This window comes from Pelophylax lessonae (assembly GCF_965119305.1).
Source record: "Pelophylax lessonae genome assembly, chromosome: 4".
Taxonomy (NCBI): domain Eukaryota; kingdom Metazoa; phylum Chordata; class Amphibia; order Anura; family Ranidae; genus Pelophylax; species Pelophylax lessonae.
In genome coordinates this window covers 669951421-670023509 of record NC_138771.1, presented here as the reverse complement: position 1 = coordinate 670023509, position 72089 = coordinate 669951421, and the positions used below count along the sequence as shown (strand labels likewise).

The 72089-nt window shown below is 46.7% G+C and overlaps 1 protein-coding gene across 1 annotated transcript; it reads right to left on the bottom strand.

Moving 5' to 3' along the window:
* Positions 1-27903: 27903 nt before the first annotated feature.
* On the bottom strand, positions 27904-66324 carry LOC309553099 (uncharacterized protein; the record flags this gene model as incomplete). Its single annotated transcript, XM_082253996.1, has 2 exons — positions 27904-29534; positions 64757-66324. The coding sequence occupies 2 exons, from the start codon at positions 66322-66324 to the stop codon at positions 27932-27934; spliced, it is 3171 nt and encodes a 1056-aa protein (XP_082110122.1). The 3' UTR covers positions 27904-27931.
* Positions 66325-72089: the final 5765 nt, after the last annotated feature.

Here is a 72089-nt window from a genome sequence, read left to right as displayed (position 1 = left end):
CAGCCTGTCACCGTGGGCAACCGGACTGTAACTGGTTCCCGGGACACAGGAGCTGAAGTCACCATGGTCAGACCAGAAGTGATCAGAAGAAGGGACATCATCCCTGGAAAGTTTTTTACCTTCACTGGAGTTGGGGGGACCCGCTCACAAGTACCCCGTGCCCGTGTTTTTATTGATTGGGGTGCTGGGAGTGGGATGAGGGAGGTGGGAGTTTCTGAGGAAATCCCCACAGCTGTTTTGTTGGGTGCCGACTTAGGTACCCTTGTTTCTTACTACACCCCTGCTAAGTGCACCCTGGATGCCTCCACGGAACTCTCTGGACTTGACAAGGTACTGTGTGCAGATATTGGGTTAATGTCTGGGCAACCTATGGATGGACAGAGGGAGGGGGAGGGGAAGGGTAGCGTTGAAGTACAAGGTCCTCCATCTTCTGAAGGAGAAGAGGCCCCCTTGCCTGTGAAGTTACCAGGGGTATGCTTTAATAATGTTTTTTTTTTCAAAAACATTTTATTAAGGAATAAAGCATACATAGCACAAAAGAACAAAGCAGTAACGGGCAGGTTACAAAGCCCACAAAAAGTGATCAAATACAAAAGTGATACACATATAAACAGTACAATGCATGCATGGAGCAACAAAAGAGCACAGACAATCCCACAAGGTGTCATGTGATAACTCGGTGTAAAAGCAGAGGGCCAGTGGGAGCACCAAGTGGACATAGGGCTATTGGAAGGGTTCGCTGGGTAGAGCGCCCATCCACCTGATGAGAACCGAAACAAGGGAGCTTCCTATGATAAAGCATAGTGGCGCCCCCATACCCGACACCCCGTAAAGGGAACTAACTGTGTCAAGGAGTGGGGGGTCCACCGCATACAGGTGGCGATCCGGTAAACACATCTCTGAACGTGGGCGCCATAGCTGTTGTCGGTGGAGGCCGAGCCACCACCGAGTGCGAAATAAAGAACCCTGAGTAATTTGTTGAAAGGCATAAAAGGGAGGGAATGAGGAAGGGGGGGGATGAAAGGGAGGAGGATGAGGGAGGAGACAGGTAGGGTAAATAGGGGATACACGAAAGGAGGAAGGGAAGGACAACGTGTGGGAAGGGGCAATACACTCTGGCATAATACAAGCGTCAGAAAAGGCAGAGCGAACTGAACATCCAGGAAAGCACCCCAGGATAAGGGGTTAACCCCTAGTACAGGATTCAAAGAGCCACAAGGTGGACTATAAGTCTCAGATGCTCAATCGTTGGAAATCTGGCAAGGATTGAAAGTGAGTCCAGGGCGCCCAAGTTGTACGATACTGGTGGTGAGTATCCTTGGCCTGGGCCACGATGTCCTCCATCTCTGCCACCCGCTGAACCCTGCGAAGCCAGTCAGCAACCGACGGGGGTGTGGTGGACAGCCAATGGCACGGTATGCACATCCGGGCTGCATTGATCAGATGCAAGGTCAGGGACTTTTTGTAGCTGGCATAGGAGAGGGAGGTGTGGTGCAAAAGGAATTGCGCCGGTGAATAGTCAGGTGTGTACGTGGTAATACGACAGATTAAGGCGTGAACCTCCTTCCAGAATGGTTGCAGAACTGGGCAATCCCACCATATGTGCAGCAGAGTCCCCTTATGTTGCAGACACCTCCAACACTGTGGGGAATTCGAGGCGGAGAACTTGTGCAAAAGGTCTGGGGTCCTATACCACCTAGAGTAAAGTTTATAGCCGGTTTCTTGGGTCAACACGTTTAAGGAACCCTTGTGCATGTGAAAAAGCACCCGAGACCAGTCCTCCTCCGTGAGGTCCACACCCAACTCACGCGCCCACCGTGCTCGAAGAGCTTCCGTGGGGGCGTGTGAGGGGGGGAACAGCATGGAATACAAAATCGAAACCATGTGCCGGTGCGGACCAGGGGCGTCACAAATACGTTCCAGAGAGGTCAGGGGGCGGCCCCATTCTGGCAGTGGCTGCGTGTGAGTCAGGAAATGGCGAATTTGGAGATAGCAATAGAAGGGAATAGAAACCTTCGGAAAACGCTGACAGAGATCCTGGTAGGAGAGTAGTCCAGAGCTATCAAGAAAGTGACGAGCCTGAAAGGGTATATCCGAGGAAGGGCCCTCGGTAGGCACAAATGGAAGGCCAGGGGGGAAATCAGGGGAGGAGTGTAAGGGAGTCAAAGGGCTGCGCTTCGGCGAGAGATCCAACTGCTCACGGAGGGCATGAAATACCCTTACAGTAGCTCCAGTAAGGGGATTAGCTAACGTGGGGCGTGGAATCTTGGAAAGAGTCGACCAAGGCAAGTGGTGTGCTGGGAACGAAGCCAAGGCCCCCTCAAGAGACACCCAATCCTTAGACAATGAGTGGGCATGCCAATCCACCACTCTGGATAGATGGCATGCCTGGTAGTACTTGAGTAAATGCGGGAATCCTAAACCGCCCTCCTGTTTAGGACGTGTAAGCAGATCCCAGCTAAGCCTGGGTTTCTTAGAGGACCACAGAAATCTAGAGCACATAAGCCGGAAAGACTTAAAAAAGGCGGGCGGTATACGTATGGGTAGAGCTTGAAGGATATAGAGCAGGCGAGGTAGGACATTCATTTTGACAATGGCGACCCTGCCAAACCAAGAAAAATGACCCTGCAGCCAGGAGTGCAAGTCTCTTTCCACCGTGTTCAAGATCGCCAAGTGATTTTTGAAATAAAGGTCGGAAAGAGAACTAGGTAATTGGACACCCAGATACGTGATAGAGTGGGGGTCCCATTCAAATGGAAAATTGGATTGGCAGAGTTGTAAGAGAGAGGGAGGGAGGGAAATGTTGAGGGCCCGGGATTTAGAGTAATTGATTTTCAAATTGGAGAGATCTTGGAAACGTGCAAGAACGGATAAGAGATTTGGAACTGAGAGCAGAGGATCGGTGAGGAAGAGTAGGATATCGTCAGCGTATGCCGCCAGTTTGTATGTTTTGCCTTTCAAAGTCACCCCCTTGATATCTGGACTAGCTTGGATCTGGCGCAGGAGGGGTTCTAAAGTGAGGATATAAATCAAGGGGGACAGCGGGCAACCCTGCCTGGTACCGTTCGATACGGAGAAGGCGTCCGACAGGGACCCATTCACCTTGACCCTGGCAGAGGGGTTGGAGTAAAGGATAGAGACAAATCGCAAGAACCGGTCCTTTAGTCCAAGGGCTTCAAGTGTGGCAGACATGTAGTCCCAAGCCACCCTATCGAACGCCTTCTCCGCATCGAGGGATAAAAAGAAGCCAGGCGTACGCGATGTGGACAACCAATGGTGCAAGTGGATTGCCTTCGTGGTGTTGTCCCGGGCCTCTCGACCGGGGACAAAACCAACCTGATCAAGGGACACCACCTCGGGGATGGAGGGAAGAAGGCGGGTAGCCAACACTTTCGCAAACAATTTGATGTCCACATTAAGTAAAGATATGGGGCGGTAATTCGGTACCAACGTCGCATCCTTCCCAGGTTTGGGGAGGACAGCGACATGTGCCTCCAAAAAGTCCGGCCCCAAGGCAGGTATATCAGAGAAAGCGTTAAAAGCCCTCACCATGTGCGGAATCAGTTGATCTGCGAAAGACTTATAGTAACCAACCGTCAGTCCGTCCGGGCCGGGGGATTTCCCAGGTTTGGACTGCTTAAGGGCCGCCAAGACTTCCGTAGCAGATATAGGGGCGTTGAGAGGAGCTAATACTTCCTCCGAAAGTGGTGGGGGAGAGTGTTGGGATAAGAACTGGCGAATCTCACACGCCCTAGATTGTACAAGTTCAGGCGTGTTTGCCCGTGGCAGATTGTACAAGTCCGAGTAATATCGGACAAATTGTGCCGCTATGTCGGGGGTAGAGGCGTGCGCCTTGCCCGAGGAATCGGAAATGGAATGGATGGTGTTGGCCGCTCTTTTCTTTTTGAGAGCTCTGGCAAGGAGCTTACCCGATTTGTTGGAGTGCTCGTAGAAGAAGCCTTGAGAGAGAGCAAAGTTCCTGCGAACCGATCTACCAAGGTCCTCCAGCAACTCCTGACGGGTCTTAGTGAGTTCCTCCAGGGTATCAGACGCTAAAGACAGCTTGTGAGAACGTTCCAGCGAAGCTATCTTGGACAAGAGCGTCTCCGTGTGAGCCACACGCTCCTTTTTCCGTTTAGAGGCTAGGGCAATTAGTTCACCACGGATCACACACTTGTGTGCTGCCCACACATTGACAGGACTGACCTCTGGGGCCGCATTCTCCAAAAAGTACAGCTTTAGTCGGTCAGAGAGGGCCTTAACAAAAGTAGGGTCATTTAGGAGGGAGCCGTCCAGGCGCCACGCTCCATAGCGACGTGGTGGAGCCATGAAAGAGAGGGTAGCACTGATGGGGTGGTGATCCGACAGGAGCATAGGTTCAATAGTCGCTGAAGAAAGAGCCGGCAACAAAGCCTGGGAGATGAAAATACAGTCGATACGCGAATATCGGTTGTGCGGCGAGGAAAAAAAGGTGAAATCCTTGACGCCCGGGTGGAGGGTACGCCACGAATCGTGGAGGAGCAGAGTAGTGAGCAACGTCTTAATAGACCGCAAGGCCGCATAGGGAATGGACGAGGACCCCAGAGAAGTGTCCAAGAGAGGCGACAAGGCAACGTTGAAGTCCCCGCCCAGAATAATCTGGCCAGAGTAAAAATCTGTCAACCGTTGAAGGGTAGAGCGGAAAAATGGGACTATGTGTTTGTTAGGCGCATAGATATTGGCCAGCGTCAGGGCCCTGCCATGGACGGAGCCGGTAAGAAAAAGGAAGCGTCCGTTCTCATCCGCCAAGGACTCAGACACCGCGAAGGGGCAGGTCCTGGACATGAGTATGGAGACCCCCTTAGACTTAGAATCCTTAGAAGTTGCATGATAAACTGTAGGATACTGTTTAGTGAAAAGTTTCTGTATATTATTCGAGCGAAAATGAGTCTCTTGTAGAAGAATCACATCAGCCTTCGTCCGACGAAGGGCAAGGAGAAGCTTTGAACGCTTTTCAGGGATGTTCAGTCCCCTCACGTTAAGGGAGTAAACCTTCAGGGAAGTATCCATGGCAGAGATGTATAAAATGAGGAAAAAAAAAAAAAAAAAAAAAAAAAAAAAAAAGGGAAGGGTGGGGAGTATCACAGTGGAAGACGTATGGGGTGGACAGACAGACACGACTGGGAGGGAAAGGGGGGAGGCAAGTATACACTGGGGAAAAGAGGGGGGTGGGATGAGACGGTGTAGGTTCGGGAGGGGACCACCACCAGACTCAACTAACCGAGACCGGGGGAGGTGGTCAAGTGGGAGATCAGAAACAAAGAAATTCAGCGGTAGGGGAAAGTAGCACTACTGTTAAACAAATTGATATATAGCAACAACCGCTGAGCGGGGTTGGAGTAGGACAAACCGGAAGACGGAGTGAAAACCAAGTACTCACCGAAAAGAGCCCGTCCTCGAGTCCAAAATAACAGGAGCCCATGTTCAGAGAGTGTTATAACATGCGGAGACCAGTAAGGGAAAGAGAAAAAAAAAAAAAAAAAAAAAAAAAGAAAACACAGAGGTCATGGCAACCATAAAAACAGCAAGTGCAACAATAACAACAGTAAAAATAGTGTCGACAACCTTGCGGCCAAGGCCGTCTCCCCAGGGGGTTCCCAGCCTAGTATGTCGAGAAAGGGACAGGGAGAGGCATCCCGCCCGAGGGAAGTGGTAACCTTATGGGCCACCGCCAACTAAGGTAAGGGAAGTGGGCTCGAGCAGGTGAACAGTGAGGATGAATGAGGAATGAGTGGTTATCGGCCCTCCAGAGGTCCCCCCTCCCGATTCCCAACCCCTGTTAAACCAGCTACTGCAATCTACCAACTGAAGGAGGAAGGGGCGGGTAGGAAGAGGTCTAGAGCGGAGCGCCTTTCAAGGGATCCTAAAGGGGGCTATAATATGGGGGAGACTAGGAGGGGAACCCGATGGAAACCTTAAAAAAAAAAAAAAAAAAAAAAAAAAAAAAAAAATTTATAAACACAGTAAGGACCGTAAATATGGACCACATAGCAGATAAACAATCAAACGATCAGATAACAATAACCTAAGCTGAGCTAAGTGCCCAGAACTGGCTCAGATGAATCAAGAGGTAGAACTCATACCGAGCAGGTGTTGAAAGCAACTGTAGCCCCCGGAGCAACCACCCGTGCACCGCGCCCCATCTCACAGAATCAGGCGGAGGCAAACAGAGGCTGCTGGATGTACTGCCCGGGGCACGGGCACGGGGCAATAACAAGTGTCAACGGAGGGTGCAGAGACACAAGGTCTATTCAGAGTGTGACCCCCCGGGAGGCACATGTGAATACCACATCCCGGTGAATCAGTCCATGTGTAGGACACGAACATCTGACCCGCACGCCACCGCGGCCACACCAGTAGGCACCGTGGGCAGCAGCGCGCAGTCCAGACAAACGTGTGGTATCGTATAGTTCACCAGCACAAACTAACGTAATGATATCCGGGAAACAAAAACTGTTAAATAGGTAGATAAAGATATAACCACAATGAATACGGCAGTGCATCCCTGTACAACCAACCCACCCCATGAAGGACCCATCGTGATCTTCCGCTCGTTCCAAAGTACCTAAACTGAATCACTGCATGCTGGTGAAGGCCCGGGACGACCCGAGGGTAGCAAAGACTCCTATGCTCCGTGTCTGCACCTCAGGCCCGGTGCAAGAGTCCCGGAGCAACAGTTGCAGGCCCAGGGTAACGACAAGGGAGAGGGCGGGAGGCTACAACTACAAAGTCCGCAAAGAGCCACAGGGGGGTGTAAAGTACTGCAAACATTGCAAAAAGAGGTAGAAGGGAAACAATACCAGTTCCAGCAGCAATCTAGGTGGATAACGGTAGATCAGGTCCAGTCACGTTGTCAGTTGCGGAGACGGTATGGTGTCGTCCCAAGGCTCCGTTAGGCTTAGCCAACAGTCCTGAGCGATATGGGAGAGGTACCGGCACAAGGTATAGCCAATCCAGCGCTCGACAAGGAAGAGGACGGCAGAGAAGGGGCAGTGTAGCAAGGAGCAGTGTTGAACTAAGTGCTGCGCCCGAGGGTGTCAACCCACAGTCGTTGCGGCAAGTCAGTTATTTCTCCGAGCCCTGCTCCGTTGGGGAGGTTTGGTAGGGCTGAGGGCGTTAGCGGGACCAGCTCCACCATTCGCCGGTCTGTTCCAGGAGGGTGAGCGGGGTCTGCGAAAGCGCACTTCCTGGGCATCCATCGGTTCGCCCTCCTGAGGCGGTTCAAGGTCCGCTGCATTCCTGAATTCCGCGTACCAATTTGGAAGCGCCATGAAAGGAATCCCCAGAGTGGAGCAAAAATGAGGTAAGTCTTCGGGCACCCTAAGGAGAGCCGTACGGCCCTGTAAGGACGCAGCCAGGCAGAAAGGGAACTTCCACTTATATGTAATGTTTCGCGCTCTCAGGACATCCAGTAGGGGCGGGAGTTCACGCCTGCGTTGCAAGGTTATTCCAGATAAGTCTTGATAAAGTTGCACGGGTGCTCCCTCACATTCCAATTGTGGCCTGCTTCTGGCCTTCCGCAGAATGTCCTCCTTGAGGCGATAATCCACTAAGCAGCACACCACATCACGTGGCGGGTCACCCTCCCGACCCCGGGGCCGCAGGGCCCTATGAATGCGCTCCATATCGATGGGGGATAGTGGGGGTCTGTCCAGCAGGGAGTTGAACAGCGCAGTCACAGTGGGGGTGATGTGTTCCCCCTCTACCGACTCCGGCAGGCCCCGGATCCGCAGATTATGGCGCCTACCCCGATTGTCCAAGTCCTCCATGTGGCGCTGCATGTCCCTCATCTGCATGAGGTGGGAGTCAGATTTGAGGTACAAGTCCCTTATGGCCACATCCTGCTGAGCAGTGGCGTGTTCAACCTCCTGCACCCGGCCTGTCAGGGAGCGGATGTCACCCCTCAGCTCCAATATGGCTGCCCCCAACGTATTTTTAATGTCCGCTGCGATGAGGTGAAGATCCTCCATGCAGAGCTGCCTCGGGGCGGGTGGAGGAGGGGAAGCCGACTCCGTTCCCCCTATCGTGGCCGCCGCATCGGATCGGGCGGGGGATGAGGGGAGCGAGGGGGATGTGGAGGAGAGCCCGGGCTGGGACATGGTTGCGGCCTGGGTGCGGAAGAGCTCCGGGATGCTGGGGCTCAACTTGCTCGCCGGATCCCGCGGGGATCGGGAACGGGTGGCCGAGGAGGATCGGGCATTCGTTGCCATCCTTACCGGCTTTCTAGCGGCAGTGTAGACTCTGAGCTAGGCTGATGAGGACTCGAGGCGGCGGGAGCTCCGTTCTCAGGCTGCCATCTTTCAGCGCGTCCAGACCACGCCCCCCATGCTTTAATAATGTTGATGATGATACTGATGATACTAATGATGATGGAAATGATGATGCTAATGATGATAATGCTGATGATGTTTTTCCAAAGTTGGTGGTCACTCACAGTGCTGCGAAGGCAGCGGAGATGCAGGACCTGGTCGCAGAGCAGCAGGAGGAGGTTTCTGTGCCCCCTCCCTGTTCTGACCCAGTGGACTCCACCTCTGTTAAGCCTCAGCATCTGTCTTTGTTTGCCACAGGACGGCTGGCTGGGACTTGTAATTCTGCCTGTCAGCCAGCACTGCAGATCGACCAGGCTCTCAAACCACTCAGGAGTGGAGCTGATTGGCCCCCTGCTGAGAAGAGTACACAACAGCTTGACTGGGACAATGAGCAGATAGGGGTGACAGGCCAACAGGCAGGAGGCCTGGAGACTGAAGGGGTTAAACCGCTGTTCATTGTGTCTAGTCAACCTCAAAGGCATGTATTGAAGGTGTCACTTGATCTGTTTTGTAAGGATCTCTGTGAGATCAGGAGGACCAGGCCTGGAGTGAAGCACAAGGGTTTGTGGCTTAACCTGATTCTCACACAGCATCCTATCACAGCACATGGCAGGGGCAAAGGTAGTACCTCTGAACTGGGAAAGACAGGTGTCCTGTTAGCGGGAGCTGACACTCAGGGAGTGGGTTTGGGCCTTCAGCTGAAACCACTCTTCTCCCTCCAGGTATCTATGCTGCTGGCAGTGCATACAGCATCAGAGATATTGGGGAGACTGGGAGGGCACACCCTGACGTCCACGAGGTGGGCGCCTGGGTGTCTGCTTCCCCCATACCTGCGACCTCCCCTGTCCCACAGGAGGCGCAGGCCGATGGGGAACAGGAGACCGAGAGAAGGCTGTGTGGAGCCTTTAGCAGGCTGAATGCCAGCCCCGCGATTGTGGCCTACCCCGTGCCCAGGAACCATGAGGTGTCAAAGCAGCTGGCTGGTGCCCGCTGTCCAACCACCTTGAACCTGAGCAGGAGGCGTGGACCAAACCCTCTAACCTGGAAGGCTCAGGACAAGCCAGCCTTCCCCACCCCATGTGGCTTAACTGCATCTACGGCAATGCTAAATGGGGTTAAGAACGCATCAGACACCTCCCTAAGGGTCATGTGTGATCTATGGGGAGAGGTCGAACCTTGTGCAGTGGCCTGCTTTAGGGGCCTGGTAGTGTTTGGCCCTGTCTGGGTGGAACACTCAGGGCTCCTGTCTGCAGTCCCAAACAATCTGGCACGGCCTAGTTTGATAGTTCTGCCCAGTAACTGTCAGATGGACCTGTCAGCAGTTTTGTACTTGGAACAGCAGGGAGGAGTAGGCACCTAAAGATCAGGAAATGAGGCTACCAGGACCTGGCCTACTCCTGAAACCACAACCTTGGTTACGTCATTCCTGGGTACAGCTGGCCACAGGAGGATGCTGGGGTGTGACTCTAGTGGCTCAGCTGAACCTGTGAATGACCAACTCAATGGTACCCTGGTTAAACTGGCATCCTTGACGCCAGTGTGTCCGAAGGACCGTCCGGCCCTGACGGAGGTACTGGCCCGTGCACCTGGGACATGGGTCCTGGAATTTAAACGCCCAGTCCCGGCACAACTCTATGCCATTACCTTTGGGCCAGATGCAGCCCTAGGCCAGAGGGATACGAAAGGAGAGGAAAAGCTCATCCTCCATCTGAGCCAGAAGCTGCTCCCCAGGGAAGTAGCATATGCCATCCTTGAGCAGAAGGAAGGCAGCACCCATGACCAGCCGAGCCGCAGGAGACAGTTGCATCAGGAGGGAAATTGCAGTCCCCTCCTATGCACCCACAAAAGGGGGAGGTGTGATGGTATCCTGCGCTGGGACACCATTTTGTCTTACACATCTGCAATTTTAGTTTCCGAGCTCTGCAGTTTGAAAAAACACTCCTTCACCAGCCCCCAACTCCCCAGCCCCCTTTTTCAGTGTTAATTACCTCCTGGAATGCAGGAAGTTTGGGCTCAGAGCTTCAAAGAGAACCTTATCAGCACGCCTGGCAGATGGCAGGCTAGGTTGTAAAGCATAAACGAGCAAGCATTAAGACTGACCAGGCTGGGTCGTAAATAACACACCACCCAGATGGTCATTAGAACTGTAATACATTCACACACAAATTCATAACTTTTTACCCATACAAGATATGTCTCTAGAAAGTATATATTTGAATGTCAAATAAAATACAGATCGAATTAGGGTCAAACATGATCACGTTCGCTCAAGGGAAGACAAGCTAGCGGTCAGATGTCTTACGGGTCAGAGGTTATTACGAGATAACCTGTGTTTGGTGTCCATGGATGTGAAATTCAATTTTGTAAAATAAAATATCAGTTTCAAGAATGTAACCATTATATATTTCAAGATATGAATTCTGTTATAAAATCTGTCTAAACGGGAGGTCCCTTAGCAGTTTATGAGCCACCCATGGCCCCTGTGTTTATTGGTCAAGGACCTCTGGTGACACCCCCTGCGGGTCAGAGAAAAAGAGAGAGACTGATGGAGCTCTCAGTTCTCATTTTTAACATCGAGCCATAAAATCGCTCAAGGGAAGAACCGATCACAAGGCTCAGCTCTGAACCTCTGATAATACAAGGGCTTTTGAATGCAAGTATTTCCATTTCTAATTCTTTATCTATTCTTCTAAATTGCTGAATTGTGTCTCTATTTCTTTGTAACCCATTTTTCTGTAAATATTTCTATTTCCACCAATTTTAACCTTTTTTATAATTAAACCTTATTTTGAAAAGTGTTAATTTTTTCTCTAAGCTCTTAACGCAAGCTAACCAAAGAACCTGCCTCTTGAAAGAGCGCAACTGTATAGAATAACCCTCTGAACATTCCTGTCTGAGGTGACAGTGTGTGTTACAGATGATTATTCTAAAGTCATAATTGGTATTTCTAAAATTACGAGCGTCCGCTGGGCTCATCCTAACGTAGCGGTGGTGGCAGAGAAAGGGTTAATTGCTTAATTAGCCTGGTGACAATCGCTCTCAGCCTGCTGGCATCTAGATTGTGGTCCCGCAAGCTGGACAATCTGTGTGTCGGGTGCAGCTGAGAGTGGCATTGTTACACAAGTGACGGCAGGGTGTGAGATTGCCTGGTCTTTGGTCACAAGTTGGATGAGAAGGCCAGGGGTCTGATACCCGCCACCATCACATATTGGCTGGCAGCGTACATGGGATAGTCTTGCATTTAAGGACATTCAGTGCACTGTTAGGAATTAGCTCTGCACTGAAGGATTGTAATGGTTGTGGAAAGCAGTCCTCAAGAGACAAACTGGTGCATATTTTTTGTCTTTTAAAAAGAGACATACAGCAATCTCTACTTTCTACAGCTCTTTCCTATCTCTGCTTTCTGTTCTATCTTTTCTGCTTGCAAACATGCCTGGTTTATCGGAATATAAGAAACTGAGCAAAAATGATCTGATTATGGAGTGCACATCAAGAGGACTTGACGTCAGTGGCAAAACTCGTGAAGGAATGATTCATGCCCTACAGGAGCATGATATCCAGGCAAGCCAAAATCTGGTGGAACCAGAGGAAGAGGCTTCCGTTTCTTCAGAGCCCAGTGATTCAGGAAAGGCCGCGCAGGATGGGCCAGCAGAGACTGACAGTGGAGTACCACTGGATGTCACCTCCATGCCACAGCATGAGCAGACCAGCCCCAGCTTGCTTGCAACCAGCATAGACTCTCCTCAAATGCAGGAAACACTACAACATATCAAGACGGTGGATCCTATGGCATACCTGCAGTTTCTGAAACGCCAGGCTGAGAGAGAGGCTAGGGAACGCCAGGCTGAGAGAGAGGCTAGGGAAAGCCAGGCTGAGAGAGAGGATGCACAGAGGGAGACTAATCATCGGCACGAACGGGAGATGGCTAAGCTCCAGCCACAGCGACAGAATCAGAGCCTCGCATCCCTAGAGCACAGGGACACCTCTCTGCTTGTGAGCCAGGCAGCCAAATTTCCAAGTATGGAAAAGGACAGTGACATTGATGTGTACCTCCTGTCGTTTGAAAAGACTTGCCGTCAGTACCAGCTGCCCCAAGCACAGTGGGCCCGGTACCTGATGCCAGGGCTGCGAGGCAAGGCCCTGGACGCTTACGTTGAATTGCCAACAGCACAGGATGGTGATTATGAGGCCATAAAGGCTGCAATCATCCAAAAGTACCAGCTGACCCCGGAAGTGTACCGGAAGCAATTAAGGTCCCTGCAAAAGGGACCTGGGGACTCATATGGATGTGGTAAGTCACTTAAGCACCACATTCTGGCAGTGGACTAAAGGCTTGAACGCCATTTCTTTTGAGTCCCTGGAAGATCTCATGATTGGGGATCAACTCTTGCACATCTGTCCTACAGACGTCAGACAGTTTGTGTTGGAACGGAAGCAAGCCTCTGCCCAAGCAGCAGCAGAACTAGCAGATACCTACATCCACACTCGGGTATCTGACCATCGCAAGGCTCCTCTGTATGGCGCGAAAGGAGGGAAAATCGCACATGGAAACACCTCCTGCACCTATGAGTCAAGTTCCCCAGCGGCCAGCACCTGCAGTCTCTGGTGTCACCTCCACTATAACTGACACCCGCAGATGCTACACCTGTGGGAAAGCTGGACATCTCAGGACACAGTGCCCGGAGCAGAAGCAGATGGCATCACCTGGTCAGCCGGCCAGCAACTCTTCCTCCGTGCTGTTTGTCCGCAGGAGATCCTGGGTGACCGCCGCCAACTTGCAGCCTGTCACTGTGGGCAACTGGACTGTAACTGGTTTCCGGGACACAGGAGCTGAAGTCACCATGGTCAGACCAGAAGTGATAAGAAGAAGGGACATCATCCCTGAAAAGTTTTTTACCTTCACTGGAGTTGGGGGGACCCGCTCACAAGTACCCCGTGCCCGTGTTTTCATTGATTGGGGTGCTGGGAGTGGGATGAGGGAGGTGGGAGTCTATGAGGAAATCCCCACAGCTGTTTTGTTGGGTGCCGACTTAGGTACCCTTGTTTCTTACTACACCCCTGCTAAGTGCACCCTGGATGCCTCAACGGAACTCTCTGGACTTGACAAGGTACTGTGTGCAGATATTGGGTTAATGTCTGGGCAACCTATGGATGGACAGAGGGAGGGGGAGGGGAAGGGTAGCGTTGAAGTACAAGGTCCTCCATGTTCTGAAGGAGAAGAGGCCCCCTTGCCTGTGAAGTTACCAGGGGTATGCTTTAATAATGTTGATGACGATACTGATGATACTAATGATGATGGAAATGATGATGGAAATGATGATGGAAATGATGATGCTAATGATGATAATGCTGATGATGTTTTGCCAATGTTGGTGGTCACTCACAGTGCTGCGAAGGCAGCGGAGATGCAGGCCCTGGTCGCAGAGCAGCAGGAGGAGGTTTCTGTGCCCCCTCCCTGTTCTGACCCAGTGGATTCCACCTCTGTTAAGCCTCAGCAGCTGTCTTTGTTTGCCACAGGACGGCTGGCTGGGACTTGTAATTCTGCCTGTCAGTCAGCACTGCAGATCGACCAGGCTCTCAATCCACTCAGGAGTGGAGCTGATTGGCCCCCTGCTGAGAAGAGTACACAACAGCTTGACTGGGACAATGAGCAGATAGGGGTGACAGGCCAACAGGCAGGAGGCCTGGAGACTGAAGGGGTTAAACCGCTGTTCATTGTGTCCAGTCAACCTCAAAGGCATGTATTGAAGGTGTCACTTGATCTGTTTTGTAAGGATCTCTGTGAGATCAGGAGGACCAGGCCTGGAGTGAAGCACAAGGGTTTGTGGCTTAACCTGATTCTCACACAGCATCCTATCACAGCACATGGCAGGGGCAAAGGTAGTACCCCTGAACTGGGAAAGACAGGTGTCCTATTAGCGGTAGCTGACACTCAGCGAGTGGGTTTGGGCCTTCAGCTGAAACCACCCTTCTCCCTCCAGGTATCTATGCTGCTGGCAGTGCATACAGCATGCAGTGTCAGAGATATTGGAGACTCTGGGAGGGCACACCCTGATGTCCACGAGGTGGGTGCCTGGGTGTCTGCTTCCCCCATACCTGCAACCTCCCCTGTCCCACAGGAGGCGCAGGCCGATGGGGAACAGGAGACCGAGAGAAGGCTTTGTGGAGCCTCTAGCAGGCTGAATGCCAGCCCCGCGATTGTGGCCTACCCCGTGCCCAGGAACCATGAGGTGTCAAAGCAGCTGGCTGGTGCCCGCTGTCCAACCACCTTGAACCTGAGCAGGAGGCATGGACCAAACCCTCTAACCTGGAAGGCTCAGGACAAGCCAGCCTTCCCCACCCCATGTGGCTTAACTGCATCTACGGCAATGCTAAATGGGGTTAAGAACGCATCAGACACCTCCCTAAGGGTCATGTGTGATCTACGGGGAGAGGTCGAACCTTGTGCAGTGGCCTGCTTTAGGGGCCTGGTAGTGTTTGGCCCTGTCTGGGTGGAACACTCAGGGCTCCTGTCCGCAGTCCCAAACAATCTGGCATGGCCTAGTTTGACAGTTCTGCCCAGTAACTGTCAGACGGACCTGTCAGCGGTTTTGTACTTGGAACAGCAGGAAGGAGTAGGCACCTAAAGATCTGGAACTGAGGCTACCAGGACCTGGCCTACTCCTCAAACCACAACTTTGGTTACGTCATTCCGGGGTACAGCTGGCCACAGGAGGATGCTGGGGTGCGACTATAGTGGCTCAGCTGAACCTGTGACTGACCAACTCAATAGTACCCTGGTTAAACTGGCATCCTTGACGCCAGTGTGTCCGAAGGACCGTCCGGCCCTGACTGAGGTACTGGCCCATGCACCTGGGACATGGGGCCTGGAATTTAAACGCCCAGTCCCGGCACAACCCTATGCTATTACCTTTGGGCCAGATGCAGCCCTAGGCCAGAGGGATGCGAAAGGAGAGGAAAAGCTCATCCTCTATCTGAGCCAGAAGCTGCTCCCCAGGGAAGTAGCATATGCCATCTTTGAGCAGAAGGAAGGCAGCACCCATGACCAGCCGAGCCGCAGGAGACAGTTGCATCAGGAGGGAAATTGCAGTCCCCTCCTATGCACCCACAAAAGGGGGGAGGTGTGATGGTATCCTGCGCTGGGACACCATTTTGTCTTACACATCTGCAATTTTAGTTTCCGAGCTCTGCAGTTTGAAAAAAACACTCCTTCACCAGCCCCCAACTCCCCAGCCCCCTTTTTCAGTGTTAATTACCTCCTGGAATGCAGGAAGTTTGGGCTCAGAGCTTCAAAGAGAACCTTATCAGCATGCCTGGCAGATGGCAGGCTAGGTTGTAAAGCATAAACGAGCAAGCATTAAGACTGACCAGGCTGGGTCGTAAATAACACACCGCCCAGATGGTCATTAGAACTGTAATACATTCACACACAAATTCATAACTTTTTACCCATACAAGATATGCCTCTAGAAAGTATATATTTGAATCTCAAATAAAATACCGATCAAATTAGGGTCAAACATGATCACGTTCGCTCAAGGGAAGACCAGCTAGTGGTCAGATGCCTTACGGGTCAGAGGTTATTACGAGATAACCTGTGTTTGGTGTCCATGGATGTGAAATTCAATGCCGTACAATAAAATATCAGTTTCAAGAATGTAACCATTATATATTTCAAGATATGAATTCTGTTATAAAATCTGTCTAAACGGGAGGTCCCTTAGCAGTTTATGAGCCACCCATGGCCCCTGTGTTTATTGGTCAAGGACCTCTGGTGACACCCCCTGCGGGTCAGAGAAAAAGAGAGAGACTGATGGAGCTCTCAGTTCTCATTTTTAACATCGAGCCGTAAAATCGCTCAAGGGAAGAACCGATCACAAGGCTCAGCTCTGAACCTCTGATAATACAAGGACTTTTGAATGCAAGTATTTCCATTTCTAATTCTTTATCTATTCTTCTAAATTGCTGAATTGTGTCTCTATTTCTTTGTAACCCATTTTTCTGTAAATATTTTTATTTGCACCAATTTGAACCTTTTTTTATAATTAAACCTTATTTTGAAAAGTGTTAATTTTTTCTCTAAGCTCTTAACGCAAGCTAACCAAAGAACCTGCCTCTTGGAAGAGCACTACTGTATAGAATAACCCTCTGAACATTCTTGTCTGAGGTGACAGTGTGTGTTACAGATGATTATTCTAAAGTCATAATTGGTATTTCTAAAATTACAAGCGTCCGCTGGGCTCATCCTAACGTAGCGGTGGTGGCAGAGAAAGGGTTAATTGCTTAATTAGCCCGTAACAATCGCTCTCAGCCTGCTGGCATCTAGATTGTGGTCCTGCAAGCTGGACAATCTGTGTGCAGCTGAGAGTGGCATTATTACGCAAGTGACGGCAGGGTGTGAGATTGCCTGGTCTTTGGTCACGAGTTGGATGAGAAGGCCAGGGGTCTGATACCCGCCACCGTCACAATGGGCAATAATGAGGCAGCACTGATGGACACCGATGAGGCAGCACTGATGGGAATTAATGGACACTGATGGGCATTTATGCGCACTGATGAGGCAGCACTGATGGGCATTGATTGGCACTAATGGGAATTGATAGGTACTGACGAGGCAGCACTGGTGGGCATTGATGGGCACTGATGAGGCGACACTGCTGGGCATTGATGCACACTGATGAGATGGCACTGCTGGGAAGTGATGAAGAAGCACTGTTGAGGCTGCACTGATGGGCACTGATGAGGTGGCACTGATGGGAATTGATAGCCACTCATGGGCACTGATGAGGCAGCACTGATGGGCATTGATGAGATGCATTGGTGGGCATTGATGGGCACTGATAGGATGGCACCAATGAGGAAGCACTTTTGGGTACTAATAGGCGGCACTGATAGACAGCACAGATAGGCAGTACTGGTGGCCACTTATTGGTAGCACTGGTGGCCACTGTTTGGACTGCACTGATAATCAGTGTAGATGTTCCTTTTACAAAAGCCAGTATTGGCTCTCTTCTCCTCTCCTCTCCTCATACTGTCAGCTTGAGGAAAGCAATGCTGATAACCGGCTTCTATTTATATCCATGATCAGCTGTGATTGGACACTGTTGATCACATGGTAATGAGCCACTGATTGGCTCTTTACCTCAATCTGTGATCAGCAATGTCCCCTGGACACTGCAATCACAGAGCACCCGCCAGCGCCCAGCTGTGGATGTGCGGCAGGCGCATTTACATTTACCATATGATGGCATCCCAGAACTAGCCAGCCACTGGTGATTAGCCGAACACCCCCCTGTTCGGTTTGCACCAGAACATCTCAAACAGGGGAAATGGTCTAGCAAACATACGAACATGAACAATCACAAGTCCTCATTTTAAAGGCTTAAATGTAAGTGACTATTAATCACCGGCTGGCCAGGAGAGATTCAAATCCATAGCCTCTAACTTGTAAGCCCGTTATTATACCAGCTACACCACTGAGCCAGCTGATTAACCTAAGACTCTCTCTGCTTAACTAACTTCTATCTGAGTTTGACAGCTCTTTTATAGGGCTCCGACGTCACCAGCGCCCCATAATCCACTGCTCAGGTGCAGTGAATAAATAACTGATGTCATGTCAGAAGGGGCGGGGAAAATTAATAGGTTTTAATTAAAATCCATAATTAGTAATCATACGCTGGCCAGATTCAAACCCGCAGCCTCTCACTTACAAGCCCTTTATTCAACCAGCTACGCCATCGAACCAGCTGATTAACCCAAGACTCTCTCTGCCTAACTCTGAGTTTGACAGCTCTTTTATAGGGCTCTGACATCGCAAGTGCCCCATAATCCACTGCTCAGGTACAGTGAATAAATTACTGACATCAGTAATTTATGCACTGCACCTAAGCAATGGATTATGGGGTGCTGGTGATGTCAGAGCCCTATAAAAGAGCTGTCAAACTCAGAGAGAAGTTAGTTAGGCAGAGAGGGTCTAAAAGCCCGTACACACGTACCGATTGTCGGCCGAAAATGTTCGGCCGCCGAACGATCGGCCGATTGTCGGCTTGTTAGTATGATGCTTCCGACAGCGCACATTTGGCCGAAAAGAATCTGTTATGCAAGCATTAAAATTTTTGTATGCCGACACCAGAGCGGCCGATTGCTCGCCAGTCAGTACAGAATTCGGCCGACAGACAGCAGATTTGCAAGACTGGGCATGCTCAGAAAAGGAAAAACACAGGGAAAGTTAACCATTACATGACATCACTTCTGCAGTCGGCTGTAGTCGGCGGACAAAATTCTTGTGCAGTCTTTTGCACTTTTCAACAGACACCGACAGCCCTGGACAAAAGACGGCCGATCGTTCGGCCGACGATCGGTATGTGTGTACGGGGTTTTAGGGTAAACAGCTGGTGTAGGTGCTAGAATAACAGGCTTGCAAATGAGAGGAAAGAAAGAGAACTCACTGCTCTAGGTGATTCCAGAAGCCTAACGACACACCAGTGCACGCCCCGGCTTGCCTCCGTGGATAATCAAATGTAGAAGAAATGGCTGCACTCCAGGTGTGATCAAAATCCAGGTTTATTAACTGAACATCCCAATGTGACAAATGTGGCAAGGTAGACACGTTTCACACACTAGTATGTGTGCTTAATCATGATTGTGGGTTTGAATCCCTGGCCAGCGGATGATTGATATTGATTATGGATATGAAATAAAACCTATTAAATTAAATATGGATGTGAGGACTCAAAGTTCCCATGAAGAAGCCCAATTGTTCGTGTCGAACTTAGGTTTGACTCGAACACGAAGCTCATCACTACCGGCCACGCTGTAGCCATCATTCATCTATAGCACAGTCAGCAAGTGGTTCAATTAAATGGAAGGATGTAGGGCAAATATGGGTGGAAGTGAGATATAAATAGTTTTGATGAAAAAACAGATTGGAAGTGATGTCAGACACCAGAAGTGACACAATTACGCCCACTGGAAGTGCCACGTCGGCTATTTTGGAAGTGGTTACAATGCGTTTTTTCACTGAATGTCTCACTGAAAGTGCATGGATTTTAATAAATAATATTATAAGGATATACTGCACTATGGTCTCTGTGCAGTCACCTTCATCTCTTCCTCCTCAATGCTTTCCTTAGGTGAGCAGTCCTTTGAAAAGCAATTCAAAAGTCTATGCAATGACCCACACACAACAAAAAAAATGCCATAAAATATTTCAGCCAGTATGCTTAGGGGGCAGAGTCACACTAAGCTTGATATTCTGTTGGCCCCTCAGGGGCAGGCCATTCACACTAGTGCCGTGCCTCATCACTTCCTATCACTATATGATAAAAGAACATTTCTCTAAATAAATGGAGACTTTAGGACAAAACATTCAGAGAACAAATGTAAGAAAATCTCAGGAAAGCAATGAGGAGGAGAATGTCTGGGGGTCTTCTCTGATTTAAAGCTGAACTCCGGGCAGATAGAAGAGAGAAATGAAGGCAGCTCTGTATACATGAATACAGCCCGGAGTTCAGCTTTAACAGGAAGTGAGAAGACCTTATTATTCTTCATATATCTTCCAGAGATTTCCCAGAATTCTCTCCTGTATGAAGGAGACGTGTATTTCAAGGACTGAAAACTGCCGACATTGATAGAAACAGGAAAATGAGGAATAAAATACCCTCACCGATTATTATTACCATGAAGGTGAACTGACTCTGTAATACAAATCATAATAGAAAACATATACACAAATATGATTCAAATCAGCAACATTTCCAGGGACAAACCTCTAAATCCCGGGACTGTCCCTGGAATGCAGACACAGCTGGCACTTATCATCGTGTCACTTATTGAATTACATTTCTTATATTTAATGCTTTCACCACCACCATACATAGTACAACTGTCAGATGGAAGCAATCAGGTGGCTGCACAGCCGTCCAATCACTTCCACATTCCCCCCTGGGCGTGCTCCCGCCATGTTTCCTGGCCTCATCGGTGGACCTGTGACCGACATGGTGAGGCCACCAAGTAGAGGGAATGGAGATCTGCAAATGTCCATTCTCTGATCTCCGCTTCCTGCTAATGACCCGGAAGTGATGTATAAAATGTCACTTCTGGGGAAAGGGGGCGTGGCTTGCCGGCACCAGAGATGGCCGCTTAAGCCTTTTACTCCGAGTGACAGAGGAGAACCGCCAACGACTACAGCCCGCTCGTGTCCCCACCAGCCTCCTACCTAGCTCCACGGACCCCTGCCGAGCCCTACCACACGATGTCCCGCAAGAGGAAGGACAACCACCGGCCGCAGAAGCTGACGGCCTTCTTCACTCGGACCCCGCCACGGGATCCAGAGAAGCAAGATGGCGCCGGCGCCGCAGCAGCCTTCCTCCACACGCAGTCAGCGGCGGATTCCGGGACTGCACATGAGGTACTGCCGCCGTTCTCATCACCTTCATCCCCACCCAGGCCGGGAGAATATTCCCCTGCTTCCTCTAGTCCCGCCAAGGCCCGCATGAGACTAGAAATGGGACCATCCTGTCCCCCCTTTACCAGCCAGGCCTCCTGCTCTTTCTCAGCCCCAGCTCTCCAGGCATCCATAGCTGACTTCCCCACCACAGGTCAGCCTGTCCTGGATACAACGCTTAAAGATATGCTGATGTCATTCCAAACGTCCCTGTTTCAGAACCTGACTACTTTATTTGGCAAAGTTGCCTCTGATGTTCAGGGGATGGATCGCAGGATCCACTCTGTGGAGACACGGATGGCTGAATGCACTGACACCATCAATGAAATTTTTGACACATGTGATGACACAAGAGATGAACAGCACTGGATTAAGGCTAAATTGGCTGATTTAGAGGACAGATCAAGACGCAACAATGTCAAATTGCGTGGCATTCCTGAGTCTGTACCCCAAAGTGAACTACATGCCTACGACAGCTCCCTCATGGCCGCCATGCTTCCTGATTGCACTGCTATGGACCTTTACGATTGACCGTATTCACCGCCTACCTAAGGCGTCCCATCTCGCTGACTCAGTCCCACGAGATACTCTTATGCGGGTTCATTTCTATCATACTAAGGACCACCTGCTGGCTGCTTCCCGCCTCCAGCGTACACTCCCGGCCCCGTATGAAAACATACAGCTGTTTGCAGATCTCTCCAATTATACACTCCAAATGCGGAGACAGCTTAGCTCCATCACTAAGGCTTTGATGAACAATAACATTCCCTACAAATGGCATCACCCGGCGACCATCCTCGTCACCAAAAATGGGATCCCGCATACCATCTCCTCCATGCACAACGGCATGCGACTGCTCCATTCCTGGGGTATCATCCCTACTCCACCGCAGGAGGAACCTATGCAAACCTCGGCAACTGGTCCACGCCAGCCCAGGAACCATCCTGATGGAAACAACCGCCAACGCCCGTGACCCTCACACACGATCGATCTCGACGTTCACCAGTTCTCTTCTTTGTCACCAACTCGGAGCTCTTCTGAAAACTCTTCCCCCCGTATCACTGGTAGTTACACAGTTGTGCCACCTGCCAGTGCACTACTCCACCCGCCTTAGGGCACTACCACAACCGTACTCCGTACGAAGCACAGCAGTGTGACTCTTCTTGTTGTTACTGTTATCATTTTTTTTTCTTTTTTTTTTTCTCTTTTCTTTTGAGTTAATCCGCAGCTGCTGGTTCCCGCTCATATTGTCCAAGCTCCGTGTTAGGCGACGACCCTCCGACCAACCAGGCTCTACGTGATCTACAGGACTCGGCCACCCACTCCACCTATCTGTGACTCTTCATCCAAGTGTGAGTAATTCCAACTTTTGCATACACACCCCTATCATCACCATGCCAATCACAATACTGTCTCTGAATGCCCGGGGATTAAATCACCCAGCCAAACGGAAATCACTGTGGGCGACCGCCACCACTCATCACAGTGACGTTCTTTGTGTACAAGAGACTCACTTCTCTCATTCACCTTTACTGTACTGCCGGCACAAAAATTTCCCCCACATCTTCCACTCCTGCTACTCGGCCAAGAAAAGGGGGGTGATGATCGCAGTCAGGGACTCAGTATCCTTCCAACAACACCACCTGACGACAGGTGTTCATGGCAGCTATCTCATCCTAGTTTGCTCTATCAATAATGTGGCGTATACTATCCTCAATATCTACGCGCCTAACCAACGACAGATTCCTTTTCTCTCCAAGGCTCTTAAAGCCACTGCCAAAGTCCAAAAAGGACATTTAATTGTCTGTGGCGATTTCAACACAGTCCCCGATGTGACTCTTGATTCTACTGCCCCTTCCAAACGCCACGATTCCAGGCTGAAACAGCTGCTCCATTCTTATGACCTACATGATGCGTGGCGCTGTCAGCACTCCGAAGAGCGTGACTATACGTACTTTTCCCCAAGTCATAATACTTATTCCAGGATCGACCTCTTCCTACTGGACAAGTGGTTATTACAAAATGTTTTGTCTTCTGAGATCCACACGATAGCTTGGTCGGATCACGCCCCACTGACACTCACCCTGTCAGACAAATCGTCCCAACAATCCCACTTCATCTGGCGTACCAACAATTTTCTCCTCCAGCAGCCCCATGTGGTCAATCACATCTCCACTCAACTCGAACAATTCTTTGCCCATAACCAACATTCTGTATCCGACCCAGCTGTGGTGTGGAACGCACATAAAGCGTTTGTTAGAGGTCTGCTCATCCAGGCGGGCTCTAGGGAGAAGAAGAGGAGATCCGCCCGTGTGGACTCTCTTCTCTCCTCTATAGCTACCCTGGATGAGTCGAACAAGAAGCACCCTGATCACAACCACAAACTGAAACTTACTGCTCTGAGACATGAGTTGAGGTCTCTATTGTTGGTGGACTTTGAACGTTTCCATCGCAGATGTAGGGCAGTCTCCTACTCCACCTCCAATAAAGCAGGGAAGAGCATGGCTCAAAAAATTAAGGGACAAAGAGTTAAATCCAGAATAGAGTATGTACACAACCCCATCTCTTCCAAAAAGGAATACAACCCACAAGACATTGCTAACGCGTTTAGTCTCTACTACGAGGCCCTATATAACATAAATCGAGAACCGGACACGCACCAGCCCTCCAAAGCGGAGGTTGATGCATTCCTGGCGGCGGTCTCACTCCCCACCCTCACCACGGAACAATTAACACTCCTGAATGCCCCGTTCACGACACAAGACATTATGAAGGTTATTTCAGCCCTACCATCTAACAAAGCGCCTGGACCTGATGGTCTGTCGGGCGAGTACTTTAAGCACTTCCAGTCCATCCTCTCACCCCATCTGTTACCTGTCTTTCTTCAAGCTGCCTCTTCCTCTACATTCCCTCCGGAGATGCTTCAAGCTTTGGTAATCACCCTTCCAAAACCTGGGAAGGCCCCTACCTCCCCTCAAAACTTTAGGCCAATATCCCTCTTAAATATAGATGCCAAGATTTACGCTAAATTGCTTGCCAACAGGATCCAAGCTGTCCTTCCCTCCCTGGTTCACTTGGACCAGACGGGCTTTACGCCTTTTCGCCAGGCATCAGATGCCACCAGGCGCCTCCTCAACATTATCTATCATGCTGAGACCTCTCGAACGCCTTCTCTGCTTCTCTCCTTGGATGCAGAGAAGGCGTTCGACAGGGTCCATTGGGACTATCTCAGAGCTGTACTGACTAAATTTGGTTTCCAAGGTACTATCCTGTCGGCGGTTCTTGCACTGTATTCCACCCCCTCGGCGAGAGTTTACACTTCCAACATGCTATCCCGGCCCTTTGATATTACGAATGGCACTCGTCAGGGGTGCCCCCTATCCCCCTTAATTTTCAACCTCCTCATGGAACCACTAGCGGCTCATATCCGTTCTAATCCCCTTATCTCGGGGTTTCAGTTTGGATCAGTTAACCACAAAATCAGCCTATTTGCGGACGACGTAATAGTGATGCTGTCTGACCCTCTCCAGTCCCTCCCGGAAACGTATCGTATCCTCCAATGGTTTAGCGACGTATCGTACTATAAAGTTAACGTGACCAAATCTACGATCCTTGATCTACATCTTGACTTGGCGACTAAATCCATCCTCCAACAACGTTTTCCATTCTCATGGGCGGAACACTCCATTCCTTATCTCGGTATCCACCTAACTGCGTCGGTAAAATCCCTTTTCAAAACAAACTATGCCCCCTTCCTTTCTAAAATGCAATCTGAACTACAATCACTACAGCGCCATGAATTGTCATGGTCGGGCAGACTTGCGGCATTGAAAATGATGATTCTTCCCCAACTTCTATATTTGTTCCGCACGCTACCTATGCCCATCCCCAACTCCTATTTCACATCCCTACAATCCATCCTGAGAGCATATATGTGGCAACATAAGAAACCGCGTTGCGCCCATTCGTTCCTGACTAAACACTGCCTTGCGGGGGGAACGGGCTATGTTGACTTCCGAGACTACTACTTAGCTACCCTGACGACTCAACTGAAGGACTGGTTTCGTTCCTCACCCTCCACTAGTTGGGGTCAGATTGAATCTACCCTAATACCCAAACTGTCCTTACGAACTTGGTTACTCAGTGCCCCTCATGGTCCCACAATTCCGTCATCCTTCTCTCCCCCTATGGTGGCTTCACTTGCTGCCTGGTGTAAACTCATACCCCTCACAAATTCCTCACCCAATGTAACTCCGCTACCAATTCCGTTGGAATCCATCACCTTGTTGATCCCTGACATTTCCATCACAGACTGGACGTCACACGGCGTCCTGACGCTCCAACATCTGCTTCAAGGTGATGCCCTGAGACCTTTTCCTTCCCTACAGCTGGATTACGGCCTCTCCCCCTCAACACTCTTTACATATCTCAGGATTAAACATCTTCTTTCTACTCTTTCCTCTCCACTCTATGGCCTTCCATCCCGTCTCTGGAATTTCTTGAACTCCCCTGCCACCTCCTCAAGAGGCATTTCGCTGATATACTCGCTCCTGCAGGACAAGTCCACACTCTCCAAATCTCGCCCTCTCCTCCAATGGGAGGCGGACATCCAAAGCTCGTACACTCCGGGCCAATGGCAGGCGGCACTCCGTCATGCCTACAAACACACCAAATGCTCAGCGCTTTGGGAACAAACGATTAAGATTACCCTCCGTTGGCATCTCACGCCCTCCAAGCTAGCTACATTCTACAAATCCTCTCCTCCACTTTGCTGGAGACAATGCGGGCACATAGGTGACATATACCATATCCTTTGGGATTGCCCATTTCTACGCAGCTACTGGTCGGCCGTATTTGCCAAACTAGGGGAAATCGCTAACTTTACCGTGGTGCCATCTCCGGCCCTGGCCTTACTGAACCTCATGATTGAGACATACCCTCCTGAATCTAGGCACATCATTACCCATATCCTCTTGGCAGCCAGGCTGAATATCACAAGACACTGGAAAAGTTTACATCCCCCCAAACTGCAAGATGTCCTGGACATGGTGCACACGCACAGCTCATATGAGTTGATGTTTGCCTCCAGTAGAGGGAACTACCAAAAATCCCTCTCCTTGTGGCAACCGTGGCTAACCTGGCAGCGCTTGTCAACCAGCCCTGCTCTTCCTTGACACATATTTAGCCCTTGTGGGTGGTTGGCTATCAATATGTCCTAATCTCCATATGATGAACCCATGTTTCTTTGTTACACTTTTGATTGTTACAGTTTACTGCTCATTGTACCTGTTGAAGTTGTTGAATTTCACTGCTTGGAACAATGTCTATGCACGACTATCTCTGTTGTATTGTATAAATCTCAATAAAAATTTATTGCAAGTAAAAAAAAAAAAATGTCACTTCTGATCCTCGCTGTCACTTTCACCAGCCGGCAGGGAAGAAGCTAACGGAGTGCGATCTGTGCTCCATAAGCTATAATGGAAGATAGGTGGGACATTAGGGGACTTTTATACCCCTGATGTCTCATTAAAGAGAACCTGTCACCCAAAAAAACATCACATTGTCCTCATGGGATGAAAAAAAAAAGTTTACTCTAAGAGAAATGTAGAAAAAATTAAGTTACACCCAAGCACCTAAAGTTAGCTCCCCAAAATCTTTGGGTACCCCACACCCCATACATGCATGAATGTAAATACACATGTCAGGGACACCTACACCCAAGGCCATTGATTGCACCACACATTACATATCAGCACACACACCGGACTCAGATCAATAACTCTCCGCCCATTTCTCACGGTTATCTCTAAACTGATGACCTGTAGGGGATTATAAAGTGTCTCCTATGGAAAATATAAGGCACCGAAGTTTGTCGCCATTTCACGGGCGCACACAATTTTAAGGTTTGCCATGTTGGGTATCTATTTACTCGGTACAACCTCATCTTTTATCTTTTACCAAAAATGTGGGTCATTTATTGTGTCTGTGTGCCCTAAAATTATTTTAGGGTTTTATTTACTGGAATTTAGTGCTTAATAAACTGTTGTGCTAATATGGTGTGACATACAAAATTGGGACTAACACTATTTTATTCTCTGGGGTGTCTACTTTCAGAAAATAGATCATGTTTGGGGGTTTTATCTAATCTTCAAGACTAAAATGATGTTTTATACATGAATGCAAAAAATGCAAAAAATGTTCTGGCAGAGAAAGGGTTGAAGGGAATCTGTCAAGAGAGAATCATGGGGGCGGCCATTGATGAACTCTCCTTGTGAGAATGCTAGTTCCCTGGCTGTCATGCTGATGCTTTCCCTTCAATACTGTCTCAGTCTCTGACCCGGAACAAGTATAGAGAGAAGGAATTCTGACACTTCTCTGATTCTTATTCCCAGCATGCTTGTTCCGGGTTGGAGACTCAAAGTGGAATAAAACCCAAAAACAAAAATAAGATATATTGGAGCTTACCAATCCTTAGATGCGGTGGCTGCATTAGTCTTCTGTTTTTCCCCTTTATTTTCCCCTGTTGATCCTTCCAGTAACACACTTCCTGTCTTAGGGTGGCTCCTCTATCTATGGAGTGGCAGTGGAGACCCCCTTGGACATCAGCATTGTCTGGAGAGGGGGGGGGGGGGGTGACTAACAAATTAAAGGAGAACTCCAGATAACACTTTATTAGCCGTTACACCAACATTCGTGTCTCCTTTTGGGGAAAAAAGGTTTTCCATTAATGAATAAAAGCTGACCATTGTAAGCACCCCTGTCAGTGGTAAATGGTTTGTCCCAACCCTCTAACTGCCACTTCTGCTGGACAGATTGGTCTGTTATAGGAAGTTGGGAAATAACAGCAGAACCAACAGGTAAAAGAAGGAAGTTACAGGGGAACTCCGAAAAACAAAGACTGCGGTGTTCATGTCAGTGACAGACGCCATCATATCTGTCATTTTTTATTTTCTCTTTACTATCACTTTATATGTTCTTACATTACACACAGCCAGGGAACTAGCATTTTCAGAAGGAGGCCTGCAATGGCAATCCTCATACTTCTCCCAGGAGTCACCACTTCCATCAGCCATTGGCTGATCAATTAACCAATCCCACCACCCATCCCTGTGATGTCACCAGACTGTGGGCAGAGTTCTCACATCTTCCGCCTCCCCCCACATATCTTTATACAACCTCCCCATACACCTAACCCAGCATGGAGGGGCTCAGTGAAGGTGGTGGTGAAGGTGTGGAGGTGTCGGATCGGGTCACACAGATCATAAAAGGAGATCCGCCCGGCCTCATAATCCAGATCTATCCTGACTCTGTTACTGGACAGATTGATGGGTAAGGGGGTCACTTTACTGTCATGTATCACCAAATACTGATTACACAACCTGCACAATCCCCAGGACTTCTTATTCCTTCCAATCCCTGACTGCACCCCTCTCCTGTATAAACTGGGGTAACACATCCCGACTATCCATTCATCTGACCCCCCGACATCCACATCCCAGTAATGTCTCCCTGAGGAGAAACTCTGGCTGCTCATCACCTGAGACCAATCCTGAAATCTCTCTGGTGTTTCTGGGTGATTCTGGTCTATATCTGACCTGGATACAGTTTTCCTGTCATCTGATATCTGTAGAATGCTATGAGCTGTGTTTCCATCCAGTAATATGTCTGCAGCTCCCTGTATATAGAAGTATACATTTACCTCTCTTATTATATCAGATAAACCTGTGTGTAAGATCCCCGCCACACCCAGACCCCCTCCATCATGGAGGAGTTCCTCATGTCTCTCTCTGTCCTCATTATCTCCATCCTCAGTATCACACAAGTCACCTGTGTCTGATTCCTGTAAGACAGTCAGTGGATCCGTCATGTTACACAGCTCCTCAATGTCCACCATCTTCCTGGACAGCTCCTCCTTCTTTATTTCCAGATCCTGGATGGAGATGGAGATCCGCTCTGCCCGCCCGGAGATCTCCCTCAGGACTCTCTTCTCCAGGTCTTCCAGACGTCTCCTGAGATCTCTAAACAGGGCAGTGACTCTCTCGGTGTCACCAGCTGCTTCTTCTTCTACTTTCCTCCTGTGTTCCTGCAGACTCTGGACTCTTTCCTCCGTCTCCTCTCTCTTTGTCAGAAGTTTCTGCAGAACATTCCTCAGTGTCTCCTTCTTCTTCTCAGAAGCCTCATCCATCATATCCATCTGGTGTCCCCGATGTTCTCCAGTCACACAAAACTTACAGACACAGGTCTCATCCTCAGTGCAGTAATACTCCAGGATCTTCTTATGGACGGAGCATTTCCTGCTCTCCATGGACAAGGTGGGGTCACATAAGATGTGTTCTGGGGACTTTTTGTGGACTCTCAGGTGTTTCTCACACAAAGAAACCTCACAGTGTAGACAGGATCTAACAGCAGATACAGGAGAGTCCACACAGTGAGTACAGAAGACCCCGGACTCCTCCTTATCTGGCTGAGCAGACAGGAAAGTCTCTGCTATGTTACGTAGTTTCATGTTCTTTTGCAGTGCAGGACGATTCGCAAACTTCTTTCTGCATTCAGGACAGGAATATCCTCCAGACCCCTCCTGTGTATCCAGCACACCATCAATACAGACCCGGCAGAAGTTGTGTCCACATCTCAGGGTTACAGGATCTGTATAAATGTTCAGACAGATGGAACATTCCAGCTCAGCTCTCAGATCAGCAGACGCCATCGCTGACAGCAGAAATGAAAGTGAAAGTCTGGAGCTAGAAATACAATTGAACTCGTTACAACTCGTCTGCACAGGGCGAGGCTGAGCTCAGCTCTCTGTTGATTTGTTATTAAACCTTTTGATGTCAGAATAAGACAAGCCCCATGATTGTGTACATTTACAATGATAAAAATCTATTTAATTAATTGTGGAGTGGCATGGCATGCCTTTCTTCCAGCATTCATATCCACAGACCACATCAGGGGTGCAGCATCTAGATGTAGGGTACATGGGCCTTTCTTTTCCAGCAGCAAACCTGTTATACACCCAGAGATGAAGAGAAGGTGGTGGAGTGTCTAACCAAGTCTTCATCCTCCTCCTCCTCTGTCTCCCAGAAGCAGAAACGCTTGAAGTCATCAGTAGCTGCTAAAGCTCCATGTTCTTCCTCCTCATCCACAGATACTCCTGTCATTGCCCCACCAATTGGCATGGAGGAGTCAGCTGAGATATTTCAGGACAGCGTCAGTCACTTGCTGCAAGAGGATGCACAGCAATTATCCACTTGCCGACACATAGCCGAATGATAGCGCGGTCGGCTTATTCTGGGAAGGCGTAAAATTACGTCCTCCCAGAATTGCGTTTCCTGACGCACCCCTGCCTCATGGGGCATTATGCACCACAGATCATGAAAAAGGGCCAATGACAGCTGCTCTCTACAACGTTATCGCTCCGTTCAATGACGGAGTTATCAGTTGTCAGCAAATCGGCGCATGTCCAGTTCAGTTCTCTCCTCGCACTCTGTACACTGCGATCGGTACAGCGAGCGAGGAGAGGAGGGAGCCTGTAGCACTGTTCACCACCTGCCTCCTCCATTCCTCAATCATGCCTCATCCATGCCACATCCATGGCTCATATGTGCCCACCCATGCTACCTCAGTGCTCATCCGTGCCACATCCATGCCATGTCAGTGCTCATCCGTGCCACATCAGTGCTCATTCATGCCACATCAGTGCTCATCCATGCCTCATCCGTGCCACATCCATGCCTCATCTGTGCTCACCCATGCCACCTCAGTGCTCATTCGTGCCACATCCATGCCACGTCAGTGCTCATCATTGCCCTACAGTGCCTCAAAAAATTGTAATGGGAAATTCTTTCCACATTTTCCAAAAGAGTGATAGGTTGTCTGAAAATTATATGTGTAAGCTATTTTGCGCCCTAGGCAAGACCAGCTGCTTGCACCCCCCAAAAAAAAAACCATAAACATTTGTAAAGCCCGGTCACTGCACTATGGGTGAGCAGGGTCTTAGGTAGAAATGCACCTGCATCTGTGGCTTCACTGGAAAAAAGAATATGTCCCTGCATCCTTGGTGTCACTGAAAGAAAAAATTCCCTGCATTGGTGGTTTCACTGGAAGGAGAAATGTCCTTGTGTCCATGTTGTCACTGGAAGAAAAAAATTGTCCCTGCGTTCATCATATATGATGTGCACCAGTAAATTTAAGGGGCTTGGGTGGTAGGAAGCTGCCAGTGGGGGTACAGGGGTACAAGATGACAAGGGGTGAAGGTGACAGGGGGGATGAAGATGACAGGGGGGATGAAGGTGACAGGGGGGATGAAGGTGACAGGGGGGATGAAGATGACAAGGGGTGGGATGGTAGGAAGCTGACAGTGGGGTACAGGGGGGGGATGAAGATGACAAGGGGTGGGATTGTGGGAAGCTGACAGTGGGGTACAGGCTGATGAAGATGACAGGGGGTGGGATGGTGGGAAGCTGACAGTGGGGTACAGGGGGGATGAAGATGACAAGGGGTGGGATGGTGGGAAGCTGACAGTGGGGTACAGGGGGGATGAAGATGACAGGGGGTGGGATGGTAGAAAGCTGACAGTGGGGTACAGGGGGGATGAAGATGACAGGGGTGAGATGGTGGGAAGCTGACAGTGGGGTACAGGGGGGATGAAGATGACAGGGGGTGGGATGGTAAGAAGCTGACAGTGGGGTACAGGGGGGATGAAGATGACAGGGGGGATGAAGTTGACAGGGGGTGGGATGGTAGAAAGCAGACAGGGAGGGATGAAAATGACAAGGATGTGATGGTAGGAAGTTGACAGGGGGGATGAAGATGACAGGGAGTGGGATGGTAGGAAGATGACATGGGGGGGGGGTGAAAATGACAGGGGGTGAACAATAAAAATAACCCTATCACATGGACAGAGAACACAATTCCACTCCATTCAGTAACAGTTCAGGCTTTGAAGTGCAGCATTCATTAGACAATTGGGGATTTGATAACAGTTCTGTAAACAATTGCAGATCATCTACTGAACTCCATTTTTTACAAACAAAACTGATATAAATTATTACTGAATCTTAAAATGTGTCCTCACAGGAAAGTTTCTGTGTCACCCTTAGTAACCAATCATATTACAGCTCATATGCCCTAGTGCTGGTTGGACAATGACCAGGAGATTCTGACCAATAGGAATGGGCTGAACACCCTCCTGTTTGGTACGCAGCAGAACTTCCGAACAGGGGAAATGTTCTAACCCAAATGGCAAATTTCATTGAAATCTATAGGATTTGAACAGGACAAATTAAAAGTGCTAATTTTGAAGGTTTACAGTATATGCAATATGGGGGTCTGGGTACTGCCCTGGGGGACATGTATCAAAAATCATTAAAAAAAAAAAGCAATAGTTTTTTCAGGAGCAGTGATTCTAATTATGCTTAAAGTAAAACAATAAAAATTAAAAATTCCATAAAATATAGTGCTGGGGGGTCCCCTTAATGTCCCTGTAAAGTAGCGCAAAAAAAAAAAAAAACATGCTACAGCAAAAATGACATTTCTAAAGAAAAAAAAGAACGAGCCAAATGCCAATTAAAATGACTCGCAGTTACAATTATTGGCACCTGGCTATTGAAAAAATAAAGAAAAAAATGGCATGGGGTCCCCCCAGTCAATAACATGGGGGAGTGGGGCCCTGCCCCCCTACCCCTTGTCCTCACGTTGATGGGGACAAAGGCCTCTTCCCAACAACCTTGGGCTGTTGTTGTCGGGGTCGGTGGGCAGGGGCTTATTAAAATCTGGAAGCCCACTTTAACAGGGGTGCCCCCTGTTCCTTCCCCCCCCTCCACCCTTTGTGGATGGGTATCGGGTACATCGTACCCCTACCCATTCACCAAAAAAGTGTCAAAAAGTAAAAGAACAATAGAAACAGAATGAGGCGGGGCCAACGGGAGGCGAGAGCATTTTTTTTTGGGGTCCATCGGGTATCGTGATTGACTATGGATTTACATCGAAGGGCACTATTTTTTTTATTTGTTATTAAAGGATTTATCAAAAACTGTTTCTTGTGGTTATTACTTTTTGACATTTTCACCCGATACCCATTCACATAGGCGGGGGGATCTGGGAGCCCCCTTGTTAAAGATAAGACCCCAACAACCACAGCCCAGGGTTGTCAAGAAGATGCCCTTGTCCACATCAACATGGAGACAAGGTGCTTCGAAGTGGGAGCAAATCCCCCTCTGCCCCAAAGCACCCAGCACCCCATTGTATGATTAAGGAAGGGGGGCGCTCACTCGTCCCCTCTCTTTTCCTGACATGCCCGGCTGCATGCTCAGACAATGGTCTAGTATGGATTTTAGGGGCCTTTTTTTTTTTTTTTTGGCATGGGGTTCCTCCTCAAATCCATACCAGACCCACAGTGCCTGGTATGGACTGGGGGGACCCCGTACCGTTTTTTTTATATTTTTTTCAGCTGTCAACGGGGAAGCCATTGACAGCTGATGACTCATCGGTTGTTAAGGTCACCTCTGCCGGCTTCCTGGCTCCGCTCCTTAACAACCAGCTTACACTGCACCTTGGTTGGGCAAACCTTTGCATGCACTGTGCATTACAGGGTGTTCGTTGGGGCGAACACCCGGGGGAACACCCTGCAAATTCAGGTGTTTGGCAAATGGCCGAACAGGCAAATGTTCAGCCTGAACTCCTTCTTGGGCCGAACCGTTCGCCCATCCCTACTGACCAATATGGTGTAATCATTTATGCTGGAGCAAACTATCTGACCTATCTCAAATAATGATCTCTCTTAGGATCATGGGAAATGACTTCAGCCCCTCATAGCAGAATTTCTCCATTCCAGTATCTAGATATCTTTCCTAAAATAATAAAGGTATCAGTAGACCTCCATCACTGCAGATCATGTCCATATGTGAGCTGCAGAGGTCCCTATGTAAAAATGTCATCTTTAAGCCCCTCCTCCATCAGCCTCTATACTGATCCCCATTGGTGGTCATGGGTGGGGCTTCTTCTGGCTCAGATCATGCAGTGTGCAGAGGCGGGGCTCATCCTGAATATACACAGTAACCCTGGTGTCACGGGTGTTTGGGGTTCTAGAACTTCAGTTCTCATATCATAGTGAGCACAGCACAACCCAATCTGAGGAAATGCTTTATCTCCATTTATGATAAAGAAGTCACTTATAATTATCAGAGTTGCTCTGATTTTAAATTATGAAATAAAAGTTGTGCAGATAACATTTTTCTCAATGGGTTGGCAAGATAACCTTCTGATGAACCCACCATCTCCACATTTATACAAATTTGCAAACCATAAGACTCTGATAATTGGCTATGAAAGGAAAGTTTGTTTGAGCTTCAGGGTAATCAAGGTTTTTTCTGAAGACTTCTTCTATAGTCCAAGTTTTGTGTAAGGTTTCCTTGAAGACAATAATGGTAACAAAATGAGAAGATTACACACAAGAGACATTTAACGGGCAAATATTCTGGGACTGTGTTCTAAAGAAAGTTAATCCGGGAAAAAAAGTGATTTTATATATTTCCATATTTTCATAAGACACAACAGTTTCTACTTTTGGGAAACTTTTGGAAAAGACTATAAAAGGTTAAATCACTTTTTAAAGTGTACATTATATACAAGACATCATACTATCTAAAAGGACTCAGTCATGATAAGAAGAATATTACCATGTCTATGTTTTATTGTAATCCTTATAATAAGAAGTGTGTTTCATAATCTATGTTTTCTGAAGTAAGATGGAGATGGTGCAAGATGTATCTAAAGATTTTGAAGAAGTAATAATTAATACCTTAATATAGATCACTGGATAAAATAATACTTCTTTAGCCAGTGTTACTGTACATGATTAAGATGACAATACACCAAAAGATTACTATCACAAATAATGCCACACACCCCAAGAATATAACTATATACCCTTAAGCAAAATACCATTATAATTAATCTAGGGATAAAAAATATTTTATATGCTATAAGATTGAATCAAATGAATCCAATGTTATTCCCAGGAGACCTAATAAATGGATTTTTAGTCTTAGAGTGCCATCTGGTGGACATGTTAACCCATTGGCTGTGAAAACATTTAGGCTTCTTTCACACGGTCCGCCTCCGCAGGCGGATCCGTGTTGCTCAGCGGGGAATCGATCCGCGATCCCCGCTGAGCCGGGCGGATGACAGCTCCGTCTCCGCTTGCAGAGCGGAGAGGGAGGTGTCTCAGCCCCCTCTGCCCTCTATGGGGGATCGGAGGAGAGCGGACCGCTTGTCCGCTCTCATCAGATCCGCTCCGCCCCCATTACTGAACGGATGGAAAAATAGGGTTTCCATCCGTCCAGATTTCAGCACAGGATCGGATGCGGATGGCAGCGGAGGTGACCTCCGCTGACACCCGCTGCCCCATAGAGCTGCATGGAGGATCCGATCAGATCCGCCTAAAAAACTGACAGGCGGATCTGATCGGACCGCCCGTGTGAAAGAGCCCTTGGTTAATCAGTAGTTTTACTTACAATCAGAGGTAAGTAAATATTCCAAACTATACCTTCTGGGCAGATCCCAAATTAATAGGATTTTTGGGAATAAAATTGAAAATTCAGAGAGAAAAGGGGGCTTCATATTCATCTTTATCACATCCACCATACTTTTTCATAAAGCTCCCTCTCTCGGTCTTAGATTCTCAATTTACCTTTTTGAAGTTCCTACCGGATGTGGCCCCTATCTTAGCTTCAAAAACTTCCTGGGTATAATATAATGTTATCCTTACTTTGAAAATTCCATCTTACTTCTGAAAGAAATTCATATGTGTGTGTGTGTGTGTATATATATATATATATATATATATATATATATGTGTGTGTATGTATATATCCTCTTTGTACTAAATTTTAATATATTCAATGAATGGTATTATAACACCTTGGGATTCAGTAATTCATTCTTAGCTGTATAAACACAGCCTGTAGATAGACTGAACCTCTTCGTTCTGCTGCAGAAGAAGCAAAGGTGACCTCTGAAAAATGTGGACCTAGTTGTCTGCTAGGTTAGTTAGATTAGTGGTACTCTGGTATGATACCTATGAGTGGACAGTAAATTATCAAAATTCATTTAGTTCCCAGACATATTTATATTTTAGCCGTATAAGTTGAAAAGCGTTACTGGCCTCCTGTAAAAAAGAGGTCCAGTACTGCTGGTAAGCAGGCATTTTTTACATCTAAGGTGTCGGTGTCTCTGGTGGTCAGTTGCACACGGTGACAGATGTAGGCTGCATGATATTCCGACTGGGAACCATATGTGACAAAGTGTCTTCCAGCTCAATTCTCACTTTCTGTCACAACACTCATTGGGAACTTTTATTCATGTGATAGTCTTTGGCCTTTATATGTATAATTTGTATGTTTATATTTTAACCACTTGCTGACCGCTCACAGTAATTCTACTGCGGCAGGTCGGCTCCCCTGGGTCCAGCGACGTAGACTTAGACACAGCGGGAGTCGGGCCGGAGGAGGAGAGGCGGCTATCGCCGCCTCCCTTCCCCCGATCGTCAGGGAAAAGTGTGAGAAGACCCGCCTGCTTATGTAAACAAAGCAGGCGGATCTTCTCAGTGACAGACAGGGAGAGATCACAGGATTCAGCATAGCTGAACCTGCGATCTCTGTCTGTGTCACAGAACCCCCTCCCCCCACACACGTCAGTAAGCATGAGGCATACATTTATCAACCATAGGGTTAACCCCTTCCCTGCCAGTGTCATTATTGCAGTAACAATGCATATTTATAGCACTGATTACTGTATTAAGGTCACTGGTCCCCCCAAAAGTGTAAAAAAATCAGTTTGGGGTCCTATCTGTCCGCCACAACGTCGCAGTCCCGCAAAATAAAAAAAAAAAAAAAAAAAAAAAAAAAATCGCAGATCGCCGCCATTACTAGTAAAAAAAACCAATAAAAATGACAAATCTTTCCCGTAGTTAGTAAACACGATAACTTTTGCGCAAACCAATCAAAATACACTTATTGCGATTTTTTTTTTTAACCAAAAAATATGTATCAGAAAACAAATTGGCCTAAAATGTTAAAAAAAAAAATCAGATTTTAAAATTTTTTTTTTGGGAATGTTATATAGCAGAATGCGAAAAATATTGTTTTCTTTTTCAAAATTGTGGCTCTTTTTTTGTTTATAGCGCAAAAATTTAAAATCGAACAGGTAATCAAATACCACCAAAAGAAAACTCTATTTGTGGGAAAAAAAAGGACGTAAATTTTGTTTGGATACAGCGTTGCACGACTGCGTAATTGTCCGTTAAAATAACGCAGTGCCGAATAGCAAATTAGGGCCTGGTCAGGAAGGGGGTCAAATCTTCCGGTCTTAAAGTGGTTAATTATCCAGCATGTTTAACCACTTGCCAACCGCCACCTGACGGTCAGCCCCTCCCAGGCAAAGTGACGTACCGGTACGTCACTAGCCTGGGAGCCAATAGGGGGCGAGCACGTGCCGCCGGAGGCGCGCTCCCGACCCCGCTCGTTCCCTATGCAGCCCGCGCGTGTGACCGGTGGACCCGATGTCCGCCGGTCACTCGCGATCGTCGGGTGGAGAGGGAGAAAGGCAGGCGGCTAATGTAAACAAAGCCGCCTGTCATTCTCCCCTGTGTAAAAGCACAGATCATACGGTCCTGCTATGTAGGACCGTTGATCTCTGCTGTTACACACACAGCCACATCCAATCACAGTAAGAAGCACGCCCCTAGGGACACACTTAACCCCTCCCTCTCCAATAAAGTTAACCCCTTCCCTCCCAGTGTCATTTTTACAGTAACAGTGCATATGTATAGCACTGATTACTGTAGTAATGTCACTGGTACCCCCAAAAGTGTCAAAAATGTCAGTCAAGGGTCCGATCTGTCTGCTGAAATGTCGCAGTCCCGCAAAAAAAAAAAAAAAAAAAAACGCAGATCGCAGCCATTACTCGTTAAAAAAAAAAAACAATAAAAATGACAAAAATCTTTCCCTTAGTTAGTAAACGCAATAACTTTTGTGCAAACCAATCAAAATACGCTTTTTGCGATTTTTTTTTTCCAAACATATGTAGCAGAAAACAAATTGGCCTAAAATGTTAAAAAATTTCGATTTTTAAATTTTTTTGGGGGAATTTCATATAAAAAAATGTGAAAAATATTGTTATTTTTGCAAAATTGTCGCTCTTTTTTTGGTTATACCGCATGATCAAAAAAAAAAAAAAAAAAATCACACAGGTGATCAAATACCACTAAAAGAAAGCTCTGTTTGTGGGAAAAAAAAAGGACGTCAAATTTGTTTGGGTACAGCGTCGCACGACCGCGCAATTGTCCGTTAAATTCACGCAGTGCCGAATCGCAAAATAGGCCCTGGTCAGGAAGGGGGTAAAATCTTCCGGGGCTTAAGTGGTTAACCATCATTGCTAGCGCAACTCTGTTTTTTTATAACAGAGCCATGTGACCAACGTGCTCGCCCTAGCTTGATGCTTGTATGTGTGCCTGTGCAGGAAGCACGGCCACATCTCCCAGGGGAGGAGGGACAGAGACAGGGGGTGGGTTGCTGAGGTTGTATACACCCCCTCTGAACTTTCAAACACCAAATGGACCGTTACTGGGAGCTACAGGAAAGATGAAGTGCACATGCTAGAAAAACAAACGGAAAGAACGGCTGATTTGGGATGATGGTAATATGTGCTAGTTATTTAACCCATCCCATACTTCTCCTTTAAATTGTATCGATTATAAGGTATTTGTGATGATTTTGCATTTAATATGTCTGTATTTATTAAGTTTACATTTTTTTCTAAATAGACACACTATTGGCTCCTGAAGAAGCGACCATGTCACGAAACATGTAGAGTTAACCACACTGGTGTAAGAAAATATTATTATATAGTGTATTATATAGTGTATTATATAGTGCTTAGTAGTGCTTTAACGGTGTTATATATATACACACACACACACAGTATATATAGTCATTCTAATGGATATTTTGTATGGGTTTTTTTATTATTGTCTGAAAGTAAAATATGGAATTTTTTAAGGAGCTGATTGGTGTATGTTCCTTTGAAGCCCATCCTTTTGATTTCTCTAAATTATGCACAATTTTGGGATTTGGCACTGATTAAGATTGTGATTGGTCATGGTACCACCCAGTGGGCACTCTACCTATATAGATATCGATTGTAGCCCTTAGTAACCAATCATATTACAGCTCTCATGTCCTAGTTCTGGTTTGGTCAGTGACTGGGAGATTCTGACCAACATGGTGTAATAATTTCTGCTGGAGCGGAGTACCTGACCTATCTCCTGTAATACTCTCTCGGAGCATCATGGGAAATTACTTCAGCTTCATCATAGCAGAATGACTACATTCCAATATCTAGATTTTTTTGCTTTCCTGAAATAATGAAGGCATCAGAAGACCTCCATCGTTTCAGGTCATGTCCATCTGTGATATGCAGAGGTCCCTATGTAGAAGTGTCACCCTCCAGCCCCTCCCCCTATCAGCCTCTATACTTTTTTTTTTTTTTTTTCCAAAAAGTTTATTGAAGGAACATGGTACAACAATATTAAAACATTACAGTGTGAGCATTGTAGTAGGTACAGTAGGTATTGTTCATGGAGGTACAGGTAAAAACACTTGAAACATGTCAAAAGGTAATAATAAAGTTGCAGATTACAGCTTCCAAACTAAGATAAAGTAAAGATGGGGGGGTAGAGGGGAACAAAGTTACTCCCTTGTGTCCAGCACAAGGGGGGGAGGGGGGGGAAGGTTGGTGGAAAACAGTGCAAAATCTGATATTCCTAAAGTTGAATATTTCAAATGATGAGACACTGATAAGGGTAAGCAGTCAATTTATGTTAGTACAGTATCCATTTAGTAGAAGATTAATCAATGCAGAGATACCTCAATCAATTTTTGAAAATCAGGAGAATTACGAAAAGAGATCCAATCTTTCCAGATATTCGAATAGCGGGTAGGATTATCATGGGTGGTGGCAATCAATTCTTCCATTTCGGAAATCCGCTCGATTTGGAGCAACCAATTTTGCAAAGAGGGAATTTTAGAGGTACCCCAAAGTCTTGGGATACACATCTTTTCTGCATTAATCATTATCATAGGTAATGATCTAAAGTATTTAGGTGGCGGAGTAGCAAAATGATGCAGGAGGAAATGAGCGGGTAGTAGATCTATTGTTTGCTTCGTAATTTTTTCAATGTGTTGACGGACCACGTTCCAGAATGGTTTGATGGACGGACATTCCCACCAAATGTGGATCATATCTGCAAAATGTGTTTTACAGCGCCAGCAAGAATCAGGCACCTTGCTATCAAACTTATTCAATAGATGGGGGGTGCGGTACCACTTTGTGAGAATTTTGTAATTATTTTCCTGAATGGACACATTAATTGAGCCTCTGAGGACGTTTCTGTATATTTTTTCCCAATGGTGTTCTTGGATTTCTATGTTTAATGTTTTATTCCAATCATCACTCAGCTTGTCAAGGTGTGCAGGACACGAGTCCCACAAAAGGGCGTGAATTTTGGAAAGTAGGTGCTGTTGCGGAGAGGCTGCAGTGCACAACTTTTCAAACTTCGTGAAGATTGATGGGAGGGATTTTGATTTGTTGATAAGGGGGGGTGATGAAGTGATGTAATTGGGCGTATTCCCAGAATGATAAGGAGTTATTGTGGAGATTTTCTTTTAGCTCAGGGTGTGATAACAATTTCCCATTTTGTAACAGATGAAATATCCTTAAACCCATTTCACAAGGAGTATTGCAAAGAGAATGACGTGTCTGGCCTGGAGGAAATAGAGGGTTATGTAAAATCGGGGTCAAGGGACCAAGTTGTCTAGTTAGAGATTGGTCAGAGTTGGAGGAATGGAAGCAGCGTAGGGTAGGGCCGATGAGAGGGTGTCGTTTTAATGAGTTTGTCAAATCGGGGTATGGGATCCACGGTAGACACTGTATCGGAAGGTCAGAAAAGGAGTTCTCTAATGCTACCCAGTCTTTGTTTTGTATTTGTGTGTGCCAGTCAACTACACGAAGGAGGTGCGATGCTCTGTAGTAAAGAAGGAAATCAGGTATTCCCATACCTCCTTTTGATTTGGGTCTCGTTAGAGTGGTATATTTTATGCGTGGGGATTTATGTTGCCAAATGAATGCTCTAGTTGCTTTTTTGATGGACAAGAAGAAACTAGCGGGGAGTTGGATGGGAATGGTTTGGAACAGATAAAGTATGCGAGGTAGAATATTCATTTTAACTATGGCAGCCCTGCCAAACCAAGAAAAATGTGCTTGATGCCACTTTTTGAGATCTTGAAGAATTAATTGTGATTTGATTAAGTGATTCAGTTTATACAGGTCTTGTCGTTTGTGTGGGATTTCTATCCCTAAATAGGTGATGGAATTTGGTTTCCATGTGAAGGGAAATGACTTTTTGCACTGGGTAACTTGTGAGTCAGTAAGAGAAATATTCAGAGCTTCACATTTCGATTTATTAATCTTGAAGTTAGCAATATATTGGAAGATTTGAAGTTCTTTTTGTAAATTTGGGAGGGATATAGCCGGACTGGAGAGAAATACCAGAATATCATCAGCGTATGCCGCTAATTTGAAGTGCTGAGAAGGCGTTTTGATGCCCGATATGTCAGGGTTTTTCCTTATAGAATTTAGAAGTGGCTCTAGTGTGAGGATGAATAATAGGGGAGAGAGGGGGCAACCCTGGCGAGTTCCATTGCCGATTGTGAAAGGTTTAGAGAGTGAACCATTAACCCTAGCAGAAGGGCGGGAGTACAGGGACAACACAAGGCCAACCAGTCTGGGTCCCAAGCCTATGGACTCGAGGATTGCTCCTAAATAATCCCAGGCTAGCCTGTCAAAGGCTTTTTCAGCATCAAGAGAGAGCATGAAGCCTTTCTGCTTTGTCGATGTGATAAGGTGGTGTATGTTCAAGGCTTTAATTGTGTTGTCCCTGGCCTCCCGCCCCGGAACAAAACCCACCTGGTCCTTGTTAATTAAGGAAGGTATAAAGTCAATTATTCTGTTGGCCAACATTTTAGCAAAAATCTTCAGGTCAACATTAAGTAAGGATATTGGGCGATAATTTTGTACTAGTGAGGGATCTTTCCCTGGTTTCGGTATCACCGAAATGTGAGCCTCCAATAGACTTGCATGATACGAATCGCTATTATTTAAATTGTTAAATGTTCGTAAGAATGGTTCCATCAAAATGGTAGAGAACAATCTGTAGTATGCTAGTGAGAAACCATCAGGTCCTGGACTTTTCCCGGGTTTCATTTGTTGTAATGCAGTGAGGAATTCTTCTTTTGTAAGCGGGCTGTCTATTTTGTCTGATTGTTGTTTTGATAAGGGTTTGAAACCATTGTTTCTGATATAATCTTCAACAATTTTGGATCTAGAGCTGGATTTGGGGAACGGGTTCTGCTCAGGGGGGAGATTGTATAATTTTTCATAATATGTAGTGAATTCATGAGCAATGTCCGAATATGACTGTTTTTTTTTCCCAGTTGAGTCAGTAATGTTATGGATAGTATTTTGACTTTTTTGAGTAGCAAGGGCTCTGGCCAGAAACTTCCCGCTCTTATTACTGAACTCGTAAAATAGTTTTTTGGAAAGCACATATCGTTTAATTTTTTTACCGATTATATCCCGAATTTCACTTCTTATTTCCTCCAACTCTGCTAAATGTGTTTGGGCAAGGGGTGATTTGTGAGTGAGCTCCAATTTTTTGGCTCGTGAGTAAAGGTCGGCAATGGTTTTTTGGGTTAGTCGTTTTCTGGTAGCAGCCATCTTGAGCAATGAACCCCTGATCACTCATTTATGCGCTTCCCATATAGAGGTAAGTCCTATTTCTGGGGTATTATTTAGCATGAAATAATCTTTAAGTTCTTGGTCTAGCTGTTTCGCATTCTGAGTGTTCATAATCAATGACGAATCCAACCGCCAGATTTTTTCATGTGTGCCCTCGTGTGGGATACTTAAAGATAATGAGATTGCATTGTGATCAGATAAGCACATCGGCTCAATTGTGGCAGATTCTAGAAGTGGGATATCTTTTTGTGATATGAATAGATAATCTATTCTGGAGTAGCGGTTGTGTGGTGTTGAGAAAAAGGTGTAATCTCTCGTGTCTGGATGCAGGAGGCGCCAAGTGTCATGTAATGATAGGTCTTGTAGTTGGATTTTTATTTGTTTTAATGCCTTAAAGGGCATAGAAGAATGACCAGTTGAGGTGTCCTCCAAGGGATTAAGTGCGACGTTGAAGTCTCCACCACAAATGGTACAACCCTCTTGAAATGCTGCTAGTGTTGAGGCAATGTGTCTGAAAAAAAGTGACTTGGGCAGAGTTTGGACTATAAATGTTAATGAATGTGAAAGGTGTGTTCCATAGTTTCCCCTTGAGGGCCACAAACCTTCCATCTTCGTCAGTTAGAGAATCTGATAGGTCAAGGGAAATGCGTTTTGAGATAAGGATTGAGGTACCTTTTGTTTTTGCCAGACTGTTGGAAGAGTGGAACATCACTGGATATTCTTTGGTTTTCCATGTTGGAACGTGGTCCGTCTTGAAGTGAGTTTCCTGTATAAAGGCAATATCTGCTTTGAGAGAGTGTAAATACAATATTAGTTTGGATCTCTTTTCGGGTAGGTTTAGACCTTTGGCATTTAATGAGACAATCTTTAACCGTTTGGAATCATAAATTTGTGCGTTTTGTAGCATGGTGAGAGTATGTCCCTCAGTAGTGATATTGAGGAGAGTGATTTCTTTGGGGACACTAAAAAAAAAAAATCCGTATGTGTTGTTCTCTAAGATATATCTATTTTCTGACTAGGGTAATAAGTGGAGGAGGGGGGAGGGGGAGAAAAGAGAGGGAGGATAGGTAGGTTAGGCGTAACCAACTACAGTGAAGGACCTGCCGCCACTGATCTAGGGGGAAGTCGTTGGTAAGTGTCAGTACAAGAACTGTACTGTGTGGGTTTGTGGCAAGTATCTGCGGTCAAAAATGTAAAAAAAAAAAAAACCTAGTTCTGAAGAGTAGAACAAAAACAGTAAGGTATGACTAGAGTCATTGAAAAACGCCAACCGACACTCCCTTACTATGCGCTAAAGTTAATTAGGAACCTCATGCAATAACTCTATGCGCGAATATTCAGATGAAGTGCAAGTTATAATATATATTAGACCTAATCAACCAGGCCAATGTATATTAAATGTGACTGTAAGGCCTGTCTTATATCTAGCTTTATGAGAGAGAAACCATTTAAGAATAATATCAACTTTTCTCTAAGCCGCAGAACCAGAGGAACCACATATAAAAAAGTAAGCAATCAAAAACTTATGTGGAATTGTTATATAACAAGAAAATCTGTAACAGAACTTTCTATAACACACTACTCTCTCAATTGTTACCTTTCTCCACCTCCTCTCTTTGAAGGAATATAGCGCCATCTAGTGGCTAAACAGAGGAAAGCTAACCTATTTCCATAAGAAGTAATCTAGCCAAAGTTTTAAAGCAAGAGTGGCTCAACGCAGGCAGTTGTCTTCCTCATTCTGATGTGGTGGAAAGGCTTCCGTCTTAAATTTACCACCATTCAAGAGAGCATTGATATATGTATCATGTCTAGATGAATCATCTAGTTGTCTCTTAGAATGCTATCACTCCTCGTCCATCTGAGATGGAAATTGTGGAGAGTAGGGGCAAAAATACAGATTAATAGGATGCAATGTAGTGAGTACTATAAATTGTCTTTTCTTGAGATGAATAGTGGTAAGAAGTATCGTGTGGATCTTATGATAGGTCAACGTTATTTGGAGGGTACAACAATAGGAAAGCACAGTCTTATGAGATATTAGACGTTATATCTCAATCTATGCGGGGTTTCCTGTGAGCGGGGGAGGTAGGTGCACTACCTTGTCTCGGTGGAAGTCCCTCACGTGAGGTAGAGGGGTAGTAAGGAGATAAGTTACGTCGTTTTGGACTCGTAAAGTTGCTTGATTGATGTACATCCATTTCTTCAACTTGATGCGGACGAGATGATCTATCAATGTGAGACCAGCCTGGGATTTCCATTGGCGGCAGGCCCAGGGTATCACAAAACGCTGCTGTGTCTTCCGGGTATCTAAGCGAGGCAAAACGGCCCCTGGAGCCGGCAAAGAGACAGAATGGGAACTTCCATTTATACGGGATCTCTCTCTCCCTTAGCACTGATAGTAATGGGCGAAGTTCTTTCCGTTTCTGCAATGTTATTTGAGAGAGATCCTGGAAGAGCTTTACCTCAACACCTTGAAACAAAATTCTTCCCCTGATCCTTGCATTGTGTAAAATTTCTTCTTTCAGTTTAAAGTTTACAAGGCATCCAATTATGTCTCTGGGGGGATAATTTTCTCTGCCTTTCGGCCGCAATGCTCTGTGTAGTCTCTCTATTTCAATTGGGGTATCCAGGGGTCGCCCCAAAAGATCATTAAAAATTGCTAGGGCGGATCGGGTAAGTTGTGGCGGCTCAATAGATTCTGGCAGGCCTCTTATGCGTATATTATGCCTGCGGCCTCTGTTCTCAAGATCCTCCACGTGTCTCTGTAAGTCTCTCAATTGGGTATTGTGAGACGATAGTTCTCTCTGGGCATCCAATATTTCAGTGTCATGCCTATCAGTTAGCTCTTCAACTTCCTCCAACCTGGATGACACGCTGTGCATTTCTTTTCTAAGATCCTCTATTGCCGCTGACAGGGTTTTTTTTATATCATCCGCTACTTCTTTTAATTCCTTTAAGGACACTGATGGAGCAGAAGGAGGTTGGAGAGGGGTGTCAGAGCTTAGTAGGCTGGGTGCTGCTAGATTTGCCTGTTCACTGGTTTCCTTTATAGATGACGCAGCCTGTGGTGACATGTGAGCCTGTGAGATTGTGTCATTTAACCCCTTCTTGAACATCTCAGGTACATGGGGTGAAGTGTGAGCTCCTGGGTCCCTCGGGGATCGTGAGCGGGATGAGGAGGGGGTCCGGTCAGATTTACTCATGTTTTTAGCTGGAGACAGTGCTGATGTGAATCTGTTACTGAGGTAATACTTGGCACAGATTGTTCACATAAGAAGGGGGTCGGATGGCTTTGTAGGGGTGTTACTAGTGATGTCGCGAACCTAAAATTCGCCGTTCGCGAACGGCGAACGCGAACATCGGCAAATGTTCGCGAACCGGCGAACCGGGCGAACCGCCATAGACTTCAATAGGCAGGCGAATTTTAAAACACACAGGGACTCTTTCTGGCCACAATAGTGATGGAAAAGTTGTTTCAAGGGGACTAACACCTGGACTGTGGCATGCCGGAGAGGGATCACGCAAAAAAAAGTTCTTAAAAATTATAATTTTTTGATAGAGAGCCAATTATTGGAAAAATTAAAAAAAAAATAAAAATAAAAAAATTCTTTGGATTTAGCATCTGGGGGGTCTGAAAAGTGTACCTGTGAAGTTTCAGCTCTGTAGCATGTCCAGAACCCCTAAAAAACAGCATTTGTCTTATATTTTCAGGAATATGGCTTCTCTGCGGCTGGCTTTTTCTCTTGCAGGCATTTATCGGGCATTTTTTTAGGCAGGCATGTCATTTTTTGTATTTAGTGTCTGGGGGGTCTAAAAAGTTTACCTGTCAATTTTCAGCTCTGTAGCATGTCCAGAACCCCTAAAAAACAGCATTTTTCTTATATTTTCAGGAATATGGCTTCTCTGCGGCTGGCTTTTTCTCTTGCAGGCATTTATCGGGCATTTTTTTAGGCAGGCATGTCATTTTTTGTATTTAGTGTCTGGGGGGTCTAAAAAGTGTACCTGTCAATTTTCAGCTCTGTAGCATGTCCAGAACCCCTAAAAAACAGCATTTTTCTTATATTTTTAGGAATATGGCTTCTCTGCGGATGGCTTTTTCTCTTGCAGGCATTTAGCGGGCATTTTTTTAGGCAGGCATGTCATTTTTTGTATTTAGTGTCTGGGGGGTCTAAAAAGTGTACCTGTCAATTTTCAGCTCTGTAGCATGTCCAGAACCCCTAAAAAACAGCATTTTTCTTATATTTTCAGGAATATGGCTTCTCTGCGGCTGGCTTTTTCTCTTGCAGGCATTTAGCGGGCATTTTTTTAGGCAGGCATGTCATTTTTTGTATTTAGTGTCTGGGGGGTCTAAAAAGTGTACCTGTCAAGTTTCAGCTCTGTAGCATGTCCAGAACCCCTAAAAAACAGCATTTTTCTTATATTTTCAGGAATATGGCTTCTCTGCGGCTGGCTTTTTCTCTTGCAGGCATTTAGCGGGCATTTTTTTAGGCAGGCATGTCATTTTTCGTATTTAGTGTCTGGGGGGTCTAAAAAGTGTACCTGTCAATTTTCAGCTCTGTAGCATGTCCAGAACCCCTAAAAAACAGCATTTTTCTTATATTTTCAGGAATATGGCTTCTCTGCGGATGGCTTTTTCTCTTGCAGGCATTTAGCGGGCATTTTTTTAGGCAGGCATGTCATTTTTTGTATTTAGTGTCTGGGGGGTCTAAAAAGTGTACCTGTCAATTTTCAGCTCTGTAGCATGTCCAGAACCCCTAAAAAACAGCATTTTTCTTATATTTTCAGGAATATGGCTTCTCTGCGGCTGGCTTTTTCTCTTGCAGGCATTTAGCGGGCATTTTTTTAGGCAGGCATGTCATTTTTTGTATTTAGTGTCTGGGGGGTCTAAAAAGTGTACCTGTCAAGTTTCAGCTCTGTAGCATGTCCAGAACCCCTAAAAAACAGCATTTTTCTTATATTTTCAGGAATATGGCTTCTCTGCGGCTGGCTTTTTCTCTTGCAGGCATTTAGCGGGCATTTTTTTAGGCAGGCATGTCATTTTTTGTATTTAGTGTCTGGGGGGTCTAAAAAGTGTACCTGTCAAGTTTCAGCTCTGTAGCATGTCCAGAACCCCTAAAAAACAGAATTTTTCTTATATTTTCAGGAATACGGCTTCTCTGCGGCTGGCTTTTTCTCTTGCAGGCATTTAGCGGGCATTTTTTTAGGCAGGCATGTCATTTTTTGTATTTAGTGTCTGGGGGGTCTAAAAAGTGTACCTGTCAAGTTTCAGCTCTGTAGCATGTCCAGAACCCCTAAAAAACAGCATTTTTATTATATTTTCAGTAATACGGCTTCTCTGCGGCTGGCTTTTTCTCTTGCAGGCATTTATCGGGCATTTTTTTAGGCAGGCATGTCATTTTTTGTATTTAGTGTCTGGGGGGTCTAAAAAGTGTACCTGTCAAGTTTCTGCTCTGTAGCATGTCCAGAACCCCTAAAAAACAGCATTTTTCTTATATTTTCAGGAATACGGCTTCTCTGCGGCTGGCTTTTTCTCTTGCAGGCATTTAGCGGGCATTTTTTTAGGCAGGCATGTCATTTTTTGTATTTAGTGTCTGGGGGGTCTAAAAAGTGTACCTGTCAAGTTTCAGCTCTGTAGCATGTCCAGAACCCCTAAAAAACAGCATTTTTCTTATATTTTCAGGAATATGGCTTCTCTGCGGCTGGCTTTTTTTCTTGCAGGCATTTAGCGGGCATTTTTTTAGGCAGGCATGTCATTTTTTGTATTTAGTGTCTGGGGGGTCTAAAAAGTGTACCTGTCAAGTTTCAGCTCTGTAGCATGTCCAGAACCCCTAAAAAACAGCATTTTTCTTATATTTTCAGGAATATGGCTTCTCTGCGGCTGGCTTTTTTTCTTGCAGGCATTTAGCGGGCATTTTTTTAGGCAGGCATGTCATTTTTTGTATTTAGTGTCTGGGGGGTCTAAAAAGTGTACCTGTCAAGTTTCAGCTCTGTAGTATGTCCACAACCCAAAAAAAACAGCATTTTTCTTATGATTTTTAGTAGAAAACTATGCCAAGGCAAACATGCCTATCAGTTGAGCTATGACACAGACAAAACTGCACACATGGGGAAATATGTAAAACAAAAAACAGGAAAAGGAAATTAGGTGACGGTCACAAAACATGATATTGTGATTGGCCAAATAAAAAGTCGCCTCGCGATGAGGTCGCGCCAAAGTCGCGCTAAGTCGCGCCAAAGTCGCACTGGAAGCGACGCTACTTTAGTGGTAGCGGAAATGTAAACCAGCACTAAAACATCCAGTGTGTGAATACGATCAGGTATGATGTTTTATCGGTCAAGTAGTGTAAGGGTTACGCCCGTCGCCCGCTTCACAGTGACAGACCAAACTCTGACAGACCAAACTCCCCGTTTAACAGTCAGTCCATTTGCACAACCGCAAACTCCCCATTTGCACAAGGTTGGATACCAAGCTAGCCATGTCCCGTTCCTTGTCCTCACTGACATCATTGAAGGTCTCTTCCTCCACCCAGCCACATACAACACCAAGGGTCCCCGAAAGGTGAGAACAAGCCCCCTGGGACGCCTGCTGTGGCTGGTATTCCACCTCCTCAAAGCCACCTTCCTCCTCTGACTTCTCTTCTTCAGACTCCTCTCTCTGCGTTGCCACAGGTCCAGCAATTGACAACGACAAGGCTGCTTCTGGTGGTGATGAGGACCACAACTCTTCCTCTTCATGCTCATCTACAGCCTGATCCAGTACTCTTCGCAGGGCACGCTCCAGAAAAAACGCATATGGGATGAGGTCGATGATGTTGCCTTGGGTTCGACTGACCACCAGGGTTGTCATCTCCGCAAAAGGACGCATGAGCCTACAGCCATTGTTCATGAGCATTCAGTAACGCGGCCAAAAAATACCCAGCTCCGCAGAAAGAATGAAAGAAAATGAATGTTTTTTTTTATGAAAAATTATCCTGCGGATCGCTTTTGGTCTGTACACAATGAAGCAACGACCTTATCATCTGGGGTGTGCCAACACAATCCTAGAGGTGATCGCTTCATTGTGATACGCAAGCCCCTTCACCACGACAAGGTAACGATCACGAAGGGGAATTGACACATGTATGTGCCTTTTTTTTTGTTTTTTGTTTTTTTGCAGCCACAGTGTAGCACCAGAGGCCAGAAAAATTAGGCATGTACACATGCATGAAAAAGTAGGAATTGTTGCAGCCGCTGCTGTAGCAGCGGCCTGAAAAATTGAGGTTTTAAGGCAGAAAGTGCACTAAAACATTGCGGCTTGAACCGTAGTTGGTGGCGGAGACGTCACGTAAGTCATCCGGCATGCAGAGAATGATTATATACAGCAGCGTGTGGACCATTTTTAGGCCAAGGCATCTCAGTCATCACCAGGCCTTTTTTAGTCAAATGCATCCCCCACTGTCAGTCCCTTCGGGATCCATGCCTCATTCATCTTAATAAACGTGAGGTAATCAAGACTTTTTTGACCTAGGCGACTTCTCTTCTCAGTAGTGATGTCGCGAACCTAAAATTCGCGGTTCGCGAACGGCGAACGCGAACATCGGCAAATGTTCGCGAACCAGCGAACCGGGCGAACCGCCATAGACTTCAATAGGCAGGCGAATTTTAAAACACACAGAGACTCTTTCTGGCCACAATAGTGATGGAAAAGTTGTTTCAAGGGGACTAACACCTGGACTGTGGCATGCCGGAGAGGGATCACGCAAAAAAAAGTTCTTAAAAATTATAATTTTTTGATAGAGAGCCAATTATTGGAAAAATTAAAAAAAAATAAAAATAAAAAATTTCTTTGGATTTAGCATCTGGGGGGTCTAAAAAGTGTACCTGTGAAGTTTCAGCTCTGTAGCATGTCCAGAACCCCTAAAAAACAGCATTTTTCTTATATTTTCAGGAATATGGCTTCTCTGCGGCTGGCTTTTACTCTTGCAGGCATTTAGCGGGCATTTTTTTAGGCAGGCATGTCATTTTTTGTATTTAGTGTCTGGGGGGTCTAAAAAGTGTACCTGTCAATTTTCAGCTCTGTAGCATGTCCAGAACCCCTAAAAAACAGCATTTTTCTTATATTTTCAGGAATATGGCTTCTCTGCGGCTGGCTTTTTCTCTTGCAGGCATTTAGCGGGCATTTTTTTAGGCAGGCATGTCATTTTTTGTATTTAGTGTCTGGGGGGTCACAAAAGTGTACCTGTCAAGTTTCAGCTCTGTAGCATGTCCAGAACCCCTAAAAAACAGCATTTTTCTTATATTTTCAGGAATATGGCTTCTCTGCGGCTGGCTTTTTCTCTTGCAGGCATTTAGCGGGCATTTTTTTAGGCAGGCATGTCATTTTTTGTATTTAGTGTCTGGGGGGTCTAAAAAGTGTACCTGTCAAGTTTCAGCTCTGTAGCATGTCCAGAACCCCTAAAAAACAGCATTTTTCTTATATTTTCAGGAATACGGCTTCTCTGCGACTGGCTTTTTCTCTTGCAGGCATTTAGCGGGCATTTTTTTAGGCAGGCATGTCATTTTTTGTATTTAGTGTCTGGGGGGTCTAAAAAGTGTACCTGTCAAGTTTCAGCTCTGTAGCATGTCCAGAACCCCTAAAAAACAGCATTTTTCTTATATTTTCAGGAATACGGCTTCTCTGCGGCTGTCTTTTTCTCTTGCAGGCATTTATCGGGCATTTTTTTAGGCAGGCATGTCATTTTTTGTATTTAGTGTCTGGGGGGTCACAAAAGTGTACCTGTCAAGTTTTAGCTCTGTAGCATGTCCAGAACCCCTAAAAAACAGCATTTTTCTTATATTTTCAGGAATACGGCTTCTCTGCGGCTGTCTTTTTCTCTTGCAGGCATTTATCGGGCATTTTTTTAGGCAGGCATGTCATTTTTTGTATTTAGTGTCTGGGGGGTCACAAAAGTGTACCTGTCAAGTTTCAGCTCTGTAGCATGTCCAGAACCCCTAAAAAACAGCATTTTTCTTATATTTTCAGGAATACGGCTTCTCTGCGGCTGGCTTTTTCTCTTGCAGGCATTTATCGGGCATTTTTTTAGGCAGGCATGTCATTTTTTGTATTTAGTGTCTGGGGGGTCACAAAAGTGTACCTGTCAAGTTTCAGCTCTGTAGCATGTCCAGAACCCCTAAAAAACAGCATTTTTCTTATATTTTCAGGAATACGGCTTCTCTGCGGCTGGCTTTTACTCTTGCAGGCATTTATCGGGCATTTTTTTAGGCAGGCATGTCATTTTTTGTATTTAGTGTCTGGGGGGTCACAAAAGTGTACCTGTCAAGTTTCAGCTCTGTAGCATGTCCAGAACCCCTAAAAAACAGCATTTTTCTTATATTTTCAGGAATACGGCTTCTCTGCGGCTGTCTTTTTCTCTTGCAGGCATTTATCGGGCATTTTTTTAGGCAGGCATGTCATTTTTTGTATTTAGTGTCTGGGGGGTCTAAAAAGTGTACCTGTCAAGTTTCAGCTCTGTAGCATGTCCAGAACCCCTAAAAAACAGCATTATTCTTATATTTTCAGGAATACGGCTTCTCTGCGGCTGTCTTTTTCTCTTGCAGGCATTTATCGGGCATTTTTTTAGGCAGGCATGTCATTTTTTGTATTTAGTGTCTGGGGGGTCTAAAAAGTGTACCTGTCAAGTTTCAGCTCTGTAGCATGTCCAGAACCCCTAAAAAACAGCATTTTTCTTATATTTTCAGGAATACGGCTTCTCTGCGGCTGTCTTTTTCTCTTGCAGGCATATATATCAGTGGTGGGTGGGCAGTGGCACAGTACACTCTCTGTGGACCTGGCAGCAGTCACTGGCACCCAGGCAACTGCAATTTAAAAAATATATATATATTTTTTTTACTTTGCAAGCTGCTGTGCCACTTTATATATCAGTGGTGGGTGGGCAGTGGCACAGTACACTCTCTGTGGACCTGACAGCAGTCACTGGCACCCAGGCAACTGCAATTTAAAAAAATATATATATTTTTTTACTTTGCAAGCTGCTGTGCCACCTTATATATCAGTGGTGGGTGGGCAGTGGCACAGTACACTCTCTGTGGACCTGACAGCAGTCACTGGCACCCAGGCAACTGCAATTTTAAAAAAATATATTTTATTTTACTTTGCAAGCTGCTGTGCCACCTTATATATCAGTGGTGGGTGGGCAGTGGCACAGTACACTCTCTGTGGACCTGACAGCAGTCACTGGCACCCAGGCAACTGCAATTTAAAAAAATATATATATTTTTTTTACTTTGCAAGCTGCTGTGCCACCTTATATATCAGTGGTGGGTGGGCACACAGTGGCACTGCAGTGGGCACAGTACACTCTGTGGACCTGACAGTAACTGGCAGCCCAGGCAACTGCAATAATAAAAAATATTTTTTTTTTTCAATTTATTGCAACAAGATGCTGTGCCAACGTATATATATCAGTGGTGGGCAGTGCACTGCAGTGGGTACAGTGCACTCTGTGGACCTGACACAGCACTCACTGCAATTATGACAGAGGAAAAAAAAATATTTTTTAAAATGCCAGGTACTGTGCCTGTGCCACCCGAAATGAGTGTGGTGTGCACACAGTACAGTCTGTGGTAGGTCTGTGGCCTCTCACACACAGCGGGCAGGCAACTGCAGTGTACAATAGATATATATATATATATATATATATATATATATATATAAGAAAAAAATCTATTACCTTACCAGCCCTTAAAAGGGCTTTTGGGGACACTATATATATATATATATATGTATATATATAAATAAAAAAATCCTCAATTACCAGCCCTTAAAAGGGCTTTTGGGGACACTAGATAGATATAGATATATATATATATATGAAGAAACAACTCAATTACCAGCCCTTAAAAGGGCTTTTGGGGACGCTAGGTATATATATATATATATATATATAAAAAAAAAAAAACACAAATACCAGCCCTTAGAAGGGCTTTTTGGGGTGCTGATATTACAGCAGTAGTGGACCAAGAACACTGCAAGACCAGGAACACTGACTAACTGTCCCTAGCTTAACAGCAGCAGCAGCAGCAGCAGCAGCAGCTCTCTCCCTATTCTCACTACACACACTGCTTCAGAATGATCTAAGATGGATGCTGCCCTTGCTTATTTATAGGAGGTGGGAGGGTGTGGGAGGGAGGTACGCTGATTGGCTGGAAATGTGTCTGCTGACTGTAAAGTTCAGGGTCAAAGTTTGCCTCAATGATGTCTTATGGGGGGCGGACCGAACATCGCATATGTTCGCCGGCAGCGGCGAACGCGAACATGCTAAGTTCGCCGGGAACTGTTCGCCGGCGAACAGTTCTATACATCTCTACTTCTCAGTGACAATACCTCCTGCTGCGCTGAAGGTCCTTTCTGACAGCACACTTGAAGCGGGGCAGGCCAGAAGTTCAATGGCAAATTGGGATAGCTCAGGCCACAGGTCAAGCCTGCACACCCAGTAGTCAAGGGGTTCATCGCTCCTCAGAGTGTCGATATCTGCAGTTAAGGCAAGGTAGTCTGCTACCTGTCGGTCGAGTCGTTCTCTGAGGGTGGACCCCGAAGGGCTGTGGCGATGCATAGGACTAAAAAAGCTCCGCATGTCCTCCATCAACAAGACGTCTGTAAAGCGTCCTGTCCTTGCCGGCGTGGTTGTGGGGGTAGGAGGAGGATTACTTTCACCTCTTCCCCTGTTGGATTCCCGTTGTGCTGTGACATCACCCTTATACGCTGTGTAAAGCATAGTTTTTAACTTATTTTGTAGCTGCTGCATCCTTTGCGACTGCCGGTAATTGGGTAACATATCACAGACTTTCTGCTTATACCGGGGGTCTAGTAGCGTGGCCACCCAGTACAGGTCGTTCTCCTTCAGCCTTTTTATACGAGGGTCTCTCAACAGGCATGACAGCATGAAAGACCCCATTTGCACAAGGTTGGATGCCGAGCTACTCATGTCCAATTCCTCGTCCTCACTGATGTCATTGAAGGTGTGTTCTTCCCCCCAGCCACGTACAACACTACGGGTACCAGATAGGTGACAACGAGCACCCTGGGATGCCTGCTGTGGTTGGTGTTCCTCCTCCTCAAAGCCACATTCCTCCTCTGACTCCTCTTCCTCACACTCCTCTTCCTGTGTTGCCGCAGGTCCAGCAATCGATGGTAAGGCTGTTTCTGGTGGTGGTGATGGTGACCACAACTCTTCCTCTTCCTCTTCACGCTCATCTACGGCCTGATCCAGCACTCTTCGCAGGGCACGCTCCAGGAAAAAAACATATGGGATGATGTCGCTGATGGTGCCTTCAGTGCGACTCACTAGGTTTGTCACCTCCTCAAAAGGACGCATGAGCCTACAGGCATTGCGCATGAGCGTCCAGTAGCGTGGCAAAAAAATATCCAGCTCCGCAGAGGCTGTCCTAGCACCCCGGTCATACAAATACTCGTTGACCGCTTTTTCTTGTTGGAGCAGGCGGTCGAACATTAGCAGTGTTGAATTCCAACGTGTCGGGCTGTCGCAAATCAAGCGCCTCACTGGCATGTTGTTTCGCCGCTGAATATCTGCAAAGTGCGCCATGGCCGTGTAGGAACGCCTGAAATGGCCACACACCTTCCTGGCCTGCTTGAGGACGTCCTGTAAGCCTGGGTACTTCTGCACAAAACGTTGCACAATCAGATTCAACACATGTGCCATGCACGGCACATGTGTCAACTTGCCCAAATTCAATGCCGCCAACAAATTGCTCCCGTTGTCACACACCACTTTGCCGATCTCCAGTTGGTGCGGGGTCAGCCACTGATCCACCTGTGCATTCAGGGCGGACAGTAGTGCTGGTCCGGTGTGACTCTCTGCTTTCAGGCAAGTCAACCCCAAGACAGCGTGACACTGTCGTATCCGGCATGTGGAATAGCCCCTGGGGAGCTGGGGGGGTGCAGTTGGTGTGGAGCAAGACGCAACAGCAGAAGAGGACTCAGCCGAGGAGGTTAGCAAAGAGGATGGAGTAGGAGGAGTAGAGGAGGTGGCAGCAGGCCTGCCTGCAAGTCGTGGCGGTGTCACCAACTCCTCTGCAGCAGAGCCACGCATTCCATGCTTGGCAGCCGCCAGCAGGTTTACCCAATGCGCAGTGTACGTTATATACCTGCCCTGACCGTGCTTTGCAGACCAGCTATCAGTGGTCAGATGGACCCTTGCCCCAACACTGTGTGCCAGACGTGACATGATTTCCTTTTCCACAATAGAGTACAGGTTGGGGATTGCCTTTTGTGAAAAATAATTTCGGCCGGGTACCTTCCACTGCGGTGTCCCAATAGCGACAAATTTTTTGAAGGCCTCAGACTCCACCAGCTTGTATGGTAAAAGCTGGCGGGCTAAGAGTTCCGACAAGCCAGCTGTCAGACGCCGGGCAAGGGGGTGACTCTGCGAGATTGGCTTTTTACGCTCAAACATTTCCTTGACAGACACCTGACTGTGGGCAGGTGACAAGCAGGAACTGCTGAAGGTGAGAGGCGGAGGGGCGGGTTGTTGATAGGGGGCATGGAGGACAGCAGTGGTTGACGTGGCTGAAGATGCTGGACCAGGAGGAGGATGGTGGCTTTCAGTTTGTGTGCTGCTTTTACTCATGTGTTGATCCCATAGGCGTTTGTGATGTGAGATCATGTGCCTTCGCAAAGCAGTTGTACCTAGGTGGGTGTTGGACTTCCCACGACTCAGTTTCTTTTGGCACAGGTTACAAATGGCATCGCTGATATCAGAGGCAGACACACAAAAAAAATGCCACACTGCTGAGCTTTGCAAGGACGGCATTCTGGTGGTGGCAACAGCTTGCGTTGATTGGCGTGCTGTCTGGCTGACCCCGGGTGCCGAATCTACATGCTGTCTGACTGCGCCACTAGCTCCTTGCGATGACCTCCTCCCCCTGCTTCCAACTCGTCTCCTCCTCCTCTCTGTCTCCCCATCTGAACTTTCCCCCTCTTCTTCTGCTCTTCGAGCAGGCACCCAGGTGACATCCACAGACACATCGTCATCATCAGCCGCTTCACTTGACAACTCAGCAAAGGCAGCAGCAGCAGGTACAACATCATCATCATCACAATGTACGTCCATGTGTATAATGCTGCCTGACTGAGACATATCCCCGTTATCTACATCCTCTGGCACTAATGGTTGCGCATCACTTATTTCTTCCAACTGATGTGAAAATAACTCCTCTGACGGATCAAGTGAAGCGGCTGTGGTGCTAGTGTTGGTGGTGGTGCCGGCGGGCTGGCGAGTGGTAAATTGAGAGGTGCCCGAAGCTGAGCTGGAGGAGGATGGTGCATTAGGGTTCCGAGCGGAAGCTGTAGACGATTGGGTGTCTTGTGTAAGCCAGTCAACTATGGCCTCAGAATTTTTTGAGTTCAGGGTCTGTGGTGGCCTCTGAACACTGGGCATTATTCTAGGGCCTAAGGAAATCACAGCACCACGACCACGACGGCCCTTGCGGGGTGGCCTGCCTCTGCCTGTCATTTTCTTTTTTAATGTGTTGTGTACTATGAGTGCAAGGTGCTGTGCCACCCTATAGGAGTGTTGGGCAGTGGGTACAGTACACTCTGTGGACCTGACAGTCACTGGCACTCAGGCAACTGCAATTAAAAAATATATATATTTTTTTTACTTGGCAAGCTGCTGTGCCACCTTATATATCAGTGGTGGGTGGGCAGTGGCACAGTACACTCTCTGTGGACCTGACAGCAGTCACTGGCACCCAGGCAACTGCAATTTTAAAAAATATATATTTTATTTTACTTTGCAAGCTGCTGTGCCACCTTATATATCAGTGGTGGGTGGGCAGTGGCACAGTACACTCTCTGTGGACCTGACAGCAGTCACTGGCACCCAGGCAACTGCAATTTTAAAAAATATATATTTTATTTTACTTTGCAAGCTGCTGTGCCACCTTATATATCAGTGGTGGGTGGGCAGTGGCACAGTACACTCTCTGTGGACCTGACAGCAGTCACTGGCACCCAGGCAACTGCAATTTTAAAAAATATATATTTTATTTTACTTTGCAAGCTGCTGTGCCACCTTATATATCAGTGGTGGGTGGGCAGTGGCACAGTACACTCTCTGTGGACCTGACAGCAGTCACTGGCACCCAGGCAACTGCAATTTTAAAAAAATATATTTTATTTTACTTTGCAAGCTGCTGTGCCACCTTATATATCAGTGGTGGGTGAGCAGTGGCACAGTACACTCTCTGTGGACCTGACAGCAGTCACTGGCACCCAGGCAACTGCAATTAAAAAATATATATATTTTTTTTACTTTGCAAGCTGCTGTGCCACCTTATATATCAGTGGTGGGTGGGCACACAGTGGCACTGCAGTGGGCACAGTACACTCTGTGGACCTGACAGTAACTGGCAGCCCAGGCAACTGCAATAATAAAAAATATTTTTTTTTTTTCAATTTATTGCAACAAGATGCTGTGCCACCGTATATATATCAGTGGTGGGCAGTGCACTGCAGTGGGTACAGTGCACTCTGTGGACCTGACACAGCACTCACTGGAGGAAAAAAAAATATTTTTTAAAATGCCAGGTACTGTGCCTGTGCCACCCAAAATGAGTGTGGTGTGCACACAGTACAGTCTGTGGTAGGTCTGTGGCCTCTCACACACAGCGGGCAGGCAACTGCAGTGTACAATAGATATATATAGATATATATATATATAAAGAAAAAACTCTATTACCTTACCAGCCCTTAAAAGGGCTTTTGGGGACACTATATATATATATATATATATATATGTATATATATAAATAAAAAAAATCCTCAATTACCAGCCCTTAAAAGGGCTTTTGGGGACACTAGATAGATATAGATATATATATATATATAAGAAGAAACAACTCAATTACCAGCCCTTAAAAGGGCTTTTGGGGACGCTAGGTATATATATATATATATATATATATATATAAAAAAAAAAACACAAATACCAGCCCTTAGAAGGGCTTTTTGGGGTGCTGATATTACAGCAGTAGTGGACCAAGAACACTGCAAGACCAGGAACACTGACTAACTGTCCCTAGCTTAACAGCAGCAGCAGCAGCAGCAGCAGCAGCAGCTCTCCCTACTCTCACTACACACACTGCTTCAGAATGATCTAAGATGGATGCTGCCCTTGCTTATTTATAGGAGGTGGGAGGGTGTGGGAGGGAGGTATGCTGATTGGCTGGAAATGTGTCTGCTGACTGTAAAGTTCAGGGTCAAAGTTTGCCTCAATGATGTATTATGGGGGGCGGACCGAACATCGCATATGTTCGCCGGCAGCGGCGAACGCGAACATGCTAAGTTCGCCGGGAACTGTTCTATACATCTCTAGGTGTTACTTCCTCATGTGTGCAGCAGGGTAGGGTAGTATGGGAGAAGCAATTGTGGCTGTAGTCTTACCAATGTCCGGATGCCGCTTTTCAGGCGAGACCGCGGCTTTTGGGCCTACCCCGGCCTCGATCTGGATCGTTCTCCGGGCGCTTTAAAACAGCAAAAAATTAGTAGAGAGGGTCCCCCACAGCTGCTGGGAGCCGAGCCTGGTGTGGATGTTCTGTTTAAAAGCCGGATGGAGGAGGATTGCGGCGTCCGGGTCGCGGATCGCGGTCGGATGCCGCTTTTCAGGCGAGACCGCGGCTTTTGGGCCTACCTAGGCCTCGATCCGGAATGCTCTCCCAGCGCTTAAAATCACCCAATAGTTGGTAAGAAAGGTCCCCCACAGCTGCGGGAAGCCGATCCTGATAGGGATGGTCTTCCAACTCGCAAGATGGAGGAGGATTACAAGGGATTAGGTTTTCGATCGGCGGAGCTCCTCTCTCATCCGTCCGCCACGTTCCGCTGCCGGCCACAGCCTCTATACTGATCCCCATTGGTGGATGTGGGCGGGGCTTCTTCTGGCTCAGATCACGCAGTGAGCAGTGGCGGGGCTCGTCCTGAATATACACAGTAAGCCTGGTGTCACGGGTCTTTGGGGTTCTAGAACTTCTCATATCATAGTGAGCACAGCACAACCCAATCTGAGGAAATGCTTCATCTCCATTTATTATAAAGAAATCACTTCCAATACAATACAATTCCTTACAATCACTTCTAATTACTAGACATGATTGGGACATAAAAGACGCAAAAAATGATTGACAGAACTGATCACATGACTCCAGTGATAGAAATAGAACATGACCAATAGAAACATGAACATTCCTAATCAGGTCCTCTGGTGGACGGCAGACAGCAGGATGACTATAACAAATGATAGATGTCTCTGGGGTTATCATAGGGGAAATCTGATGTGGATTGTCAGCTCTTCTGCCAAGCACAATCCAGATCCTGATCTGCAGATCTATTTCTGCATTCTTTTCTGTGAAATAAAGATTCCCCAGGACCCCTTTAGACATGGACAATACTAGTTCTATCACCTCCTCAGTCCAGCCGTTCCCCTATAACACTAAGGCCCCAATCACCCTTATGCAACTTCTAAATCATGCAATTTCCATTTTGACTTTACTATGCCACTTGATAAGACATTGATGCGACTTTAAATCGATTTTAATGCAACTTTAGATGAGTGTGACAAACAGAAAAATGTGTTAGGTTTCTTTATTTTCGAATGAATTATAGAGTTTAAGAACAATGAGAAAGTGAAGAATAGCTGGTTGTTAAGGAGCGGGTCGGGAAGCCGACTGCGGCGTCCTTAACTGATGATTTATCAGCTGTCAGCGGGTTTCCCCACTGACATCAACATGGAGACAAGGTGCTTTGGGGCAGGGGGATGGGCCAGAGCCTTGTATGGTGCAGGAGGGGAGCAGCCACTTAGTCATCCCCCTCTTTTCCTGACCTGCCTGAGTGCTCGGATAAGGGTCTGGTGTGGATTTTTGGGGGGACCCTAAGCCGTTTTTAATAACATTTTGGCATGTGGTTCCTCTTAAAACCCATACCAGATCTGAAGGGCCTGGTATGCATGGGAGGGGACCGCAAGCTGTTTTTTTTTGTTACAGCTGGCATTCTTTTTTTTTTCATTCAGCTGTAGTGAAACCCGCTGACAGCTGATGAGTCATCAGTTGTTAAGGATGCAGTGGTTGACTTGCAGGCCAGGTCCTTAACAACCAGCTATTCTTCACACAGAATTTGAATTCCAATCATTCTGAAAATCTGTAAGTCTTTAGAGGATAAGGAAACCTAAGTACATTTTCCGTTCTGCACCGGCCACACTCATCCAAAGTTGCATTAAAATCGCATCCATATGATGCAGGTGTGACTTCCATGCAACTTTTTAGAGTTTACATTGAGATCTATGGACCTCAAGTCACATGAAAGTTGGACCAAAGTAGTGCAGGAACTACTTTGAAGTCGCTGCAACTTGAAGTCACACAGGTATGAACGGTACTCATAGGGAAACATGGGGTGCGACTTGTCATGCGACCTTGGGGTCCAAAGTCGCATGACAAGTCGCACAAGCGTGAATGGGGCCTAAATCCTCATCACTTCCTATCACTATATGATAAAAGAACATTTCTCTAAATAAATGGAGACTTTAGGAGAAAACATTCAGAGAAAAAATGTAAGAAAATCTCAGGAAAGCAATGAGGAGGAGAATGTCTGGGGGTCTTCTCTGATTTAAAGCTGAACTCCGGGCAGATCGAAGAGAGAAATGAAGGCAGCTCTGTATACATGAATACAGCCCGGAGTTCAGCTTTAACAGGAAGTGAGAAGACCTTATTATTCCTCATCTAGCGTCCAGAGATTTCCCAGAATTCTCTCCTGTATGAAGGAGACGTGTATTTCCAGGACTGAAAACTGGCGACATTGATAGAAAAAGGAAAATGAGGAATAAAATACCCGTCACCGATTATTATTACCATGAAGGTGAACTGACTCTGTAATACAAATCATAATAGAAAACATATACAAATATGATTCAAATCAGCAACATTTCCAGGGACAAACCTCTAAATCCCGGGACTGTCCCTGGAATGCAGAAACAGCTGGCACTTATCGTGTCACTTATTGAATTACATTTCTTATATTTAATCCTTTCACCACCACCATAAATAGTACAACTGTCAGATGGAAGCAATCAGGTGGCTGCACAGCCGCCCAATCACTTCCACATTCCCCCCTGGGCGTGCTCCCGCCATGTTTCCTGGCCTCATCGGTGGGACCTGTGACCGGTGTTCTAAAATTTTGTCGGACCCATGAAAATTCCGGACCTCGTCACTTCCGGTGACGCTATGTCATAACCCAGCTGGTGCGAGCCCTGGTGCGCATGCGCACAAGACATTTTCAAGGTCCGATGAAATTCTAAGACTTCGCGAACAGCTGATTGAGAGGAGGAGGGGCTGAGGTGGGACGCACAGACCGCTGCGGGAAAATTGCTGTCACAGGCGAACCAAAGGTGCTGGAGACCCCAAAATTGTATAGCAGGTGGCCAAGACCCTTCCCTACGGCTGATAAAAAAAATTGTGCTCTCGGGGATGAAAGGGCACGAAGCAGTGACCCCGAGAACCGGGCCTCCCCCCGCCATAGATTCCAATGTTAAACCTGGTCACCTCGCGGTTAGGTCACGGTCCCTTTGGGGAGCTGTCAAGGGCGAACCATATGTGCTGAAGACCCCAAAAAATTATCGTAGGTAGCCAAGACGCTCCCCTACAGCTGATAAAAATTTGGCGGGGTCACTGCTCCGTGCCCTTTCATCCTCGAGACCCCAAATTTTTATCAGCTGTAGGGGAGCGTCTTGGTCATCTGCTATACAATGCTGGGTTATGACGTAACGTCACCGGAAGTGACGAGGTCTAGAATTTTCATGGGTCCGACAAAATTTTAGAACACCGGCATGGTGGGGCCACCAAGTAGAGGGAATGGAGATCAGCAAATGTCCATTCTCTGATCTCCGCTTCCTGCTAATGACCCGGAAGTGATGTATAAAATGTCACTTCTGATCCTCGCTGTCACTTTCACCAGCCGGCAGGGAAGAAGCTAACGGAGTGTGATCTGTGCTCCATAAGCTATAATGGAAGGTAGGTGGGACATTAGGGCTCTTTTATACCCCTGATGTCTCATTAAAGATAACCTGTCACCCTAAAAAACATCACATCGTCCCAATGTGATGACAAAAAAAAATTAGAAAAAGAGAAATGTAAAAAATGAAAGTTACACCTAAGCACCTAAAGTCAGCCCCCCAAAATCTTTGGGTGCCCCTCCCCCATACATGCATAAATGAAAATGCACGTTTCAGGGACACCTACACACAAGGCCATTGATTGCACCACACATTACATATCACCACACACACCGGACTCAGATCAATAACTCTCCGCCCATTTCTCACGGTTATCTCTAAACTGATGACCTGTAGGGGATTATAAAGTGTCTCCTATGGAAAATATAAGGCACCGACGTTGGTCGCCATTTCACGGGCGCACACAATTTTAAGGTTTGCCGTGTTGGGTATCTATTTACTCGGTACAACCTCATCTTTTTCTTTTACCAAAAATGTGGGTCATTTATTGTGTCTGTGTGCCCTAAAATTATTTTTAGTGTTTTATTTACTGAAATTTAGTGCTTAAAAAAATGTGGTGCTAATATAGTGTGACATACAAAATTGGGACTAACACTATTTTATTCTCTGGGGTGTCTGCTTTCAGAAAATAGATCATGTTTGGGGGTTTTATCTAATCTTCAAGACTAAAATGATTTTTTATACATAAATGCAAAAAAGGTTCTGGCAGAGAAAGGGTTGAAGGGAATCCATCATGAGAGAATCATGGGGGCTGCCATTGATAAACTCTACTTGTGAGAATGCTAGTTCCCTGGCTGTCATGCTGATGATTTCCCTTCAATACTGTCTCAGTCTCTGACCCGGAACAAGTATAGAGATAAGGAATTCTGACACTTCTCTGATTCTTATTCCCAGCATGCTTGTTCCGGGTTGGAGACTCAAAGTGGAGTAAAACCCAAAAACAAAAATAACATATAATCAGGTCCATAAATATTGGGACATCGACACAATTCTAATCTTTTTGATTCTATATACCCCCACTATGGATTTGACTTTCAGCTTTAATTTGAGGTTATTTACATCCAAATCAGTTGAAAGGTTTAGGAATTACAACAGTTTGTATATGTGCCTCCTACTTTTTAAGGGACCAAAAGTAATGAGACAATTGGCTGCTCAGCTGTTCCATGACCAGGTGTGCGTTATTCCCTCATTATACCATTTACAAGGACCTGATTTGGATGTAAATACCTTCAAATTAAAGCTGAAAGTCTGCAGTTAAAGCACATCTTGTTTGTTTAATTTCAAATCCATTGTGGTGGTGTATAGAGCCAAAAATATTAGAATTGTGTTGATGTCCCAATATTTATGGACCTGATTGTATTTGGAGCTTACCAATCCTTAGATGTGGTGGCTGCATTAGTCTTCTGTTTTTCCCTTTATTTTCCCCTGGTGATCCTGCCAGTAACACACTTCCTGTCTTAGGGTGGCTCCTCTATCTATGGAGGGGCAGTGGAGACCCCCTTGGACAGCAGCATTGTCTGGAGAGGGGGGTGTTAGATGGACTTTACATAAGTGACTAACAAATTAAAGCAGAACTCCAGATAACAATTTATAAGCCGTTACACCAACATCTGTGTCTCCTTTTGGGATAATGGATTTACATCTGTAAAAAAAAGCTGATCATTGTAAGCACCCATGTCAGTGGTAAATGGTTTGTCCCAATCCTCTAACTGCCACTTCTGCTGGACAGATTGGTCTGTTATAGGAAGTTGGGAAATAACAGCAGAACCAAACAGGTAAAAGGTGGAAGTTACAGGGGGACTCCGAAAAACAAAGACTGCGGTGTTCATGTCAGTGACAGACGCCATCATATCTGTCATTTTTTATTTTATCTTTACTATCACTTTATATGTTCTTACATTACACACAGCCAGGGAACTAGCATTTTCAGAAGGAGGCCTGCAACAGCAGCCCTCATACCTCTCCCAGGAGAAACCACTTCCCCCAATCATTGGCTGATCAATAAACCAATCCCACCACCCGTACCTGTGATGTCACCAGACTATGGGCGGAGTTCTCACATCTCCCCCCTCCCCCCACATATCTTTATACAACCTCCCCCTACATATAACCCAGCATGGAGGGGCTCAGTGAAGGTGGTGGTGAAGGTGTGGAGGTGTCGGATCGGGTCACACAGATCATAAAAGGAGATCCGCCCGGCCTCATAATCCAGATCTATCCTGACTCCGTTACTGGAGAGATTGGTGGGTAAGGGGGTCACTTTACTGTCATGTATCACCGAATAATGATTATTATACCTGTGCAATCCCCAGGACTTCTTATTACATCCAATCTCTGACTGCACCCCTCTCCTGCCTATACTGGGGTAACACATCCCGACTCTCCACCAATCTGACCCCCCGACATCCACATCCCAGTAATGTATCCCTGAGGAGAAACTCCGACTGCTCATCACCTGAGGATGCCACTGAAATCTCTCTGGTGTTTCTGGGTGATTCTGGTTTATATCCGACCAGGATACAGTTTTCCTGTCATCTGATATCTGTAGAAAATTAGGAGCGGTGTTTCCATCCAGTAATATGTCTGCAGCTCCCTGTATATAGAAGTATACATTTATCGCAGTTATTATATCAGATAAACCTGTGTGTAAGACCCCCGCCACACCCAGACCCCCTCCATCATGGAGGAGTTCCTCATGTCTCTCTCTGTCCTCATTATCTCCATCCTCAGTATCACACAAGTCACCTGTGTCTGATTCCTGTAAGACGGTCAGTGGATCCGTCATGTTACACAGCTCCTCAATGTCCACCATCTTCCTGGACAGCTCCTCCTTCTTTATTTCCAGATCCCGGATGGAGATGGAGATCCGCTCTGCCCTCCCGGAGATGTCCCTCAGGACTCTCTTCTCCAGGTCTTCCAGACGTCTCCTGAGATCTATAAACAGGGCAGTGACTCTCTCGGTGTCACCAGCTGCTTCTTCTTCTACTTTCCTCCTGTGTTCCTGCAGACTCTGGACTCTTTCCTCCGTCTCCTCTCTCTTTGTCAGAAGTTTCTGCAGAACATTCCTCAGTGTCTTCTTCTTCTTCTCAGAAGCCTCATCCATCATATCCATCTGGTGTCCCCGATGTTCTCCAGTCACACAAAACTTACAGATACAGGTCTCATCCTCAGTGCAGTAATACTCCAGGATCTTCTTATGGACGGAGCATTTCCGGCTCTCCATGGACAAGGTGGGGTCACATAAGATGTGTTCTGGGGACTTTTTGTGGACTCTTAAGTGTTTCTCACACAGATAGGCCTCACAGTGTAGACAGGATGTAACAGCAGGTACAGGAGAGTCCACACAGTGAGTACAGAAGACCCCGGACTCCTCCTTATATGGCTGAGTAGACAGGAAAGTCTCTGCTATGTTACGTAGTTTCATGTTCCTGCGCAGTGCAGGACGATCCGCAAACTTCTTTCTGCATTCAGGACAGAAATATCCTCCAGACCCCCCCTGTGTATCCAGCACACCATCAATACAGACCCGGCAGAAGTTGTGTCCACATCTCAGGGTTACAGGATCTGTATAAATGTTCAGACAGACGGAACATTCCAGCTCAGCTCTCAGATCTGCAGACGCCATCGCTGACAGCAGAAATGAAAGTGAAAGTCTGGAGCTAGAAATACAATTGAGCTCCTTACAACTCATCTGCACAGGGCGAGGCTGAGCTCAGCTCTCTGTTGATTTGTTATTTAACCTTTTGATGTCAGAAAAAGACAAGCCCCATGATTGTGTACATTTACAATGATAAAAATCGATCTAATTAATTGTGGAGTGCTGGCCCGGACTGAGACAAAATATAGGCCAGGGCATTTTAGGCTGAGCAGCCCATTTTTTTTTTTTTAAACAAAATGACCAATGATGAAAAACTACCGGTTTCTCTATGTTTTTTAGTTATATTTAGCCTGCACACCCATGCAATCCGATTCTGCAAATCGCGCTGCGTTTAGAAAACTGATTGCGGGGTGTCGTTAACCTAACATACACTCTACAATCTGTTTGCATTGACGGGTTGCTATTTAGATGCAGTCCACATTTAGTGTGAACCCAGGCTAAGAGATAACAGGTAATTTTAGGGTACAATTAAAAATATATTACCCAATTTGTGGGTAAAATATAAAAGATGAGTTTGTGCCAAATAAATAAATACGCAACATGTCAAACCTTAAGACTATGCATGCCCGAAAATAGCAACACATTTCAGTACCCTATATTTTCCATAGGCAAAGCTATTAAAGATCATAGAGGTCATCAGTTCAGAGTTAACCATGAATAATGATCCTATAATTATTGCTCTCACAGTGTGCAGGGTGATATATTACACGTGTAGTAAAATCAAGGTTTTTGTTCACAGGCGCCCCCAAAATATGTATGTAGTTTCGTATGGTGGTGGTGGGATAGGGATGACAGAAGTAGCAGTGGTGGTGGGGATAGGGGTGACATCAGTGGGAGTAGTGGTAAGGATAGGGATAACATCAGTGGTGGTGGGGATAAGGATGACATCAGTGGCAGTGGTGGTGGGGATAGGAATGACAATGTTCACTGCCACTGATGTCATCCTTATGCTCACCACCACTGCTACTGATGTTATCCCTATACCCCCCATCACCACTGCCTCATGGGAGGGGTGGAGATCAGACAGAGGGATGGCCGTGAGAGGGATGGGATCAGGCAGAAGGATGGAGGTGAGAGAGATGGGATCAGGCAGAGCAGAGGGGTGGCAGTGGGAGGGATGGGATCAGGCAGAGCAGAGTGATGGCGGTGGGAGAGATGGGATGAGGCAGAGGGATGGCAGTGGGAGAGATGGGATAAGCCAAAGGGGTGGCGGTGGGAGAGATGGAATGAGGCAGAGGGATGGCGAATGGAGGGATGGGATCAGGCAGAGGGATGGCGGTGGGAGAGATGGGATCAGGCAGAGGGATGGCGGTGGGAGGGATGGGATCAGGCAGAGGGATGGCGGAGGGAGAGATGGGATGAGGCAGAGGGATGGCGGTGGGAGGGATGGGATCAGGCAGAGGGATGGCGGAGGGAGAGATGGGATGAGGCAGAGGGATGGCGGTGGGAGGGATGGGATCAGGCAGAGGGATGGCGCTGGGAGGGATGGGATGAGGCAGAGCAGAGGGATGGAAGTGGGAGGGATGGGATCAGGCAGAGCAGAGGGATGGCGGTGGGAGAGATGGGATGAGGCAGAGGGATGGCGGTGGGAGAGATGGGATGAGGCAGAGCAGAGGGATGGCAGTGGAAGAGATGGGATGAGGCAGAGGGATGGAGGTGGGAGGGATGGGATCAGGCAGAGGGATGACGGTGGGAGAGATGGTATCAGGCAGAGGGATGGCGGTGGGAGAGATGGGATCAGGCAGAGGGATGGCGGTGGGAGGGATGGGATCAGGCAGAGGGATGGCAGTGGGAGAGATGGGATCAGGCAGAGGGATGGCGGTGGAAGAGATGGGATCAGGCAGAGGGATGACGGTGGTAGAGATGGGATAAGGCAGAGGGATGGGATGAGGCAGAGGGATGGTGGTGAGAGGGATGGGATCAGGCAGAGGGATGGCGGTGGGAGAGATGGGATCAGGCAGAGGGATGGCAGTGGGAGAGATGGGATCAGGCAGAGGGATGGCGGTGGGAGAGATGGGATCAGGCAGAGCAGAGGGGTGGCAGTGGGAGGGATGGGATCAGGCAGAGCAGAGTGATGGCGGTGGGAGAGATGGGATCAGGAAAAGGGATGGCAGTGGGCGGGATGGGATCAGGCAGAGATATGGCAGTGGGAGGGATGGGATAAGGCAGAGGGATGGCAGTGGGAGGGATGGGATGAGGCAGAGGAATGGCGGTGGGAGAGATGGGATGAGGCAGAGCAGAGGGATGGAAGTGGGAGGGATGGGATCAGGCAGAGAAGAGGGATGGCGGTGGGAGAGATGGGATCAGGCAGAGGGATGGCGGTGGGAGAGATGGGATGAGGCAGAGCAGAGGGATGGCGGTGGAAGAGATGGGATGAGGCAGAGGGATGGAGGTGGGAGGGATGGGATCAGGCAGAGGGATGGCGGTGGGAGAGATGGTATCAGGCAGAGGGATGGCGGTGGGAGAGATGGGATCAGGCAGAGGGATGGCGGTGGGAGAGATGGGATCAGGCAGAGGGATGGCGGTGGGAGGGATGGAATCAGGCAGAGGGATGGCAGTGGGAGAGATGGGATCAGGCAGAGGGATGGCGGTGGAAGAGATGGGATCAGGCAGAGGGATGACGGTGGTAGAGATGGGATCAGGCAGAGGGATGGTGGTGGGAGAGATGGGATCAGGCAGAGGGATGGCGGTGGGAGAGATGGGATCAGGCAGAGGGATGGCGGTGGGAGAGATGGGATCAGACAGAGGGATGGCGGTGGGAGAGATGGGATCAGGCAGAGCAGAGGGGTGGCAGTGGGAGGGATGGGATCAGGCAGAGCAGAGGGATGGCAGTGGGAGAGATGGGATGAGGCAGAGCAGAGGGATGGCGGTGGGAGAGATGGGATCAGGCAAAGGGATGGCAGTGGGAGAGATGGGATCAGGCAGAGGGATGGCGATGGGAGAAATGTGATGAGGCAGAGGGTTGGCGGTGGGAGAGATGGGATCAGGCAGAGGGATGGCGGTGGGAGAGATGCATTAAAGATTAAAGATTAAATAGCATTAAAGAATAAAAAAAAATATTGAAGATACAAAACAAATTTTGGAATTTGTTTTGTGTCTTCACCATTTATTTTGTATATTCACAAATCACAATAGCTGGTTGTTAAAGACCGGCCGGCCACGGCGTCCTTAACAACCATGATTCACCTGCTGTCAGCAGGATTCCCCGCTGACAGCAGAATGTAAACAAAGCAATTGCTGACAATACATTTAAAACAGTGTGGTTGTTGCCCCAATTTATATCAGATCCTTCAGGACTGGTATGGATTCTGGGGGGAAGCCCATGCCTACCCATTCACCAAAAAACTGTCACATAGAACAAAAAAGCACAAACACAGTTTTTGACAATTATTTTATTAAAAATAAAAAAAACAACCTCCCCTGATGTAGATCCATTGTCAATCACGACCCCTGCCGCACCGCTGGACCCCAGAAAAAAAAATTTAAAAAGTGCTCCACTCCCACTGAAGGCTCCCGCCTGTCTGCTTGCTCCTCGTTGGCAGGCTTTTCTGTTTTTAAAAACAAATTTCAAGGGATCCAAAAAAATGGAACCCATGTGAAGAAGTTGCAAAAAAGACTCAACACTGGGATAAATGCAAAAGCTTCTTTATTGAAAAAAACATGACTGGCAACAAATCCAGTCGCTAAAATCTACAGCAGACCAAGAAAAAAACCTGTCACACCTAAAGCTGTATAATGAACCACATTCACTGTATCACACACATACAGGGCCCCAACCACTCAAAACTTGCACTCCACAACACGGACCTCCCCCAGATATCCTAATTGTAACCAGTGCACTGGTGAAGCAAAAATAGCAAGTACCAACAACGAGATTAACACTGGATAGATATATGGTGTGGGGGACAGTTCAATATCAAGCCTTCTATATGCTCCAATGTGAAAAAGTCTTATAACTCCGGGTAGTAATTCTTTTCACAGTGATGAAAAAAATGCTGAAATAAAGTTCTTAGCCAACAATCGTTCAGAGTATCCTATTTTGCAGGATCAAGGCCTGGCATATTGCATCCCTTGAATTGAAACAAACCCCATTATTGCAGGTGGCAGTGTCCTTTAAACCCAACTTGAATCATGGTGAAAATGAGGGGAATTGGCATCACGTATGTTGGAACGAGTATATGTGTCAAAGATATTGATTGCCCTTGCAATTCTCACGTGATAATCACTCCCCTTGTCACTTAGTCCATATGGGTATTATTAGGGCATATGCCAGAATATGCAGTCACCGTCTTGGCAGTGAAAAAGATGAGACAGTCCATATATTGGTCGATGTACATTGATTATGGTCTCCTCTGGGTCAGGGTAGAAATTGGTGAAGTTTGAACACAGTCTATTATTATATGGCTAACCGGGCCGGAATTGCTTCTTACCCCGCTGCTTTGGACTCGTGTTGTTCTGTCACCGAAAAAAATGAAGATGATATTTCAGCTTGTCTCTCTGTTTTCACGGCCCATGAGGCTGAACTCTGCAGTCATTGATGCTCACTGTCTCCGCGTCCGCGTCTCCGTCACGTCGAGTACCAGAATCCGGAAGGGAACCTGGAAGTAGTCAAGGTATGGTTTGGAGCGCAAATTGGAGCGCAGGGCCCAACGCGTGATGACGTAAGAAGATTTTATGTTCTGTTGTTTTTGAGCCTGGCAACACGGACACTCTAGCCGGATGTCTTCCCTTATGGTTCAGTGAAAGTCTGCAGGAACACCTTCTAAAAGCCCTCGCAGGACAATCAGCCAAAAGTGTTACTGGCCTCCTGTAAAAAAGAGGTCCAGTACTGCTGGTAAGCAGAGATTTTTTACATTTAAGGTGTCGGTGTCTCTGGTGGTCAGTTGCACACGGTGACAGATGAAGGTTGCATGATATTCTGACTGGGAACCATATGTGATGAAGTGTGTTCGCGCTCAATTCTCACTTTCTGTCACAACACCCATTGGGAACTTTTATTCATGTGATAGTCTTTGTACTTTATCTGTATAATTTGTATGTTGATATTTTAACCAGACATTAAGCCTGTTAAATTAACGGGCGCTAGAACATATGTGGTCAAACATTTGTAAAAACAGACTTGTTCCAGTAAGGTGTACTTTGCTACTAAAGTCAGTTTGCTTATAAATGTCCCTTTAATAGTGTGTCTATGTTCTGCGATTTTTTTTTTTACAGTAATGCACCTACAGTCGCAGATTTCATTCAGGCGTGTTTTGCGTCTGCAGTCTTTCTATTTGCAAATGTCCCCTTCAAAACGTGTCTTTACTTTCCATTTTTTTGTAAGGTTTCGCAATCACACTCGCAGATTTTCTGTAGGCGTACTTTGCTACTAAAATCAGTTTGCTTATAAATGTCCCTTTAATAGCGTGTCTATGTTTTGCGTTTTTTTTTTAACAGTAATGCACTTACAGTGGTAGATTTCAATCAGGCAATGTCCCTTTAACAGCGTTTCTACAGTCGCAGATTTGCTTTGCTGAGTGTGACAGTTTTTTTCCTCTGTTTAAATAATCCTTTTCCTGACAGCAACAGCTTTTTTCCTTTAAAAATTAATCATGGCTCTATGCTTTTTTCACCGCAATAATTACAGTCAAAGGGTTTGCCAAGCATAAGTTTCCTCATACAATGTCCTTTTAATATCTTTAAGTCTCTCCCTCATCAGCCTCCTTGTCCGACCTGTCACGCACTGTGCACTG